General features: G+C 37.6%; 1 protein-coding gene across 5 annotated transcripts; it reads left to right on the plus strand.

Annotated features, from left to right (window-relative positions):
• Positions 1–2150: 2150 nt before the first annotated feature.
• Btbd10 (BTB domain containing 10) lies at positions 2151–56715 on the plus strand. 5 transcript variants are annotated; one of them, XM_041667136.1, is made up of 11 exons: positions 2151–2317; positions 2564–2650; positions 6247–6311; positions 17044–17201; positions 37582–37778; positions 40796–41081; positions 43842–43944; positions 44755–44875; positions 47191–47388; positions 49899–50009; positions 55622–56715. In XM_041667136.1, exons 4-11 carry the CDS (start codon positions 17101–17103, stop codon positions 55930–55932), a joined length of 1428 nt encoding a protein of 475 aa, XP_041523070.1. In that variant the 5' UTR covers positions 2151–2317; positions 2564–2650; positions 6247–6311; positions 17044–17100; the 3' UTR covers positions 55933–56715. The 5 variants fall into 5 exon arrangements, with proteins under 5 accessions (XP_041523070.1, XP_041523072.1, XP_041523071.1 ...); XM_041667138.1 differs by lacking the exon at positions 17044–17201; XM_041667137.1 differs by lacking the exon at positions 6247–6311.
• Positions 56716–56962: the final 247 nt, after the last annotated feature.

The following is a 56962-nucleotide window of genomic DNA, read 5'->3' on the forward strand; positions in this document are numbered from 1 at the left end:
GTTTCAAGTTAGACATTCTGAGACAGTTTTGAAGAATATGGGCATTTCCCACGAGAGCAGAATGGTGGCTATGAAAATTTGGTATGCTACATGACAATAGTCTTTGTTTACCTTTAGTCTCTAATAGTTGAGTCCTTCCGTGAGGAAAGTATGCTCACTATCCTTTTTTTTACTTCAAATGCTAATTTCCTCAGCATAAATATTGGTTTGGAAAACACTTGACAACACATACGGGACACTAGGATTTTTTTTCTTTTTTTGTGTGAGCTAGAAGGTTCTTGGGTTATTTATTTATTTAAATAAGATCTTTTTCCTTTTTTTTTTTTTTACATACCAATCAATTTCCCCTCCTTCTCCCTGCCTGTTCCCTCCCCTTTTCCATTTACCCATCTATTCCTCCTCCCCTCCATTTCCATTCAGAAAGGGACAGGCCTCCAGTGGGCTTGCACAAGCATGGCACATCAGGACTGAGCTCCTCCCCTTATGTCAAGGAGGGGCCAGGCAATCCAGCGTGGGGAACAGGTGACCAAAAAACCGCCCACCAGAGAGAGGTCCTGCTCTGTCTTACTAAGAGAGCAAGCTACACACACATGCAGGACCTAGAGGCTCCCTGACTGTTGTTTTCAGCGTCCATGAGCTTCCGAGAGCTCAGAGCAGCTCTTAGAGTATATCTGATAGCAATTAGGGAAGTCACAAATCGGCTTGCAGTTCAAGTACTCTCTCCACCATCGCTAGCTAGATTGCTAGGAGGAGTCTTAGTGGGGGTCTAGATTTAAAATAAAGTTTTTTTTTTGTTGTTTTTTTTTTTTTGGTGTTCGGAGACAGGACTTCTCTGTGTAGATTTGGAAACTGTCCTCTCACTCACTAGCTCCACCAGGCTAACCTTGAACTCAGAGATTCACCTGCCTCTGCCTCTGCCTCCCAGCGCTGGGATTTACCTCCCTGCTAACAAAGGTCCTTTCACAAACCTGTTTCATATCAACAATACTGAAACTATGTCCTCTTCCTCTTTGCTTATGCCTTTCCCACTCTTCTTCAAGTTAGGAAACGTCTACTTTTAAGAAGGAGCTTAAATGTGAATCCCTGGTGAAGTTTTTTTTTCTGTTTTTTTGTTTGTTTGTTTGCTTTTGTTTCTTTCAAGACAGGGTTTCTCTGTAGCTTTGGAGCCTGTCCTGGAACTAGCTCTTGTAGACCAGGCTGACTTCGAACTCACAGAGATCCGCTTGCCTCTGCCTTCCGAGTGCTGGAATTGAAGGAGTGCGCCACCACCGCCGGCAGGTTTTGGGTTTTTGAGACAAGTTCTCACTCTAGCCCAGACTCACCTCGAATTCGCAACAGTCTTTCAGCTTCTGCCTCCCCGTCGAATCCTTAGATTCCCACGAATTGGTGAGCCCCACCTCACCCGCTGAGGACTTAACAAGTCAGATAGACGAGATCTCAGGAGATCTCAGATCAGCTCCAGGGCTCACTACGGGGAGTACATTCCCTAGCACAGCATAATGGGATTAGTTATTCCTCTGTGGTGCTGAATCCCTGCGGGTGAGAGTTGGGAGTGCCAGGACCGTATCTTTCTCACTGTTTCATCTCTGTGGAGCCTAACATTAGACACCCGGTAGGTTCGGTATTATCGGCGCGTCCCATCCAGGTGACTCTCCAGGTCCCCGAGGTGGCGCCACCGCAGGCGTTTCACCTGATGCACCGGTTCCCGCCAACAGAACGTTTGAAATCTAGCGGCGGCGCGGCCGCAGGGAAGCGGAGCGGGTCCCTCAGGACCACCGCCTGCGGGCGCCTCGAGATGCCCGCACCTGCTGGCGGTCCCCCCGGGGGCGACCCTGGCCTTTGCAGACGGGGACGCGCTCCTGGAAGAAGTCTTCCAGGCGCTGCTTTGGCCGGAGACGCTGTCCGGTTTTGCCTAACGGTGACCGGAAGGGTGGGAAGAAAGGGGGCGCAGGGATCTGTGGGTGTCCTGAGACAGGTCCTGGCTGACGGCGCGGTCGCACCGAACCCACCGCTCAGTCCCAGACCCCGAGACGCCACTCAGCTGGCCAGGGAACCCGGCGCCACGCCCACTGTGGGCGGAGCGCCGTCATTCGCGCGAGAACTCGCCTCGCCTCGCCTCTGCCTAGAGCAAGGTCTCGCGAGAAGCAGCTAAGGAGCCGGCCTGCAACCTGCCGGGGCGGCTCTGGTAGGCGCAGCTGGTGGAGTGGCCGCCTCACACCTAGCACCGGAGAGATCCGGTTGAGTAGGCGGAGGACGCGGGGCGTCGCTCTCGTAGCCCTTCTTCTCGCCCCTCAGTGGACGTCTCAGGGGCCGGCAGGTTGGAGCAGGTCGGGAGCGGGTGGCTGGGTTTGCGGTGGAAGCCGAGGGCGAGGCTGGCTGCTGTGGTCGGGGTCCGGGTGGCTGGCGGCGGCTGGAGAAGCGTGGGTGGCGCTCAGAGCTCCCGGCTGGGGCACCGGGTCCGGAGAGGCGGAGAAGGGTGATGCTTTATGGGTTAGGAGCCCGGAGGCCTTGCCCCAGGGGAAAAAGGCGATCCCTCACACCTCCTTTCCAACCTCCTTTCCAGGGCAGAGTAACCCCGTGCCCCGCCCCTTTCCTGTCATCTTTGGGACACCGCAGCGACAACCCGAAGAGGGCGCATCACAATAGGGCGGTGAGTAAGGCTCCCAGTTTGGGGATAAGGTGGTGGGGAGTCGCCCTCTGGGTGGAAGATGAGACACCTGTAGTGTGCTGCGTGGCTTTATCCTGTAGCCGTATCAACAATGGTAAAGCTTTGTGTGCCCCTAACTTGCCCAGAAAAGGTTCTGATTTATTTTCTGTAAGACACAAGTCTTATCCCGTCTTGTAATTGGGATTTCTCTTAGCAGTTTGTTAGTGCAGGCCAGTGTGCTTAGGCTCGGCCTTTACCGGATTCCCATTTCTTTTTTTTCTCTTTAGAAATTTGAGTCTGGGCCCTAACAGAATTACTGTTTCTCGCCCCTTATTGGTATTTGGAGTCCGTGACATGCTAAGAACAGTTTTCCACTTTGCACACTTAGTATATGAAATTATTTTCTAACCATGCTTTCCTAGTCTTCGTGCCTTTTATTTAACAGTCTGAAGGAACCGGTATGGTGTATTGATTGGCAGTTGGGTTTCTGCTGTTCTTCTCTGCCCCGTCACTTTTCTTACTTCCACTTGCCAAATTCGATCAGAGCTTTTCAGAGAGGGGTTTAGGGATGGGTTCTGAATGAAAGAGACTGGAGAAATCGGAATAAAAGATACAATAATAATAAAGTGTGCGAATGTAAAAGCTAAAAGGGTTTCCGTATGGGAGAGGCCATCTAGAATCCAACCCTGGGCTTTGAACCAAGGACTGATACTTGAATATTAAGCAGAAAGCAGTAGAACATAACTTGGAAAATTATTTAATAGTAGATAAAGATTGAGCTAATTAAGTTTTTGAGGAGAGTCATTTTTGGAATTTTATGCTTAATAATTTTCTCTGACATCGAGCTTATTATTTAACCTTTATTCTTCTGAGTGGAGAGAAGGTAAGAAGGGAATTTCAGAAGCACAGGGTGTGGCAAAGATCCAGGGCGATAGAGTTCAGAAAGTTCCAAACAATATTTTTGAGTTTCTACACATTTTTTTCACACTCTCAAATTTTGTAGTTGGGCCTATTACCTCCCCTGTGTTTCCCTCCCACCAGTCTGAATTTTGTTCTATTTCATTCTTTCTGTTCTTCAAAGATATGTGTTAATTTTTTTCACTGTTATGTGAAATCACAGAGAACTGTGGTGTACTTGTGGCCTTTTACATCTAAATGGCCTCCTGAAGTGTCTAAGTGATCTGGGAATGCTGTGTATCTTAGAGAACTGGGAATGAGCAACGTTTACATGCCTTCAGGTACCAGACAGATAAGGAGCATGTCAAATGCACCAGAGAGCTGTCTTGTCTGAGGCATCAGTGTCCGCATCCACCCGATTAATTGTGTATATGAACGTGGAGTCAGTCTGCATCGTTCTTAAAAGAATATAGGGACTGCAGAATTTTAAATAAAATCTCCTGAAACAGCGTCATGTGTCCCAACCAAACTTAGTTGTGTTTTGATCTTCAACATGTGAAACTATTTTATATCTGGTTTAAGAGTAGTATTTTAAGTCAGAATTTTATAATTTTATAGCTGGAAGCAAAGGTTTAAATCAACCTATGTCAGCTAATTTGGATTACAAGTTTTAAAAGAATTGGGGAAAATGTCAGATCTTATTAAAACTAGTAGATGGGTTTAGTGCACTTTAAATTCAGTGCTCCAGGCCAGGCAGTGGTGGCACATGCCTTTAATCCTAGCACTCGGGAGGCAGAGGCAGATGGGTCTCTGTGAGTTCGAGACTAGCCTGGTCTACAAGAGCTAGTTTCCAGGACAGGCTCCAATGCTACAGAGAAACCCTTTCTTGAAAAACCAAAAATAAATAAATAAATAACAAAGAAAAGAAAAAAAAATAACAGTGCTCCAAATTAAACAGGTACTTTATATAGTAGCCTCTCCTTTTTCTACACTTTTGCTTTTGTAGTTTATTCCTGGCTTGAAATTATTAGATGGAAAAATCCCAGAAATAAGCCCATATGTTTTAAATTGCATACTGTTCAAAGTACAGTGATAAAACGGAGTTTCTGCCATCATCCCTCCTGGAGCATAAACCACCCCTTTGTCCAAGTGATTGTGACCAGAATGTGCTACCCATGCTTTTGCCAATTTAGTAGTCATTTGGTTATCAGACTGGTTTCTGGTTTCACGATGTGTTCAAGACCCTTTATTTAATGATGGCCCATGGTACTAAAGTAGTGCTGTTCTAACTCATACATGCCAACAAGAAACCATAAAGTGCTTCTTGTATGTGAAAAACATGAACGTTCTGAACTCATAAGGAAAGAAAAACACATGCCAAGGTTGCTCTAAGATGTGTAACTCTGCGGTTACAAAACTTTTTACCAGGGTATATTGTTACTGCTTTTCTATTTTACTGTTAATTATTGTTGTAACTGTGCCCAAGCAGTGAAGTTTCCCATAGGTCTGTACATGTAAGGAAAAGCATAGAATACCTGGGATTCATTTGGTACTAGTCACAGTTTTAGGCATCTACTGCCTAACTTGGAATATATACTTTAAGAGGGGACTATATTACACATTTTTACTATGGGAATAACTGATGAGAAACTTTTCAGTGTTTAATATTAGATTTATAAATATCTTAAGAGTAAATTGGTATATTTAGAAGGCCACTATTATACTTGTACATATATATATGATTAAGTCCAAGAGACCCTCTACAGTTCGTTTCAGAATTCTAGTATTTATTCTTTGTTGTACCTTACCACATTGTGTCCCTGGCTCATGGGGAGAACCAGACGGTTGGAAAATAGGAGGAAGAAAGTGTGGGTGATGCAGACACACTTGTGCTTCTTACTTTTTCTCGTAAGAAGAATGGATACTTTGGTTAAACTTTGTGCCTAATACATAGTATGACTTAATAGCATTTTTGGAATTGAAGCTTGAGGATTAAAATTCATTTACCCATTAGTAGGAAGTACTTTAATCACATAATCTGCTTCATGTTTTGTTGGACTGTGAGGAATAGGAGTTTTTAGGTCAAACTCCAGTCCCAAGAGATGGGTCTTACAAAGTGAAGAGTGGTAAAGGCATGAGAGAAACAGTTCTGAAAAGGAAGATGGAGCAGCTAAATACCCCTCTATTCCTGTGCAATTGTACAAACAGGACTGTTTTCCACTCCAGAGATTATTATGTCTTGTATAAAACTGCAAAGGACATTGTTTTTTTTTTTAAGTCAGGACTTTTGAGGAATTTATAGACTAGATTTTCTTCTTTTTAGCACAGTCTTTTCAAGCTCAGCTAGGCTAATGTCTCATCAGCCCCCTGCTTCTCTATAGAACAAGAAGTGAAAATAGGAGACACATATTCTGTAAGATGTTCCTATTTGAGAATTAAATTTTGGGCGGGGGGGATTGTCTTACATTTGTTCAGAGTGTACCTGTTGGTGGGGGGTGGACTATCACCCCCCCATGTTTCTATAAAGTGGGAAATACTCTTCTTGCAAGTAGCTTTTCACCCCCTCCTTCCACCTCCGAAATGATTTCTCAAATGAGGATTAGAAGAAGGGGTTGAATGTCCTGTCCTCAGTGCCTTTGGTTCTTTTTTGGGTATCCTGATTCTTAGGACATACATTTTCAATATATTCATCTGTATGGTAGGTTTATCTGAGCAGGCTGGACCTCTATGAGGGAGAAGGAAATGGAACACCTACATGTCTAACTGGGTAAGTTTAATTTACAATTGAAGTGATTTATAATTTGGTCAGTGGCTTTGATTATATTTTTAATCCTCATCTAATGCCTTTGTTTTGTTTCTTTGTTGATTTGAAGTAAAATTATGGCAGAGGTAGGGATGGGGAAAGAAGTAGTTACAGATTTTTGTAACAGAGGAAGCGTTACAAGTTTCACATCCCTAATTCCAAAAACTGAACTCTGAAATGCTCTAAAATCTGAATTCTTCTGAGCTCTTTACCAATCTAATGGTGTTTCATGTGTTAAATTACCTTTAGAGTGTGGGTATAGGATGTTTATGAAATGTAAATGAACTTTGTTTAGTTATTCCCAAGAGAACTTGTATATGCAAACATTCCAGAATTTTAGAAAAATAAATCCATAAATCTGGAAACTAAAACACTTTTGGTCCCACGCATCTCAGATAAGGATACACAACCTGTTTTTGAGTTTTGTTTTTATCTCTTTACTAGAATGTTTATTAGGCTTCAAGCTAAAGTTGCAGTTTCCTTAATATGGCCTGCTGTTTTACTTTGTGGTCCTTGAAACCTTGCTAAGAAGGTAGCAGGCTAGAACTCAGAGGTAGAAGGTGAGCAGTTGGAATTCAGAGATGCTTCTAGGGAAAGATTAAAAGCTTAGTAAAGTTTCTGTGTGTGCAGTAGGAATACAATGGGTCAAGTACATCTTTAGAGTGTTTGCATGTCAGAGTTCTGGATTAGTTCAGGTAGAGTCTGAGGGCCCATTCTGAATAGCTCTAGAGTCTGAAACACTTGCCATCCCAAGCATACTTAGCCTCTGTTTAAGAAAGTAAAACATAAAGAGGAAAGAATTTGGTAAATATGCAACCTTACGTTACAGATTCCTGAAGATTGTAGGGTATTGTTGTTGCTTTTATCTTTGCCAATAAAAGCAAAGCTACCTTACTTTATTAATTTAATTGTATTATGTTTAAAAATGTAGTGTACCTGTTTATATAATAGTGCTGTTCCTTGATATCCGAGGAGGATTAGTGTTAATCACTGCATGAATACAAAATCCTTAGATAGTGAAGCTCTTTTAAAAGGTGGAGTAATGTTTGGGTATAACCTACACACAATAAGTCCTCTGTATACATTATGTCATTTTGAGATTACTTAATGCTTAATCCAGTGTAAATTCTGAGCAAATACTTGTTCTACTATATTTAGAGAATAGTGACAAAACTCTAAAATTTTGAGTTCATTAAATCTGTGGGTTTTGAACATGAGAATATAGAAGGTTGACTACTCATTTTTATTTTTGTGGTAGAAGAAATGGTGGATTAGTATTTGGGGGACATAAAATTGACATTTAGTATTTGGCTGGGTATAAGATGAGCGTCTATCATAATGAGTCACTGCTTAAAATACTACTTGATTAGAAACTATGAATGATATTTTTCTAAAGTCATTTAAAATTGTTGTGTTTTATGGTTGTTACCTTGTAGTTTTCATTTTCTTTTTTGTTTTCTTTTGTTTTTTGAGACAGGGTTTCTCTGTAGCTTTGGGACCTGTCCTGGAACTCGCTCTTGTAGACCAGGCTGGCCTCAAACTCACAGAGATCCTCCTATCTCTGCCACCTGAGTGCTGGGATTAAAGGTGTGTGCCACTACCGCCCAGTGGTCTTTTAAAATTGTAATCATATTTTTATTTTTGAGTTATCTGGAATCATCTATGTTTGAGTTTAAAGCTCACTGTTAGCTTTTGACATTAAAGTTCCTTAGTCTCTGTAAAAATTTGTTTCCTCACATGAAAATGTGTATTAGACATCCTTGTTAGGGATTTAAGGATGAAAGAGTATTTTAAAATGTTGTGTAAATAGTAGAATAATATAGCAATATAAATTGTTAGCACTTTGCTTTTTCTTTATTTATACCCAGAAGATGCGTATTGGCATTGTTGCTCCTACTATCCTGCCTATCTACCCTGTGTTTTTGAAACATATCCATCAGTTAATATATGTAAATTTTGCCCATCTCATTTAGAGAGGACAAGTTCAAATTTTTATTTACATCCTTGGGCAGTACAATTCTTTAACTACAATTTCAAAAATTTTCTTTTTACTTTACCCCAATAAATATTGAACAGTAGGAAGCCCTTCTTGTTTTTCATGTTGGTATCCATCATTGTCTGGTATTCGACATTCTATATAATTTGAATGCCAAGTAGAAAATAAGAGGAGTAGGTATATTGAACTATTTTCTAAAAACCAAAACATTCATTAATTTAAATTGTTTTACTTTCCACTTTAAGATTTTTTTATTATTATTACCTGTAATGAATAGAACATTTTGGACTTTTTACTTGGGAGACTATGTAAAATGACAACTTAAAAATAATATTTATTTATTTATTTATTTATTTATTATTTTTTCGAGACAGGGTTTCTCTGTAGCTTTGGAGCCTGTCCTGGAACTTGCTCTTGTAGACCAGGCTGGCCTCAAACTCACAGAGATCTGCCTTGCCTCTGCCTCCCAAGTGCTGGGATTAAAGGCATGCACCACCACCACCTGGCAACTTAAAAGTAATTAAAAAATTATTGTGGGTTGTAGAGGTTGTCCATACCTCAGAGCATATGTGGAGGTCAAAGGACAGCTTGTGAGATTAGTACTCTTTTTATGCCTTCACATGGCTTCCAGAGTTTTAACTCAGGTTACCAAGCTTATAGTACAAACCACCTTTGTCCACTGAGCCCCCTTGTCATCCTCCTAATCCTCATAAAAATACATTTTAAATCTCAGTTACCTAAGAAAGAATTGCAGATAAAAGTTTGCAACAAGGCCTAGAGAGATGGCTCAGAGGTTAAGAGCACTGATTGCTCTTCTAGAGGTCCTGAGTTCAATTCCCAGCACCCACATGGTAGCTCACAACATCTATAATGAGATCTGGTGCCCTCTTCTGGCCTGCAGGCATACATGCAGTTAGAACGCTGTATACATAATAAATAAACCTTTTTTAAAAAATTGTAACAAACAATTTTTATTGTTTTCTCATTTTTGGATTGACATAGGAAGTACTGACTTATTTTAAAAATATTTCATTTAGGTCAGTTTATTTTACAGAATATGGGCTTGAATTTCACTTTCTATTGTTCAGAGAGCAAATGGTACCGTCTGCTCCTTTTAACTCATTTGTTCATTTAGAGGGTGTGTGTGTGTGTGTGCGTGCTTCTCAGACCCAGGACCTTGTGCTTTGACATCCTAGTAGGCTCTATTCCTGAGCTGCATCCCTAAGCCATGGGACAGCTGCTTATAGAAACCTGTAACTTCTAGTTAAATTAACTGTAGGACATTGTTCATTTCTTTTTATTAAGTTCTCCCAAATTACTAGTTTCACCTTCAGAAGAAAATATTTATATTTAGTTTATTAGAGACTAGCAGAACTGTCAAACCATAATATTTAAAAGTATTTTAAAATAATTAATGCTCTAAAAATGGGAAGGGAAAACTGAAGCACGCACGGATCAAGACCTCTTAGCCGATTAGGATAGTAAATAATACCTAGAATTAGGAAGTCTGAGCCTACAAAATAGATTGACAGTTTGCTGAGTGTTTCATTCCACTGCCCACTCTGGTGGGTTCCACGTACTATTTTATGAGGTATGTGAAAATGTTTATCATGCAGCAGGAAAGAGACATTAGAATTAATATTTGTATTAGGTTTGGTTTTTTGAGGCAGGGTTTCTTTGTGTAGCCCTGGCTTTCATGGAACTTGTTCCTAGACCAGACTGGCCTTGAACTTTAGAAATCTGCCTGCCTCTGCCTCAGAATGCTGAGATTAAAGGCGGGTGCTACCACCATCCGGTGAAAACTGCGTGTTTAAGACTAATTCTTAGAACATTTTTTTCATCTAATCTGATGCTTATTGGGAACTAGTCTGTAGCCTTGGTTCCAGGCACCGATGCCTTCCAGGAGTTTTTGCCAAAAACGTTAGCATATGGCAACTAACTGCACACTTATTTATTTGCATTTTTAAGTGCATTGGTGTTTTGCCTGCATGTATGTTTGTGTGAGGGTGTCAGATCCCCTGGAACTGGAGTAACAGAAAATTGTGAGCTGCCAAGTGGGTGCTGGAAATTGAACCTGGATCCTCTGGAAAAGCAACCAGTGCTCTTTACTGATGAGCCATCTCTCCAGCCCCTGACTGCATTCTTGTTTCTTATACTAGAATTCTTTGTTTTAAAAGATTGTTATTGGATTTTTTTTAAAGCTTTATTTTATTTATGTGTGTCTGTATGTTTGTGTCTCTGAGAGTATGCACACATGTCTGTGTGCACATGGAGGCCGGAAAAGAACCTCATTTTTCTGAGCTGGAGTTACTGTTGTTTGTTGGATGCTTGGTTTATGTGGGTGCTGGGATCTAAACTCTGGTCCTCATGATTGTATAGTAAGTGCTTTTAAACAGTGAACCATCTCTCTAGCTCCCAAGGCTCAGAGGTTTTTCTTTCTTTGTTTGTTAATTTAAATGTGAAGCTTAGTGGTTTGGGTGTTTATTCTGAAAGTCAGTATTCGTCTATTATTTCTCCTTGACTTTGTTTTTATGTTCCACTTTGAACATTTTGCTTTCTGGAATTTGGGGGAAATAAAATAATATTAGGAAAGAAAGTTCTTTGTTCTGTTTTAGAATCTTATCTGTCATCTTTTTATCTCTTAGCGTTTTGAAGTGCCACCACTTTTTATTTTCTGGGTTTGACTTCTGATGTGTTGTATATTAAATCTGAGAGATGATATAGTATAGTGGGGAAAATACCTCCAAATTTGGCTGTAGAGATGCAGATCCCAGCTTTGATTGGCGATGTAATAGATGCTAAAGCAAGTTACTGAAATCAGTCTTAATTTAAAGGTCTTTGAATATAATTTTTTTTTATTTTTTTTGATTTTTCGAGACAGGGTTGCTCTGTAGTTTTTGGTTCCTGTTCTGGAACTAGCTCTTGTAGACCAGGCTGGCCTCGAACTCACAGTGATCCGCCTGCCTCTGCCTCCCCGAGTGCTGGGATTAAAGGCGTGTGCCACCACCGCCCGGCTTGAATTTAATTTTTTTTTCTTCAAATGGAACATTGCTCAGATTCCTAAGTTATAAAGATATCTAGAGAGTGTTTTTATGTTACCAAGTGTTTTGTTCCAGGGCAAATTTTATATTGTTTAAAATTAAGAGTGGAAAAATAAATTGTAATATTTTGCTTCTGTGCTGGCAAATATAATAGCTTTCTTTCTGGGTAATATCACATGCTCAGCTTCCTGAATATGATGGTCGTGTCAAACTCCAAGGAAATGGCTATATAACACAGGCACATGTGGCTATTTAAGTTATTTTTAAGACTAAGTAAAAAAGTCCACTTTATCTAGGTATGGTGGCAGAAGTCTGAACTCTGAGTACCCAAGAGACCGAGGCAAGCAAATCACTGAGAGAGGCTAGTTTGAGCTACATAGTAAGTTTAGAGCTAGCCTAGATTATATAGTGATACTTTGTCTAGAGAAACCAAGTAAATTTCTTCAGTTGAAATAGACACTTTTTGAGCCAGGTGTGGTGGCACATACTGTGAATCTCATCACATGGGATGGAGAGGCAGGAGGATCTTTTGTGAGTTTAATCCCAGCCTATTCTTAGATGGTAATGAGTTACAGGACAGCCAGGGCTATTCCATGAGACACTGTCTCAAAAAAAAAGAAAAGAGACACTATCATTTCCCCCTTTTATTAATTTTTCAAAAAACATTTTTATTTTTCTAAAATTATTTTTTGCATGAGTGTTTTGCCTGCATGTTTGTAAGTGCACTGAATGTGTGCCTGGTACCAGTGGAGGCCAGGAGAGGGTGCCTGCCAAGAAAAAGGCAAAATAAAAGGAGAGGAAAGGGGGAAGGGAAGAACAGAGGATGAATGGAGAGGGGACACAGGAGGAAAAGAGGCAGAGAATGAGAGATAAGTGAACAAAGTAATTTTAATACAAAATCTATGAAGTAATACTTTGGGTGTGGGGAACTAACTCAGTTGGTAAAGTGCTTGAGTGATATCAGGGAAACCTAGGGCTCACTTTATATCTTTAGTAATATTTTCAGGGGCTTTATATTTACGTTCCTCCCTACAGCTCTCTTTTCTTCCATCCTTCCCTGTCCAAGTGTGTGTGTTGTGCTCTGAAGATAGGACCCAGACAAGTATGAGCTACATTCAAAGCTCTACTTCTATTTTCTTGATATTTATTGAGCAGGTATTGTAATTAGAAATTGGATTATAGTTTTTCTTATTAATGCTCTTTTCCATGACTGAACTGTAGGTACAGTTGTATGATAATTCTCTTTTAAGACAAGCCACTATAAAGGCTTCTTATAAAATATTTAGGCTTTGCATTTCCTCTGCTTTAGTGGGTCATATTACATGCCTGCCAGTGTTTTTCATCTTAATTAGTTAATTAGAACATTTTGTAAATGCTTCTATTCAGGTTACACTAAGCTGTACTAGACTGTGGCGACATGAACATGAATTATACTTTGTTCTTGTCCTCAAGGATCTTGTATGATAAGGGACACATGGTGGAAATATTTTACTAGTCTATATGTATTAATCATGTGTACATAATCAACAAAACTATACTTAAGCAATTATTAAAGAAGAAAAATTATATTAAAGGAAATTTCTATGACAAAACCACTTCCAAATACTTTGTTTAACTATTTTGTTAATTCATCATGATAAAAACCATATTTAGAAAATTCAAATAACATAAGAAGGGATTCAAAGAAAAATTAGTTTCCCTCTTATTTTTCTACTTGATATTTCTAGACTTTTTATTAAATCTGACTTCCCTGGCTTCTCTAAAGTTTTTAATAATAATTCATGATGTTGTGTGTCAGTAGTGGCTCCAGTACTTCATGTGCTGTGTGTGTTGTTAGATGTGCTCCAGCTCTGCAGCTCTGCTCGTTTCTCGTCACCATCTGCTGCTGTGGCTTATTTCTCATCTTAGTGGTCTTTTAGCTCAAGCCGAATTTCTGTTTGTTTGGTTTTTTGTTTGTTTGTTTGATGTTTGTCATGTCTCTACTGAGATTCCTTTTTGTTACTCATCAAGACTGTTCTCTTCTTTCAGATCTTTGGATCTATAGGCCTTTGTTTGGATATATTTATAAAGAGTGCTTTGAAGTTTGCTAACCCAACATCTGGGTCCACATGGAGTCAGTTTTTATCAGATCCCTTTCCTGTCTTGTTTCTGCACATGCCACAGTTTTTAGTTGGCACTTGACTGTTCAGTGTTATCATGAGAGATGTTGTTTGCTCATTGAGGGCTATTTTGCCTGAACTCAGGCAGACTGATTTCCCCTGCACTGTATAGCAGTTCTGACCAGATCTTCCCTTTTCAAGCTTTTTACTCATTGGCTTCATATCTGGGTCAGGGGTGGGAGCAAGTTTGTGGAAGGAACTTCTTCCTGCACCTATTGCAAAGAACTTGGGCAGAGATTATAGTCAGATTTTTAAATTTACCCTTTCTGTGTCCTTTTTTGTGGAGTTAGTGGGGGATATACCCCCTTTGGTTCCAGCCTATTTGATAGTGGTCTTTGTTCTTTTGACATCCTAACCATAAAGGTTTCAGTTTTCTGCTGTGTGTGTTGTGTATGATTAAGGAATACACTGAATTAAGAAGCAACAAATCCTAGATCTTCTGTCATGCAAGTTTTGATGGTAGATTCTACCTAGTGAAGATTCTTCTGTAGTCTGTATTTTATCACCAGGTTATCAGGGTTCTCCAGGGCTTCTGTCCCTTGCATGTATAATTTGGCAATCAGTCAATGATCTGAGCAAAGTTTTTGCTCAAATATTGGGTCTTTACCTCCACTTTTGGTATATCTGTTTTAAGCTCTATTTGTACTTGGCAGTGTTGAGGTTTCTTTTTCCATGTTGAGCTGCATGGCTTCCTGGTTCTCTTCACCTTATTTACAGTAAGATAGAAGACACTGAGCAAAAACTTGGAAATGAACTCAGGGTCTATTCCTTTTCTTTCACTGTGATTTGGTTTTGAGATTTTCTAGTATTTTAAATAGGCTTTAATTTAAAAAATTATGTATATGGATATTTCGCCTGCATATATGTCTATATACCACTTGAGTGCCTAGTGTCACAGAGGTCAGAAAAGGACATTGATCCCCTGGAACTGGAGTTAGAGATGCTTGCGATCCATTGGCGACATAATGGTGCTGGAAATCTAACCAGTGCTCTTAACCACTGAGCCATTTCTCCAGCCTGTTTTAAACAGCCTTTAAAAATAATCTATTCAAGTTTAAGTTGTTGTTTTCTGTAGAGAAGTTTACTTGGCTACATTTAGACAAAATTTCTTTTTGTTCCTAAGATTTTCATTTGTTTTAAATTTGTGTGTGTGTGTCATGACTATATGTGTAGTATTCAAGTCCCTCAAAATCCTACAGTTCTTGATCTTTCTAAAAATGACTGCTCAGTCCCTTGTCAGTTAATTTATGAATTTATATTATACCCCTTAAGGATATTTAAAATGGGGTAATCAAAAGGAAACTATAAATGTTTTTTAGAACCTTTTCAACTCTTTGTGATTTTTACATCATCTTACTTACTTTCTATTGCTGTGATAAAACACAATGACCAAGGCAACTTATAAAGGGATGCATTTAATTGGGCTTACTCTATCAGATGGTTAGAGTCCATGATGGTGAGACAAAGGCCTCATAGTGTCAGGAGTAGCTCAGAGCTATATCTTGACTAAAAGAGCTATCTTTAGAAATGACATAAGTCTTTCTGAAACCTTGAAGCCTGCCCTCGATGACACACCTCCTCCAAGGCCACATCATCCAAACTTTTCCAAACAGTTGCAGACCTAATGAACAGGCCCAGCCTCTGCAATAGACTATTTCTAAGTTATTTAGAACATGGACTATTTCTGTTGTTTCTGTATTCTCTCAAAACTCTGTACAGTACTCCAGTAATTGCTTTTGAAGATCCAACAGTAGTATGTTTCAGATTGCCCACTGTGGTGTGGATGGATATTTGGGACTCAAATGCCAATTTTTGAAGGAACTTTTTAAGCTAAGCAATTTAGGTAGGGGAACTGGAAAGCCTTTAACGGTTTTTTTTTTTTTTTTAATTTCATTGAAGCAAATATGCCAAGAAGCTTACTGATAGATAATAAGGTTGGTCAGCGTTTTATTAAACCAATACAAGTGACAAATCTTTACAGGGTACAAGACCATTGTCCCACAGTAGAGTGTGTGTGTGTGTGTGTGTGTGTGTGTGCGTGTGTGTGTGTGTGTGTACTCCCATGCTACCCCATGCACGTGGAAGTCAGAGGACAGTCTTCAGGAGTCGGTTCTCCCACTCAGACTGTAAGACTTTGCTTTGCACAAGTGCCCAGGAGCCATCTTACTGGCCCTGTCTTTGAATTTTGTGAACAGCTCCTCATTTCACTCCATCAAATTCAGTTAGAAATTTAGTTGAAAGAATGCTGGAGCCAGTGTCAGAGAACCTGGTTCTAGTCAGGTTTACATAATTTTGCTAGACAATTTGAGCAAAGTTGTGTACATTTGTTTATCAATTAATTAGTTTGATGGTGGTGGTAGTGGTCTATGTTCACAATCCCTGTAAGTAAAATCTGATCTGTTGTCAAATGAATGTGTGATTTTCAAGATCAGGACTATTTTATATACTAAATTATTACTGTTTTTTTGGTTTTTCTTTTTTTTCTATGTAGCTTTGGAGCCTGACCTGGAACTAGCTGTTGTAGACCATGCTGGACTCGAACTCACAGAGATCCGCCTGCCTCTGCCTCCCGAGTGCTGGGATTAAAGGCGTGCGCCACCACCGCCCGACATTATTATTGTTTTTTAAAATATGACTGCTGATCAACCTTGTAAACTGCAAAATTACCAAAATTCTGAGGTTATTTTCTGTTCTATATATGGGATTATAAGGCCAGTCATCTTGATGATTGGAAAGATTATGTATTTAATATACTTTTAAAATACTTAGTTAAGCTATTATGTAAAGCTACTGAGTTTCTTTGTAACTTTGATAGATTTAGTAGCTCTAAACCTTGTATATATGGAGAAAATATTGATAGGATTCATTGATAAAGCACTTTGTAGTAATTGCACTGTAGGGAAACATTAGGATAACTTTATACAAACATTTGTCAGCAAAAATTAACTTTCTATTTAGCATCAATTTGGTTAAGGAAAAAATAACAGTATTATTTGGCCTTAAAATGCCTTGTGCCACTGGGAAATGTAGCTTAGAGGTAGAGCACTAGAATAGCCTCCATGAGGTCCTAAATTTAATCCCTGGTAGAGAAAAAGCAAAAAGATGCCTTTTAAAGCATCTTAATTTTGGCAGTTAAGAAATGTTCCAAGTGAAAATTTATGTAAAATAATCATTCTATGGATTGTTTTTGCTTTAGGGGTACTGATTGATTGGTGTTTGGAAACATGAAATACTTTGATAATTGTTTAAGTGTACTTATGTAAGTACTATATTAAACTGACACACAAGGGTAGCAAATTGAGCAGATGTATCAAGTGGAAAGTACCTTTAAAAGACTTCCAGGGTTTATTTTAATCTGATTTGTGACATTTTATAGTTAACATTTGATGATCTACTTAGCACTTTACAAGTATATCTAATAATCTCAAGTATATGACATTCTATGGCTGTTTCATTCTGCATGGCATAGATTTAAAGGTCAACACTGCTCTTTTATGTAGGTTATGGGTGCTACATGTGTGCTTTCAGAGCAGTAGTGTGAGGAAACTTGAAGTGGGATGGCAGGACGGCCTCATCCCTATGACAGTAACTCCAGCGATCCAGAGAATTGGGATCGGAAATTGCATAGTAGACCTCGTAAACTTTATAAACATTCAAGGTAGGTAGAATATATATATTTCCCATATCAAAGCGCTATTCAATCTGATTATTAAAACCATTGCTTCATTGATTGTGGCAAACCATGTCAGGATGTGGCCTTGTTTTTAAAGCACTGTGCATGTTTGTTTCTCCTGAAAAAGCTTTTAGAGAAACGTTTCTTTTAATTTTTTTAGTATTTGTGTTTCTTTGAATACTTTTGCCTCTAGATTATGTTAACATCTTAGTTGACTACATAATTAGGTATTGTAATTTGATCCGTTTGAAATTCTGGCAAGTTAGGTTAGTTCTGATGTACTTGACACTGTAACAGAAGGTTATTTCTTCTTTAAATATATTATGTGTGCAGATTTCAATCGACAGTTTATATGTTTGTGTCAGTACTCAGGACATCTTTAAGTGTGCAAATGTATTCTATGGGCACACTGATGGAATGGGAACATTCATCTTTCCAGACAGACTCTGCTGGTTCATTTTGAGTTTGATTCATGAAATGAAATTGATCTCAAAAGTTCATGCTTATGTTTATGTTATTTTTTAACTTTGATTTTACACTATGTGATAAAATGAGAGCTTCATTTAGAATACTTTGTAATCTGATAATATAAGACATAAACTGACATTTCATAAATACTACATTGCACGGGTATGTAAGGATGTTTTCATAGAGAATTTGTTTTCTGAATATTATGTAGAGGATATTACTGGAATAAATTAGCTTACTCAAATAAAAAATTTCTTCTGATTATTGACAAAAAATATAAATTTTCTCGAAATAATAATACCAAAACTTTGAATTCCTTTTTGTAATATTAAAAACTGTTTTGAATACCTTAAACTATGTATTTAGAAAATATGAGTGATTTGGTACTTTCTAACTTCTTACCTGACAAGATACTTACATGTATTGTATACTTTCATGTGTTGTCTTAAGTTGATTTTATTAATTTCCAAGTACATGCTACACAGTGTAAATATTTTTTGTTTTGTTTTATTCTTTGTGTATATGTCCTTCATGTAAGACTCTCATTTATTTCCTAGATAATTATCTTGTCCCTATTTTGGAGGCTTTAATGATATGAGTTTTATCATTGTATTGGACTGTAGTTGTATGTATCATAGTGCATGTGTCTATTTCAAGTGAATTTTGTGTTATGCTTTTTAATTCTTGATATGTTTCTGCTGGTGTGCAATAGTGCATTATTTAATGAAGATGTGAGAAGGGTACAAATGTCATTGTTTTTAGAAAGGTTCATGCATTCAGAGGTAAAATTTTGTAGTAGTGATGTTTTCATTTCAGTAACCTCTCTATTATATCCTGAATGGCAGTGTTTTAAACTTTTTGTGGTGCTGGGGATTGAGCATAGAGCTTTGTACATGCTAACGAAGTACTTTGCTACAAAGAATTTTGTTAGCAACTTTTTGATGCTGTTTTGGGGTAAGCAGTAATAGTATATAGGGTTGTTTGAATGTAAGATATTAAAGTGAAATAAAAAATAATAAGACAGGACAGTGTATTGGCAGCACCTAGGAGGCAGAAGCAGGCAGAACTCTGTAACTTCAAGACCATTCAAGGCTACAAACTAAGACTCATTTTGAGGGGCAGGGGGAGAAAATGGAAGAAGAAGAAATTGGTTTAAATTTCTTTTAAGCTAGGTGTGGTAGTGCACGCTTAAGCTCTTGCATTTGGTAGGTGAAGTTGGGAGGATCAGAAGTTCAAGGTCAACCGGGCTATTTAAAACCCTGTCTCAAGTCAGCACAAGTCAGCAAGATGTTAATGGGGACTAGAGAGAAGACCAAAGTTCAATCTCAGCACCTACATTTGGCAGCTTAGAACTGCCTTCAGTTCTAGTTCCAGGGGATCCCTGTGCCTTGAGGCCTCTAGGGCACCTGCATGTGCATAACATAAACTTAGGCAGACATACATGCATACACATAAATAATTTTTTTAATATTATGGGAAACCTTTTGAGTGGATTTATATTAAGAATGATTTATATTAAGCCCAAATAAAAACAGCTTACTTTTAGAAATTGCTGATCCTGTATTTTAGGAATTTCACTTAAAACACTGTAAGAGAAAAAAAAGGGCTGTTTAACACCAACAAAAGAGAAAACCCTGCCTTCAGTTCAGAAGGGCACTCAAAGGGTGCCAGGGTGCTTGTGGGCACTGCTGTGGAGTACTTGGGTCCATATATAGGCTAATTAGAAAATTATAGGACACATAAATCATCGCACTGACTTGTAAAATGAAGTTCAGAGAAAGGGTCATTGTCAGCTTGAGTTAGAGGAAAATAAGATGAGCTAGTCCTGAGGCGCTTACAGCATTAGAGTAAGGATGGGTATATCTGTCAGGACCTTCAGGAGATTACCTTACCCTGATCTGAGGGCGCAGCTTTGGATAGTATCACTGTTTCCATTAGGTAGTTGAAAAAAATGAGGTTAATAGTCTTGCCCAAGCATGTAATCACAAAGCTCTAATTTATAGACGTTATTCTCATTCTTTTTAAAATTTTAAATACTGTATTGTTACAGATAGATGAGGTATAATGAAGTCATTTCCTATCCCCCAGACTGGTTACTAATTCATGTCTGATACGTTCAGACTCTGTATTTCCTCCTGTTCACCACCACTCCCTACCCTTCTTCATTCTCAAGAATTTTGACATTTGAGTAAATTTCCCCCCCCCCTTTTTTTAAAGAGGTTTTGTTGGTGGTGGTAGTAGTTGGTGGTGGTAGTAGTTAGTGGTGGTAGTAGTTAGTGGTGGTGGTAGTTTTGGTTCTTAAATCCAGAGGAAAGAGGTACCTCATGCATCATAGTTGCTTAAGAATATCAGGGTCAAAGTCCTCTAATTTTTTGACTTTCCCCTCAGGTTCACAAGATGAATATGTAGCATTAACCATTATCTTTACCTTCTAGACAAAGGGGAATGAGAATATTTGGGGGAATTTCTAATAGGTATCTGCTTATAAATGATATCACTATCTCTAGATCAGGGAGACTGAGAATAAGGAAATACAGTTTTTAATTTAGGTCTGTTGTTGCCTTAAGCAAGACTGGCAATTTATAAATACTAAAATGGATTTTGTAAATAGTAAATAATTTTTTTCATTTAATTTTAGTAGATAATGTAAAAGTTATTTTTTTAAATGTGCTATTTATGTGTATTTTAAAATAACCTTATGTTTTTAGTATTTTTACTTTAATGCCCTTCTTTACTCTCAATGATCAAATAAGTGTGGATTTATAAAAGTGGTAGTAGTTACCTTCTATGTGTACTGACTTTTGTTGATAATTAAGGGCTTGGTATAGAAGTCTTGATTTCTAGGAAATACAATTTTTTTATTTTTGAGATTATCAGATTATCATTTAATTAAAACATTTCTCCTTTTCCTTTCCTGCCTTCAAACCCTCCCACAAATCTCTCCCCAATTTCCTTCAAGTCCATGACCCCTTATTTTCACCAGTTTTTATTGCATGCATATGTAATTATATAAATAATTCTAATTCACTCTTTTTTTTGAATGCAGATTTTCTATGATGAACCTAGAATTTGTATACAAATAAATTAGGTTAAAACCAGTGAGCTTTGCTTCTGTGTTACATACATATATGATATATGTAGCTAGTATAGGTAATGTGTATGTAGAGAACTTTCTAGCTTGCTGAAGTTGGTAACAGTGATTTCAGTTGAAGCATACTTGGCCTGAAATGTGATAACTTTTTTTTTTAATTACAAATTAGAGAGCTTTTTTTTTTTTTACTATTTTTAAAAAAGAAAACTAACACCTCTTTTGTAAAATGTTAAAATGTCTGACTAAAAAAAACACACTAAAGGCTCTTGAATTTGATAGAATATGACTATGTAAAAACTGCTCTCTGCAGTCTGCTCAGGTTTCTAAAGATAAATGCATATATCCAATATCAGGCTTTGCAAGGTTTCATTTCCACACAGAAGCACACATGCTTGTTTTTTTTTTTTTGTTTTTTTTTTTTTTTTTTGGAGACTACATGTAAAACATGCTTGCTTTTTCGTTCCCCTTTGGAATAGTTAGAATAGGAAAGTTTGGTTCTTAACAGAATAGTTGTGGGTGGATTCTTAGGCTGCAGGTATTTTCCTTGTGGCTTTAAAGAGCTCGCTGTCTACAATGGATACACTGGTACTGGAAGGATGGAGTTATCTGCATCCTAGTTCTAAAACCTGGCAAACCATCAGAGCTAGAATTAGCTTTACAGATGGCATTTGGCAATAGATCTACATATCTCTAAGCCCTCCGCTCCTGCGCTTTCTTCCACCTGCCTATCAATTACAATAGCCAATCACTGTTCAGGAATGGAGAAGTGGGATGATCACTGCTCACACGATGCTGTTTGGTTAGAAACGTCAGTGCTGCACAACCCACGGCTGAGTCAGTGTCTGTGAGAAAATGAGCTGAATTAATATTTAGAGGGGGTTGATTCTCTGAACATTTAAAGCTTAAATAGCTGCAACAGCAGGATTACACAGTAGAGAGGAGAAAGCTAAAGGAAGTCTGTGGACAGGTGAGGTAGGAGGAGACTGGAAGATTTTCTGATTGTTCAGAAGAATCTTGAGGATGATGGAAATACCAGATGAACTAAAGTTTCCTAGTAATGCCCAAGGATGCTGACCTGGCTTTCAATGCTGCATTGTTTGAAAAAGCAGAGTCCCTTTACACTCTGATTTTAAATTTTTTCTCTTGTTTTTGTGTGTCTACCCTGGCATATACTAAAGGAAGGTGTGTATTCGTTTTTTACATGCTATCTCTGGATTTAACTATATACAAGAATGAGTATAAGAGAGGTAGAGAGAGCAATGTTAGCCTTTGTTTCATAATAGGCATTTACATTTCTGAATGTAAAAGACCATGCTTTGAATTTGAGTTTAATGTACATTTAAAATAAATGGAGTATGTTATTGTTTTCATAGGTTTGGTGCTTTGTTATTTCATGTAACCTGAGAATGCATTATATTTAGTATTGTATTTTATGAATGCAAAACTTAACTAAGGAAACAAATTTTGAAGCATTTTGATACATTGGAAATAAAATTCAAGATAAAAAATTAAATAATTACCTGAAAGTGGAGTTAAGGAGATTTTTTTCTTTGAAATGAATTAGAGATGAATGGAACTGTTTATATGTAGTAATTTTTTTACAAGACTGAATTTGTTTGAATGGGGAAGCCCTGTGGCTGGACGACTGTCTAGTCTACAGGATACAAGCAGAAGATCTAAATGCTGCTACTGAGAAAGAATTGCCAGGCACGATCTTTGTGTTACTGTAGTTTAATGTTAAACCTGATAAAAAAAAATTTGTAAACCAGGATAATTGCTCTTGATGTGATATTTTAAATCTTTATAGGTAACAATGCTTACTTGATTAGGAAATTTTAGCACAATTTAACATGTTAATAAATTTCCTCTGTCTTTATTACCAGTTATTTTGTAGGGATTTTTGGTATATTCGGTATATTAAAATTACTTTATTCTAATGTAAGTAATTATAACATCTTTGCCTTTTTTCAGTATCCATTATTATTCCCCTGCCTAGTCTCAAAAAATATTATCATTCAGTTATATCTGTCTATATATGTGTATGCATGTATATATTACTATATATTATATTTTTTTATTGATTATATGTGATATATATGCATATAATAAATTTTATATTGGTTGTCGTAGGCCTAGAAATGATTTTTATAAGCTTGTTACCATAATAAAATTATAAAAGGAGAACTTCAAGCTGAATCTTCTTACCTTACACTTTGTGGAATATTTTTCTCTGGTTATGCTTATTCTTTTCTGGTAATAATTCTTGTCCTATTATGAAAGTGATACATATTGATTACATCAATTTGATAAGCACTGAAAAGCATATAGAAGAAATGTTACTTTTCTAGTAAAAGAAAATAACATTAGACATTATCTTTGACCAAATATGAATATATATCATACATGTATTTTTTAAATGACTTCCAGATACTATTAAATGTTCTGTTATATAAGATATATTCTAAAAATTATGAACATTCTGTCATGGTCATCTATAGCACACAGTGCCATTTAATTGTAGTTCTTCTGAAATTTGACCAGAGACATTATTAACATGGTTTTCATTCTATATTTTTCAAAAAGGAGGACTGTTTTAAGGAGTTAAGTAAAAATGTAATTTTTATTTTATTTTTTCTAACAATAAAAAGATCCTTGATATGATTTCACCTTGAGCTCACTAAAGATATGCACAGTGTTTTAAATGAAACAGTTGTATTTTTTAGAAGTCCATATAAAAATCAGGAAGATTGGGGTTCAAATGAGATGCGACATTAGAAAATGGGAGCACTGTCCAGAAAGGTCTGTTGTGTGACATTTCGTGAAAGAAGGTAGGTTCAGGGCAGTGCAGTACTAGTGTGTGACAGTGAAGGTTTAGAAGCTCTCAGAGAGGAAGAACGCTAGAAACACCAGTAACAAACACGAGAACAAGCTTGTTAGTGACACAGAAGCCGGAGAATGGTGCAGATGACGCAAGGAGGAAGCTGCAGTCAATCAACGTCTTCCACTTATTAGTAATTCTTGTGGTCTTTGAAGATTTATAAGAGCATAAGGACTGCTGAAAGATTCTGTGTCTGGTTTTGAAGCAGCCACAACATTTTGGAACAGAAACGAGAAGGATAATATAGGACTAACTAACTAAAAGAAGGCCAGATGAGAATGAAATGCAGTTGCAGTTAGCATGCCATGTGCCCTTGGAATATGGTTGAACCTTTTTTTTTTTTTTTTTTTTTTTTTTTGTAGAATACCCTTGAATGTAAGGTAGGTAAGGGGACTAAATGTAAGGAATTCCAAGGATATCAAGGATATTTGTAGGGGCTGTTAGACACCACTGTGTGGTTTTAGTGTTATGCATGAGAAGAGGCTGAGGGTGGCTGTTAATACATGACACAAAACAGTATAGGATGGCTGCTACCGCCCCATCCTCTCCCTATCTTTCTCAGTTATTAAGGACTCTTAGAATAAGAAATATTTTCAGATACTTGAAAAATTTTAGTTCGATAAAGAAATTAAGCCAGGCGTGGTTTTGCATGCCCTTAATTCCAGCTCTCAGGAGACAGAGGCAGGTGGTGAATTTGAGACCAGCCTGATCTACCCAAGCTTCCAGGACAGTTAGGGCTACGTAGAGAAACCCTGTCTCAAACAAACAAACAAACAAACAAAGAACAGGAAAGAAATTAAGTTTGGTTTGAGTCAGGCTTACTTGAGGCTAGCAGCATGAACTCCTGAAATTGTTTGCATCATATCTCAGATCTTGAACTTAATTAACTCTGGTTTCAGACAACTAGTAGATAAAGTAATTAGATTATTAGATATATACTGAAATTTCAGCTAGACTTCACAAACATTATTAAGATATACCAAGGTATGAGTTTGTTAGTTTATTCATTTGTTTGTTTTTGTCAGTGTGACACAGGCTGTTGCTGTCCGGGAAAAGGAAACTCAGTTGAGGAATTGCCTCTGTTATAGCTGGTAGGCAAGTCTGTGAGGACATCTTTTGATTAGTGATTGATGTGGGAGGACCCAGCTCACTGTAACATGGGTTGCATAGGGAAGGCAAACTGAACAAGCCACAGGGAGTCAGACAGCAAGCAGCATTTCATCCTGGCTTCTGTTTTGGTTCCTGTCTTCCAGTATTTTTCTGGCCTTAAATTACTGCCCTGACTTCCTTAGTGATGAACTGTGATCAGAATGTATAGGCCAAATAAATTCTTCTCTCTATGTTTTGATCATGTTGTTGTTTTTTTTTATCACATCACATTTCTAAGTTAGAAATCTAACAAAGACAGACATATTTAAAATTAAGTAAGATAACTCCTCAGAGTATAATTACTGTTGTGTACTTGTGCCAGGTCTCTCTGCTAGATATGGTTACCGTCTATAAATGAATACCAGTCACACTGCAGATACTGTTTTTCGTCTTAACAGTTTTCTGACATGAATGCTACTATGTCAGTAGCTTCTGAAGTTTTGTTGTGTTAGTTCTATTCCCTTCTTCTTTCTTAGGAATCTTCATATTGCATGAAAACTTCTTGGTTTGATTTTCTTTTCACTTATTTTTTTTCTCTTTTCAGGGTATTACAGATATTTTCTTTCTGCTGTAATCTTTTAAAAATTGTTATTTTTTTTGTGGTGGTTTGAATGAGAATGGCCCCCATACGCTCATATTTAAACGTGTGTTCTACTGTTAGGGAAAGACTAGGAAGTGTGGCCTCATTGGAGGTGTGTCACTGGATGGGCCTTGAGATTTCAAAAGCCCACGCCATCCTCAGTTAGTTTCTCTCTCTTTCTTTCTGCCTGGATCAGTTGTAAGCTATTAACTACTGCTTCAGCACCATGAATGTATGCTGGCTGACATGTTCTCCCACCATGATGGTCACAGACTCTAACCCTTTTAAACCCTGAGCTCCAATTAAATGCTTTCTGTCGTAGGCTGCCTTGTTCATGGTGTTTGACATGACAGTAGAAAACTTACCAAGACAATTCTGAATTGTAAAAGTTCATTACTATTCTCTAATATGTGATTTCCCCACCACCACTGAGGATAGAACTGTGACATCATCACTGAAAAATTTACCAACTCTACCTTTGTCAAGCCATGAGTTGTTTCTACGTCATTGTCATTTTAAAGCCATTTACTAAGTACAATCGGATAAACTTTTGGTTCTTTGTTTCTTCATACAACATAATGCACTTGAGATTCATTCACAAAGTTAGGCGTATTAGTAGTTTATTATACCTTTTTATTTAAGAGTGATAGCCCATAGTGTGGCTGTACCCTGGCATATTATCTCTTCAGGAAACGTCATGGTTAGTGTCGTAATCCTCAAAGCAGTGTTTAGAGCTGGATTTTTTTTATTTTTTTGGTGTTTTTGACACAGGGGTTCTCTGTAGCTTTGGAGCCTATCCTGGAACTAGCTCTTGGAGCCCAGGCTGGCCTCGAACTCACAGAGGTCTACCTGCCTCTGCCTCCCTAGTGTTGGGATTAAAGGCGTGTACCACCATCGCCCGGTTAGAGTTAAGATTTTTAAAACATTATGCATGACTTTTATATGACAGTTCTATTGTAGGAATTTATGGTTTTATTATACAAAACTGAGCCATTTGTAATTAAGTAATAAATTAGTATTACATAAAGAAATAAGCAGCATTGTAGGTAAAGTTGTAAAATTTTAAATGCAGGTAGATATTTTGGTTGACTTTATTTAAAGTTGGTTTATTTACATAACAAGAGGTAGTAGAAGTTAATGGTTCCTTATTGATAAAACATTGTGATGTGGAAGAGTTCTTGATTGAGGAATCTGATGTGGGTGTTTGTCATAGCTTTATTGGATAGTGTTGGTCTGTGAGCTCTATAGTTAGTGATCAGTTGCTTTTGTATCTGTTTTTAATCTGTTGTTGGTTTCTGAGACCATAAACTATACACCTGTGTGTAAGAGTCTATGTCGGCTAGTGGGGAAATCTTTAACGTGAGCCAGCGAGAAAGCTATGGAAGGAAAAGACTATTACGAAAAGAAAAACTGAATTGAAATTCGTTACGTATAATGAGCGTGGCTCAGCACTGGTTTCCTGGTATGGTAGTCTCAAGCACGTTGTGTGGCCAAAAAGCCAATTTTGGTGTACAGTTTGATAAATTTAGATATTTTATACACTCATAAAGCCTCAAACACCATGAGTGTAATGTTTTTTTTTGTTTTTGTTTTTGTTTTTTTTTTATTCGAGACAGGGTTTCTCTGTGGCTTTGGAGCCTGTCCTGGAACTAGCTCTGTAGACCAGGCTGGTCTCGAACTCACAGAGATCCACCTGCCTCTGCCTCCTGAGTGCTGAGATTAAAGGCGTGTGCTACCACCACCCAGCATGCTATTTTTACATCCAAAAGTTTCCTGAGTCCCCTTTTCTCAGTTGCTGCCCTTTATGTTCGTGCATCCACCAAGCTGTCTTCTAACTCTAACCACTGTCTGTATTTCCTAGAATTTTATGTATTTGATTGTGTCTGCCTTTTTGAGATGACATAGTTGTTTTGAGATTTACTCCTTCTGTGAGTTGTATAACTTGTGAAGAATATTTATGTTTAATGAGTTTTATCATCTGTAGGTATATACCACAAAAGTTTGCCTACCTGCTCACGGACATTCAGTAGTTTCTAATTTTGAGTGGTTATATATAAAACTTAGAAAAATATTTGTATATGCAAGTTAAATTTTTTATTGATATTTATTGAGCTCTACATTTTTCTCTGCTCCCCTCCTTGCCTCTTCCATCCCTCTTCAACCCTCCCCCAAGGTCCCCATGCTCCCAATTTACTCAGGAGATCTTGTCTTTTTCTACTTTCTACTTCCCATGTAGATTAGATCTATGTAAGTCTCTCTTAGGGTCTACATTGTTGTCTAAGTTCTCTGGGATTGTGGTTTGTAGGCTGGCTTTCTTTGCTTTATGTTTTAAAACCACCTATGAGTGAGTACATGTGATAATTGTCTTTCTGTGTCTGGGTTACCTCACTCAAAATAATGTTTTCTAGCTCCATCCATTTTCCTGCAAAATTCAAGCTATTGTTATTTTTTTCTGCTGTGTAGTACTCCATTGTGTAAATGTACCACATTTTTCTTATCCATCCTTTGATCGAGGGGCATTTAGGTTGTTTCCAGTTCTGACTATGACAAACAAAACTGCTATGAACATAGTTGAGCACATGTCCTTGCGGCATGATTGAGCATCCTTTGTATATATACCCAAAAGTGGTATATTACTGGGTCTTGAGGAAGGTGGTTTCCTAATTTGCTGAAAAATAACCACAATGACATCCAAAGGGGTTGTACCCACCAGCAATGCAGAAGTGTTCCCTTTACCCCACAACCTCTCCAGCATAAGTTGTCGTCAGTGTTTTTGATTTTGGCCATTCTTACAGGTGTAAGATGGAATCTCAGAGTTGTTTCGATTTGCATTTCTCTGATGATTAAGTGTTGAATGGAGCAGCGGGCTGTGTTTCTGCCACCCAGCTCCCGGCCGCCTGGCTAGCTTATGCCCCGAAATAATTACACGGAAACTGTATTCTTTTAAACACTGCCTGGCCCATTATATCTAGCCTCTTCTTGGCTAACTCTCATATCTTGCTTAACCCATTTTTAATAATCTATGTAGCACCTCGATGTGGTGTCTTACCGGGAAAGATTCTAGTGTACGTCCATCTTGGACTGGAGCTTCATCGCGTCTGCCCTGGAGGCGTCTGAGCTCACTTCCCTTCTTCCCAGCATTCTGTTCTGTCTACTCCACCCACCTAAGGGCTGGCCTATCAAATGGGCCAAGGCAGTTTATTTATTAACCAATGAAATCAACAGATTGACATGACCTTCCCACATCAACTAAGGATGTTGAACATTTCCTTAAGTGTCTTTCAGCCATTTTAGATTCCTCTGTTGAGAGTTCTCTGTTTAGGTCTGTACTCCATTTTTTTTTTATTGGATTATGGTAACCAATTTCTTGAGTATTTTTTTTATTTTTTTATTTATTTTTTTTTATTTTGGAGATCAGACCTCTGTGTGATGTGGAGTTAGTGAAGATCTTTTCCCATTCTGTAGGCTGTTGTTTTGTCTTCTTGACCATGTCCTTTACTTTATAGAAGTTTTTCAGTTTCAGGAGGTCCCATTTATTGTTTCTCTCAGTGTCTGTGCTGCTGGGGTTATATTTAGGAAGTGGTCTCCTTTGCCAATGCGTTCAAGTGTATTTCCCACTTTCTCTTCTGTAAGGTTCAGTGTGGCCAGCTTTATGTTGAGGTATTTGATCCATTTGGACTTGAGTTTTGTACATGGTGATAGATATGGGTCTATATTCATTCTTCTATATGTTGATATCCAGTTATGCCAGAACCACTTGTTAAATATGTTTTCTTTTTTCCATTTGATATTTTTTGCTTCTTTGTCAAAAATCAGGTGTTTGAAGATGTGTGGATTGATATATTCGGTTTCAGTGGTCCTCCTGTCTGTTCTTATGTCAATACCCGGCTGTTTTCAGTATTGTAGTTCTGTAGTAAAGTTTGAAGTCAGGGATTGTGATGCCTCCAGAAGTTCTTTTATTGTACAGGATTGTTTTGACTATCCTGGGTTTTTTGCTTTTCCATATGAAGTTGAGTACCGTTCTTTTGAGGTCCTTGAAGAATTTTGCTGTAATTTTGATGGGCATTACGTTGAATCTGTTAGTGAAGTATAGTTTTATATACTTCATTTTATCTATATTTGTATTTTTTTCTGTTATTTTGGAAGTTTAATATATGTATAAGTCCTTTAGAACCGAGAATTATTTTCTCTCATCAGTGCCTTTTTGTTGTTCTTTAATGGTGATTTTTGAAGAACAAAATTTTTTATTTTAATGGTCAATTATCACTTTATTCTTATACAGATTTTGCTTTTTATTTCTAAAGTTTTATGTTTATGTATGTGATCCATTTTGAGTTAACTCTTGTGTATAATGTGAGCTACTGACCAGACCAGAATCCTGTTGCTCTTTCCAGTTCTAGAAGTCAAATGTCCATTGCTTATCTGTTCCAGTACCATTTGATAAAATACACTTTCTTCCTTTATTACTTTTGAATGCTGTTGAAATTGTCTATATAAATGTATGTAGGTTCTTTTCTGGTCGATTATTTTACTTGTCTGTCATGATGCCTATACTACATTGTATTCTTAAGTGTGATTTATTTATTTATTTATTTATTTATTATGTATACAGTATTCTCAGTATTCTGTCTGCATGTATGCCTGCAGGCCAGAAGAGGGCACCAGATCTCATTGCAGATGGTTGTGAGCCACCATGCAGTTGCTGGGAATTGAATTTAGAACCTTTGGAAGAACAGGCAATGCTCTTAACCACTGAGCCATCTCTCCAGCCCCCCCACTGTGATTTTTACAAATAAGTCTTGGAGTCAAGTTGTCAGTCTTATAACTCTCCTTTTTTATTAGTGATTTAAATCATTCTAGTCACTTTGCATTCCCTGTGTGCACTCAGGATCAAATCCAGAACCTTATGCATGTCAAACAGGCATGCCATTGAGCTCTACCCCCTTTTTCCTCCTTACAAATTTCAAAATAGTTTGTCTCTTTTCAAATAACTACTCGGCTTAATGGGACTGGAGCAATGATTCAGTGGTTAAGAACACCGGCTGCTCTCCCACAGAACCTGAGTTCAGTTCCCAGCACCCACATGGCCACTCACAACCATCTGTAACTCCAGTTCCAAGGGATCCAGTCTCCTCTGGCCTCCAGAGGCACCAGGCATGCATATGGTACATAGACATACATGCAGGCAAAATACCCATACACATAAAATTAAAAAACAAGACACTGTATGGTATTTTAATTGGAATTGTTTGTATCCATGGGGTCAGCATACAAAGAAGTAATACTGTAACAGTATTAAGTCTTCTGATTCATGAAAGTATGTCATGTTTTGGATGTTTGAATGAATAAATTGCTTTCTAAAATTTTCAATTTTAGAATGCTTTTTTTTATTGAATATAGGAATAGACTTGATTTTAAAATAGAGATCTAGTATTTTGCACCTGTGCTTAGCTCATTTGGTTGTGATAGCGTTTGAATAAGATCTACTATAGATGATCATGTGGTCTTGAGGATAAAGATGGATTACCACTTTACCATTCTGAATGCTTTCTACGTGAGATAATCAGTTTCTAAAGAGACCATGTCTTTTTGACTCTCAGTTTCAGAGGTTCAGTGCACACTGCCTGGCCCTGTTGTTCTGCATCTGTGGCAACATTACATGTTTCCATAGTGCACGGTGAGAGAGAGACTCCTTACACATGACGCCAGAGCACTAAAAAGAGAAGGAAGGACCAGGCTTCCAAATTCTCTTTCAAGAGCATATCCCCAGTATGCCCTCAATACTTTCTTAAATTAGCAACCCCCCAGCAGATATCTATAGTACACAGGCCAGTGATCAAAGCATTCAAGATGTGGACCCCTGGCAGACACTGAGATCCAGACTACAGCATTTTAGCAACACATTGAGTATAAGAAGCCCTTGATTTTGTTTCTCTCTTCCTAGGCAGAGTATTTTGAATATACTTTAATATTTTATAGATACTCTTTATCTGCTTGATGAAATGCTAAGGTTTTGGTTTGGTTTGGTTTGTATTTTATATTTAAATCAAGAGTAGATTTGCATTTTGCCAAATGTATTTTCTTTATATATTGAGATAAATGTTATTTTCCTCAATAATTAATAAGGCTATTAACCAGTTCTGGGTTTTTAGATAAATTGCATTTAATTGGTGGAATTATTATATCTTCATGTATTGCTATAACTATCAAAAACACTTAGAATATTTGTCTGTTTATAGTTAGTTTTTTTGAGATTCTTTTTGCTTTTACTGGAATAATGCTGACCTCATAGAATGAGTTGGGAAATTCTGTCTTTTCAGTTTTATGTGAGAGTTGCATAGGGTTGGTATTATTTATGTTTGAAATGTTCATCTGGAACTGGAGGGTTTTTTTGAAGGAATGTTTTAAATTATAAATCCAATTTTTCTAATCTATATGGAGCCATTCAGCAAATCTGCATTCTTGAGTGAACTGTGGTAGGCTTGTAATTTTTTGGAATGACTGTTATTACTGTTACCATTATTATTATTATTATTACTACTACTACTACTACTACTACTACTACTACTACTACGAACTGTTGTTTGAATTTCAGTCGACTTTGAACACACCATTGCTAACTGTAGCCATTTGTGCCTGCTTTCTTGGTCTTTTTCCTAAGTGACTAGGATCCTCTAAGCTTTGCTTCCTTTAGTTTTCCTGCTTGTTCCTCTCTTTTCTAACTTTACTGTTTTCACTCTGCTCTGTTAGTTTTTTCTACTTTTCTTTGGATCCAATTTTTCTATTTCTTGAGATATAAACGAAGGTCATTTTCTTAGACTGTTCTTTCTGCTACAAGAGTCAGTGTTAAGTTTGGCCCCTACTAGTATGGTATCATGCCATAGCACAGATTTTTGACATGATGGGTGAGTTTTAGTTTCTTTGTGTTTGGAATTTTAAAATTTCTCTTTTCACTCCTTTTTAAATAAAGATGTTTATTTAATTTCTGAATCTTTATTTTCTTAATTTTTTCAGTTTTAATTTAATCTGTTGTAGTCAGGAAATACTTTGTATGATTAAGTTCTTTTAAGTTTATTGAGATTTGATTTATTGCCTAGAATATGGTTTGTTATTGTAAATGTTTGCATGCACATAAAAAGTATGATTTTCCTGCTATTATTCTATAACGTGTTCTATAAGATAGGTCAGATCAATTGATAGTGTTATTACAATCACATTAATAGATTTGTGTCTGCTTCCTCTTCTAAGTATTTCAGTAGACCTGAGAGTACAGGTTAAATGTGAACTTATACATGAGTCTGAGTTTAATTCTTATGACCATAATACATAACTAATCAAGTAAGTAAATATAAAAATAATATAACGGTGTTATAATCGCTAGTAATTGTGAGGCTGTCTGTTCTCATTTCACCAGTTTTTGATTTATATAATTTGAGGCAGAAAAACATTTGAGTTATGTGTTCTTAATGAATTTATCCCCTTTTCTTATGAAAGAACTTAGTCTTTGAGCTCTGCATTGCTATTACAATGACCACCATTGTCTGTCATTGTACTGATGATAGCCTCATGTGTTTCTTCATCCTTTTATATTTAATCTCTCTGTACCATCATATTTAATGTGTGTTTCTTGTAGGTGGGATAGCTAGGTTTGGTTCTGTGTCCAATCTGTGTTGATTGTTTGCATGTAAGTGGTCGAGACCACTCGTATGTGAGTCTGTTATCTTCCATTTATTCCAGTTTTCCTCCCATCTTCCTGACTTTTTCTTGTCTTTTGGATCAACTGGCGTGTATATTTGTGTGAATTTTGTGTGTGTTTGCACACACAGGCATGTAGAGGCTCGAGATTAATGTTGGCCATCTTCCTATCACTCTCTGCCTTGTTTTTTGAGATAAGATCTTGGCACTGAACCTGATTGGCCAGAGAGCTTTGAGAACTACCCCTCCTCCCATCCCTGAGGTTGTAGACACATTGCTGTGTTTGCCTTTTACTACATGGATGCTGGGGATCTAAATTTAGGTCCTCATGCTTACACAGCAAAATGCTGTTACCCACTGAGCCATTGTGATAGCCCCAAATAATTGTGTGTGTGTGTGTGTATGTTCATTTTATTTCAGTTTTTAACATTTTAACTAAAATTCTGTCTTGAGTGAATGGTTACTTTAGCTCTTCCAGTACACTATCTTTAATACACCTTCCAGCACTGTCACTTCTTATGTAGTATAAAGCCTCAAGAGTGTGCTGGTCTCTCCAATCCCAAATTTTGTTTTATTGCACTCATGTAATATTGTTGCAGTTATTGTTTAAGCTAATTTTTTAAGAAGAACAAAACAGTAAGAAAAACAACACTTTTCCCTTGCAGTTAGTTACTCTTTTCAGGGTCCCTCATTCCTTGTGTAGATACATATTATTATCTGGCATTATTTTTTCTTCTACTGGAATTGTTTCCTTTTACCTTTTGGATAGATAGACTCATGATCAATTTTCTTTTTTGTCTTTTTTGTTTTTGAAAGATAGTTTTGTTCTGGACCACCAAGAACCTACTATATATAGGCGACTGTTGTAGTTAGGGTTTCTTAAAAGTATATAGGCAACTGTTGTAGTTAGGGTTTCTTTAAAGTATATAGGCAACTGTTGTAGTTAGGGTTTCTTTTGCTGTGAGTAGACACCATGACCACAACAACTCTTACTAAGAAAAGCATTTAATTATGGTGCTTACAGTTTCAGAGGTTTGGTCCATTATCATCATGGCCAGAAGCATGGTGGTATGCAGGCAGGCATGGTAATGGAGGAAGAGCTGCGAGTTCTGTATCTTGATCCACAGACAACAGGTAGTGAACTGTATTCTGGGCATAGCTTGAGCATATATGAGACCTCAGAGCCCACTCCCACAGTGGCATATTCCCTCCAATAAGGCCTCACCTACTCCAACAAAACTGTATCTCCTAGTAGTGCCATTTCCTTTGGGGTTCATTTTCCAAACCACCGAAGCAACTTATTATGCATATCTGTGACTTTGTAATTTTCATCAAATTTGGGAGAAATCCAGATGTTGTTTATTCCACGTTTTCTCTTTTCACTTTTCTTCATTTGGGGATTCCATCCAGGAGGTCATATTGAATTTGACCCACACCATACACAAGCTCTGCTTATCTTGCTTTTTACACTCTTCTGTGTAGCTGGTTGAACAGGGTAATAACTGCAGTCCTGCTACTGCTAGAGGCAGGTACTTGGAATGAGCTACTTTCTTTCTCACCTGTCTCAGGTGACACAGAGCACATTCTTTTAAATGCAGCCCAGAGCAGAGCTGTCACTGTGAACTTGTTGTTTATTCTGCATATATTGCTTTGTCTTCAGAGTGTTTTGGTGATTTAATATTATTTAATCAAATAGAGGAGACCATAATTTGTCTTTTGTAACACCCGATTTCTGAAGGCTGATTCTAGGTGCATGCTATTTGACATATAAAAAAATGTGATGACACCATTTGCATTTACTTAAAATCTAAGGAGTTTAGAAATTAAGGCAGTATTTCAGTAGAACATTTAGCAGTGTCTAATTTTTTAAGCTAAAAATGATGTCTTATAAAAAGACCGTTTTAATTAATTAGTCTGCTTGGCCCTTATTCAACTGAATATTTAGCCTGTATTTGCTTAGCCTTAGTTATGATTGGACAGTCTATGAAATTACTAGATCACATTCAGGAATTTGCTTTCTTGTAGTACAAAATGATTAAAACTTAGCAGTGAGAATAATAGAGGTTTTGGGGGGTTCACCACCCCCATATGTGATCTTTCTATTAATATAGACTCCTTTTTTTCTACTTCAGAAGTCAGCCAGGAATTCTGAAATTCCTGTTCCAGTAGTAGAATTTCTTGGTTCTATTTGAAGAAAACGGTTATGTTCTAAGAATATAACTGTTCCCCTTTTTTTTCTAGAAGGAACATGAGAATGGAAAGTTTTTTTCTTCTTAAGGCTTGTGAGAAACATGGTTGCAAATGCTAACAGACTGATTTTATATCCCTAGGAGTAACTAAGTCTGCCTTATCTTCTCTGCAGGCAATCTCTGTTATAGCAGGGTGGTGACTGATTTCCTTAGTGAAACAAACCACAAAAAAAAAAAAAAAAAAAAAAAAACAGAGGAGCAGTATAGTTAATAAACTAACAAAAGGTGACCTTGAGCACTAAAGGATTTAAATCTGCCTTTGGAATCGTGAGATTACACTTTAACCAGTGTGGTTTTGGTAAAAAGAAAACATTGTAATGTAGAGGGGAACATTAACATGAATCAAGACTCAGCTTACAGTATTACTACCACCTTGGCTAGTGTTGTATGACAAAGCAAACTTGGAAGTTTGAACTTTTCTGTCCTCATCTGTTGTAACTAAACAACTAACAACTTGCTTTTAAGAGGTGCATTGTGACCAGTGCTTTGCTACCCTTTCTGTTGGTTTATTCCTAATACCAACTGTAGAAAGTGGATAGAATCTTAGAACCTATAGGGGCCTGTTTCCAGAATATTATATAACTCAAAATAATATGTAACTATTAAAGGAAAGTTTGGGTCTAACTCTTTTATTACTGTAAAATCAAGAGTTCCATCTACTTCTAAAATATGTTATACTATTTCTTTTTTTTAAATATTTATTTATTTATTATGTATACAATATTCTTTCTACATATATGCCTGCAGGCCAGAAGAGGGCACCAGAACTCATTACAGATGGTTGTGAGCCACCATGTGGTTGCCGGGAATTGAACTCAGGACCTTTGGAAGTTGGAAGAGCAGGCAATGCTCTTAACCGCTGAGCCATCTCTCCAGCCCCCGTTATACTATTTCTTAAACTGTGACTGTCATATAAACATTTCCAAATGCTATATTTCTAAAATGGTCTTGAGTCTGACTGTGATTACTACCATTGCCTTTTCTATACCTGCATTGTATTTTTATTGTTAATTTTTATTTTTTGTTTTCATTTAATTATTAAAATTTTACATATTTTTAGGAATTAGTGACTAACTCTAATCTAAATTTTTAAAATTACATTTATCTACTTATTTATGTAGTATTTTTGTGGGGCTCACATGTGAAGGTGAGAGAACAGCTTGTGGGGCATGATTCTCTCCTTCTACCTTGTAGGTTCCTGAGTTCAAACTCAGTTGTTAGGCTTGGCAGCAAGTGAGTACCCTTAGTCAGTAAACCGTCTTGTCAGCCCCCTAACTTTAGCAGTGCCTTCTTATTTTGAGATTCTAATTCTTCTCATTTAGTAGTTATAAAATATTTGTGATGTACTATTTTACATTTGGAAGTTGGATAACATGGCTTGTTTACATTTCTCAATGTATTATTACTACACAAGTAAGCTTTAGAGCTTCATTTTATGGCATTTAAACAGATAAGAACAGATGTTAATACTGGATCTTAGCTAAATTGTCATTTAACACATTATTATGCCTGTAGCGTACATAATTAATGATACTGACAGTGAATTCTCTTACTAGACTATTTTAGCTAAATGATAATGTTCTCAGTTACTTCTCAGTAAAATTTAGTCTATGTAACAAGTAAACATTTTTAAATCTCTGACTTTCTACAGTCAGAAAGTAAAGTACTTTTTAAAAATTAAAATATTAATAAATTTGAAGAAGTTCTAAAAAATGAGTTCATCTTGGTTGCTTGGAGACTTGCTTGGTAAGAACAGTTACTTTGCCCAAACCTGTTTTTTTTTTTTTTTTTTTATTAGTGTTTTAGAATGTGGTGCTCTCCTTCTAAGATTCCCTTACAAAGAAATTTAAATACCTGAATATTTCATGTTATTAAGCCTACTTTTAGAAGTCAGTTCATGCCATACATAGTAGGTTAGGTAGCAAATGCTTATGATACCAGTACTGAGTGGTAGGAGAGGCTGGATCTCTATAGCAGGACTCTCTCTGTACAAAACAAGTCAGTTAACCTTTTTTGGGTTTTAAATTTTCTTATCTATAAAACTTTGAATTTGATTACAGTTTTTATAAACACATTGCTCCAGAATTTGTCAAACCTAAGGTTCACATTAATAAATCAGATTTCAGAATCAAAAAACAACATTTGATTTTTGTACTTAAAATGTCAGTCATATGTTAATCATGTTTTTATTGAAAGGGCTTTGTGCTCTCTTTTTTCTTTTGGCTTTATTTTAATTTTCTTTTCTAACCTATCAGCACTGCCTCACGTGTTGCTAAGGGAGGAGTCGACCACACTAAAATGAGCCTGCATGGTGCTAGTGGAGGACATGAGCGATCAAGAGATAGACGAAGGTCAAGTGACAGATCACGAGATTCATCTCATGAGCGAGCAGAGTCTCAGCTTACTCCTTGTATTCGAAATGTGACTTCACCAACACGACAGCACCATGTTGGTACGTAAGATCATCTTACCCCACCAGTTTTCGTCATCTGCCTTTTTACAGTTGGGTTGATTTTCAGTTGTGCATAATGCTTGAGCAAGGCTCACTTCTTTGTTATAATTCAGTTATTTATATTTTAGCTGATTTTTTATTCTTATTGAAAAGATAGTTTATTAAATCAAACATAAAGGTGACTTTTCAGTTTGGGAGCAATCTTACAAAAGTAACATGAAAAGCCTTTGAAGCTGTGATACAAACTTTTAAAAGAAAATTTTAAGTTAATATGTATCTCATTAGATAAAAATGTATACACAAAATAGTGGCTTATTATAAAATAGTAGTAAGGTCCCTTTAATCCCAGCATTTGGGAGGCAGAGGCAGGCAGATCTCTCTGAGTTTAAGGCCAGCCTGGTCTACAAGGGAGTTCCAAGACAGGCTCCAGAGCTACAGAGAAACCCTGTCTCAAAACAAAAACAAAACAAAATAGTAGTAAGGTAAATTATTGCTAGGGTTTGCTGGCTACTCATGCCAACAAATAAAGTAAAAGAATAACCATTGTGGGGTTTTGACTTTATTTTGATTTTTGACAAACTTCCAAATTTAATAATAAAGATAGAAGAAAGAGAAGTGTGTTTACTTTCTTAATAACTTGGGGTTATTTTCCTTCCTTCTTACTCGTATGAACATTATTATTAGCTCAGGACAACACACTGTATGACTACAAAGTACTATTCTGATGTAACATGCCTAAGCAGTATAAAATTGTTGATTTTAAAAATTTCCCCCTAGGGAAGGTATAAATAAAAAACTTTGATTTAGGGCTGGGGCATAGTTTCTGTGATCATTGTTGCTTAGTATACACTTGTTTCAGGTCTCAATCTCCATCAGCTGTGTATGTGGGGGCATATTTAGGCTGGGGATATGTATGTATATATATGTATATGTACAATGTATATATGTGTGTGTATATATATACACATACATGCACATACATATATATAGCTTGATGGTAGTAGAGTACTAGTTTAGTGTGTGCAAGGCCCTTTTAATCCCCAGCAAGCCCCTCTCCCAACTACTAAATTTGGTAGTTTCTGATAATCTGTTGTAAATCAGAATCATTTAAGTGAGGCTTTATTAGGTAGAGAAGTTGACAGTATCTAAGTAGGTCCTTGAAGACAGGCTAATATTATAAGCCAGATACGATCAGAAGTATTGGTCTCTTCCGTTCAGTGTCTGAGAAAGAACAACAGAATATAATTATTTTATCACCTGGGTAAATTTTGCTTTGGGGATGCAGGAATTAAAGGAGGAGGGTGTCAGAATAGCTCTGGAGCTATAGCAAAGCTAATTATATAATCAGCATGCTGTACAGAGTGTTCTAAGTAGCCTGAGTCATGAAGGAATTTGCTTAAAACTGATGAGACAGAGGTACATTTTTAGGTCACCTTTAAAATTTAGTGATCTAGCCTTTAAATAAAACTTACCATAAAATCTTGGTTTTTATTTCCCTTTTATAGGATATTGGAACATTTAACAATATTTTCTGCCTATGAAAATTGACAGTAATTATAAGTCTAAAAAAGTTTGTGTCATTGCTTCATTCTGCAAAAGTGTGGCTGGAGAGAAAATGTATCAGCTGAGGAGAGTGGTACGGACCTGTTACTGTAGAACTAGGGGAGGAGCAAGGTCATCCTCAGCTACACGGGTCTATATGAGATCCTGTCTAAAACAAGCAGAAAGAAAGTAGTATACCATTAGTTGCTAAACTCACTTTATTTGGTAATCATTAAAGGTTTTCGTTGCTGTTGTTTGTCTGTTTACTTCTTATTCCCCCTGCTTAATTTTTTCTTTTTCAGATCTTCTTTTTATGAGAAAAATTGCTGACTTCAGCGTGATATTATCAATAAAATGTGTTTCTGGAGTTTATATTTCACATTCTGAAAAATGTTAACTGTTTTTAGTAATTATGTTTCTAAATTGTTCTCTTGGGGGCTGGAGAGATGGCTCAGCGGTTAAGAGCATTGCCTGCTCTTCCAAAGGTCCTGAGTTCAATTCCCAGCAACCACATGGTTGCTCACAACCATCTGTAATGAGGTCTGGTGCCCTCTTCAGGCATACACGCAGAAAGAAAACTGTATACATAATAAATAAATAAATAAATATTTTTAAAAAAAAATTGTTCTCAGGCTATATATGGGGCATTTGTAATCTTAATACTTTGAAAGCTGAGGCAAGAAGATCATGAGTTTGAGACCAGCCTGGGCTATGTAGCAGTATAGCAATACTCTGTCTCAACAACAAAAACCAAAAGAAAACAACAACTCTCAAATTGATATTCTTATTAATTTTTCATTTTTATTCTTTTGTTTTGTTTTGTTTTGTTTTCCGAGATAGGGTTTCTCTGTAGCTTTAGAGCCTGTCTTCTTGGAACTAGCTCTTGTAGACCAAGACCTCACAGAGATCCACCTGCCTCTGCCTCCTGAGTGCTGGGATTAAAGGCATGCGCCACCACCGCCCGGCCATTTTTATTCTTATAAATAATTTTAATTCTTGTAAATCTTGTTAGTTTTTCATGTGTATTTATTTGAATTGTAATATTTTAATTTTCACATATTTTTAGTGGGATAATAATAAATGATTTACCTTAACTGGTATTTGGCTGGATCAACATCAGTTAGCTAAAATATCTTAGAAAACAATTTTGTGCCGGGCGGTGGTGGCGCACGCCTTTAATCCCAGCACTCGGAAGGCAGAGGCAGGCGGATCTCTGTGAGTTCGAGGCCAGCCTGGTCTACAAGAGCTAGTTCCAGGACAGGAACCAAAAGCTACGGAGAAACCCTGTCTCGAAAAGTCCAAAAAAAAAAAAATTGTAATTAATTTTTATTCTTGGTTTTGTTGAAAATGCATTTGAAATAGAAAAACAGAAATGCAGCAGTTTAAGAGAACTTGTCTATATCAGACATTTTAGAAGATACAGTTCTTGAATCTTTTTAAAGAAAATTTGTATGACCTTAACATTTTTGTTTCAGAACGAGAAAAAGATCATAGTTCATCTCGTCCAAGCAGTCCTCGTCCTCAAAGAGCGTCCCCAAATGGCTCCATGAGCAGTGCTGGGAGCAGCAGCAGAAACAGCAGTCAGTCAAGCTCAGATGGTAGCTGTAAGACATCCGGGGAGATGGTGTTTGTGTATGAGAACGCGAAAGAAGGTGCGCGGAGCGTGAGGACATCTGAGCGAGTGACATTGATAGTAGACAACACCAGATTTGTCGTGGACCCGGCCATTTTCACTGCACAGCCAAACACGATGCTGGGCAGGTTTGTTTCGTTGCTGTTCATTCTGTCACTAATCCGAAAGCACTTCTCATATAGTCCTTTTGTGGTTATTATAAAGTTTTTCAGTAAACTTTCTGCTGTGTAGAAGGATAGAGCATCCCTATTTTATAGATGAAAGAGCTGTATTCTGGAAGTTAAATTATTTGTCTAAGTTATTTCAAATAGAATGTAGGTAGAGCAAAGCTTGAACTTGGTTTTATTCCTAATGATCTTTTGTAGTACCAGTAGCAAATATACTTGTTATTAAAGTGAGAACACTAAAGGATCTCCACAAATTGATCTGATAGAATCTAACTAGATGAATTTTGGTTAGATTAGCATTGATATGTTTCTAAAATAAGTTCCTAAAACCTGTTACTAGATGTAGAAAGATACCCATCAGCTTTGTTTAAAGGAAAACAGTTTGATTAGCTGTGAAGTAAATTTGAATTGTCAGTTTGTTGTAGATACTTAAGACAGGGTGGATGTATGTCTTTGGAAATAGATAGGGTGTAATTGAGTAGAGGTACAAGTCTCCAGTGTGGGAACCACCATGTCAGGAGTTTAGACTGTGGAATCGATTTTTCTACATGCCTAAAATAAGGGTCAAATACTTCAGTGTAAGAGCACTATTTTTGTCTGTAACTAAAATGGAGGACATAAATGAAATAGACATTTACATGAGGCAGAAACTTGAAGCTTTTCTTTTTTCTGTGATGGCTGTAGGGGTTCTAGAGAGGAGAGATATAGAAGTAAAGAGAGTACAGAATAAACGCCGGTCTTGAGATATTGCATACAGTTTGAGTAACTAAATTTCTCTAAATGACCTTGGACTTGAATGTGCATTTTCACGAATCTGTAGCTTCAGTATCATTAGTAGATGATAGCGAAGCTGTTGGGATAATGTCTTGACATTGTTCTACTTTATTTTTTACATAAAATTGAAACAATAAAGTAAGTATTTGATCTGCTTTAGCTGTTTTAAAGATTTTGGGGGGGGTGTTCACATTAATCTGAAAAGAATAGCATTCCTTTTTGTAAAAAGTTCAAGCATTTGAGGGGAAATTGCATGACATTTGATTCTTGAGAATTTTCAGTCAGTGGAAGTTTCTGTTCAGGCAGTTGACTAAAGCATATCTTTGGGGATGAAAATATTCATAGGAACTGGAAAACACTTGGCATTCTTTTTGGAAATGTTAAAATAAAACATCTTTGTTTTTCGTGGATTTCTGTTAAGACAAAAGAATAAACCATTTAAATTAAACCGCTGGGTAAAATACTTGAAGTAATACTGTTTACTCTAGAAATAGTGGTATCGTTAAATTCAGAGGCTCAACTATTTTTAATTAATGATTTAAATTTTTTTTCTTTCTTTCTCAGTACTGTTTGAAGTGTTTCATTGCAAAATAATGTTTTAAAAGCAACTACTCTTTTTCTCAGTAGTTGCTAGGAAAGATCCAACAATAGTATTTTGGAAAACAAAGTTCTAGTTTTTTACTTATGTTAAAATAAAGGCCAAGAGCTTTTTACTCATTTAATTATACTTTTCTGGGTTTTCTTTTCCCCTTTCGCTTTTTTGAGACAGGGTTTCTCTGTGTAACCCTAGCTGACCTGGAAAACTCAATGTAGACCAGGCTAGCCTTGAACTCAGAGATTCACCTGTCTGCGTCTCAAGTGCTGGGACTAAAAGCATGAACTAATTGAACTTTTTATTCTTCATCTTCTGTTCTCTGTTTGTTTGTTTGTTTGTTTGTTTGTTTGTTTTGAGATAGGGTCTTACTGTGTAGCTCTGGCTGATCTGGAACTCACTGTATAGACGAGGGTTGGCCTTTGAATTCAGAGAGATCAGAGTGCTCGGATTAAAGGCATGTGCCAGCTTGCCCGGCTCATTCTTTGTTCTTACCTTGGCACTTAATTGCTTATTTTTAAATTCTAGGCTGCAAGTCTAAGAATTTTGAGTTGAACTCCTTACATTTGGAATTTGAGAAATAGCCCAAACTTTCATCTATCATCCTATTTCTTTCCGGTTTAACTTGCTGTATGTCCTGTTAATATCCACAACTTTATGATGAGCAGTATTTTCATCATAAATCCCCCAGAATAGAAATCATCCTTTCTCAGCCTGGTGGTGGTGGCGCACGCCTTTAATCCCAGCACTCGGGAGGCAGAGGCAGGTGGATCTCTGAGTTCGAGGCCAGCCTGGGCTACAAGAGCTAGTTCCAGGACAGGCTCCAAAGCTACAGAGAAAGCCTGTCTCAAAAAACCCAAAAAGAGAAAGAAACCATCCTTTTTCTAGAATGATTGTTTTTCTTATTTTTATTACTATCTGGCGGGGGGTGGGGGATGGGGCAATGATCAGGTTCTTGCTGTAGAGTTTCAGGGTGGCCTAGAATTCCGTGTGTAGCGACAGTGTTCCTGCCTCAGCCTTCTAATGAGGTTGCAAATGTGAGCTGCTGTACCTACATAAGAGGATAGTATTTTGTGTGTGTGCTGGAGATAGAACCCAAGTCCTTATGCATGTAAGGCAGGTGCCCTACCACTTGGCGACATCTTTAGCTGTTGATTTCATCATTTTTAAAGGTAATCTATACTACTATTCCTATAAGAGACCTTTCATGCTCTTTTTATAACATTTGCCAAAGTAGATTTTTTATTATTAAGACAATTATATAACACATGTTTAAATATTTTATTTTTATATATGTGAAACTGATTTTCCCTTTTTAAGTATCCTACTAATGTGCATCTTACTTAATATTATAGGATGTTTGGATCCGGCCGAGAACATAATTTTACACGTCCCAATGAGAAGGGAGAGTATGAGGTGGCAGAAGGAATTGGTTCTACTGTGTTTCGAGCTATTTTGGTGAGTGTGTATTTCCTGTATGTGTTTAATAATTTGGGCATAAGATCCATCCTCAGTAAGTATTTAGCTCTTTTCTTGCAGATAGATAGGTTATTATTTTCCTTTACATGTACTTTAATTCATATTTGTGTTAGTACTTAAGGATAAAATAATGTAGGCAAGTGAATTTATGGCCTTGGGAAGATAAGATATGAGTCTGAGCCCTTTCTTTGTGCAGTCCACTTCAGGTGTCAAGTTACAGTGTTTCTGAAGTTGTATTATTTCTCTTAATTCTCTTACTTTAGTAAGTCAGTTATGATTTCTTGAACCATAATTTATTGCTCCAAACTAGCACTATGGAAATTTACAAACATTTAAACATCATCTTACTGATTTTTTCTTTGTTCTTGTTACAGTTGCTCGTTTTTTGTTGTTTTTCTGCTCTTTCTTTTTTCCTTTTGTTTTTGTCTTTTGTTTGTTTTTTTAAGACAGGGTTTCTCTGTATAGCCTTGGCTGTCCTGGAACTCGCTCTGCTCTATAGACTAGGATGGCCTTGAACTCAAGATCCCGCCTGCCTCTGCCTCCTAGAGTGCTGGGATTAAAGGCGTGCGCCACCATCACCTGGCCTGTTTTTCTTTTTTTGAAGTCTTTTTGTTTTAAGGGCTTTTTATACAAATATTACAGAGGCCATATTTCCCACCTAACTTTATTCCATAATTTAAAGTATTAGGGCACTACTACTATCTTTGACAGTGCTACCAACCTAGCCTTGATAATGAGCTTGGACTAACTTGTGCTCTGATACAGTTTTCCTAATGTTTTTCCCTCCAGGATTACTATAAGACAGGAATCATCCGCTGTCCTGATGGCATATCTATTCCTGAGCTGAGAGAAGCATGCGATTACCTTTGTATCTCTTTTGAATACAGTACAATTAAATGTAGAGATCTCAGTAAGTGTGAAGTTTGTGTTTAACAGTGTCGTGAAGCCTGCATGTCTTGCTTAAGTAGGCTTCAAATGTTTGTTTAGTTCAATTATAACGTGTCCTGGTATTATAAAAAGTATTTATTGAACTCTACAGAGATCTAGATAGCTCTTTTATTTTCTAGTATTTTTTCAACTGTAATAATTTTTTAATGAACTCAGATTTTCTCTTTGACTGTTTCCTCTATCATTTGTTATTAATATTTCCTAACTTAGTAACCTTGACTTTTCCTAAAGTGTGACTTTACAGAGATGTCAGATATATCATCTAAAAATTTGTCTTTTTAAATTTTTTTTATCTCTATGTAAGATAGTATCTTGAGCACTATGGGAGATTAAAATAATTCTAACAAGGTATACTTGGCATTAGAAACCAAAGATTGCATTCCTACAGCACATACACACATAGTTGGAATTTTTAGTTCTCCTGTCCTTCAGACATAGTTTGCTGATAATCACTGTGCGCACACTTGAGTGGGGGGGGGGGAGATGTGGTGTGTGTATGTGTTAGTCTCAAACTCAATATGTCAATATGTATTTGAGGATGGCCTTAAACTCCTAGTTCTCCTGCCTTTATCCATCAAGTGATGACATTACTCATATCTGCAATCATTTCTTATTCATTATCATCACTATTAAAGACCTATTAAAGATTTGTTATGGAATTCAAAATAAGAATCTTTATGTAAAATAGGTGTAGTAAGGCTTTCTAGACTTATAACTTACAATTTTATTTGTAGATTACTATATATTACCAAAATTTTACATATTTTTAAAGACTTTATTAAGAAAAAATTTTAAAAGATTAAAAGTGACCCTACAAAAAATGTAAAAGAATACTGAAGATATATACTTGAATCAAAAAATATTTTTTCTTAGCTGAGCAGTGGTGGCACATGCTTTTAATCCCAGCATTTGAGAGGCAGAGACAGGGGGATCTCTATGAGTTCAAGGCCAGTCTAGTCTACAAAAGCTAGTTCCAAGACAGGCTCCAAAGCTACAGAGAAAACCCTGTCTCCAAAAACCAAAAAAAAAAAAGTTTGTTGAATATTTAGACTCCTTAATTGGAAACTGGTACTTGGCAGAGTTGTTAGGAATTAAATGAGGATGCATTTAAGAAAAGAAAAAAAATAGCAAAAAATAGCAGGTACAAAAGCCCAGGAACAGAAATGCAACCCCAGCACCAGAAAGAGGAGCAGGAGAGTCAGAGTCAAGAGTCATCTCCGGTTTTGTGGTGGGTTTGAGGCCACCTTGAACTACCCGAGACACCCTGTCTCCAAAGGAAATAAATGTGAAGAAACTGGTAAGAGATCATACTGGGGCTGGGAAGATGGCTCAGCAATTAAGAGCACTTGTTACTCTTGCGGAGAACCCAGGTTCAGATCCCACATGTACATGGTAGCTCACAAATCTGTAATTCCAGTTCCAGGGGAACCAGCACCACCTTCTGGTCTCTGTGGGCACCAGGCATGCACACAGTGCACATATACATGCAGGCAAACACTCATAAACATAAAATACAATAAAAAAATTTTAAACAGGAAAGTTACTGATTTTGTACATTTGTATTTATGTTTAGCTTCCTCACAGCCCCGTTTGTACACACCATTTGTACTTTTTTTTTAAGTGTGAATCACTTACAGGAGCTGTGTCTCTGTTACAGGTTTATTCGGTAAGGTAATGCAAACAGCCTTTAAAAAAATCTGTATTTATTATGTGTACAGTGTTCTTTCTGCATGTATGCACCTGATCTTATTCCAGATGGTTGTGAGCCACCATGTGGTTGCTAGGAATTGAACTCAGGATCTCTGGAGGAGCAGCCAGCAACTAGTGCTCCTCACCTCTGAGCCATCTATCCAGCCCCCATCATCTGTACTCTTAGTATATTCTTTTTTCTAATATTGAGCTGACTAGAAGATTATGAACAATACTAATTTAATGGTAACTCTGTCATTAGGTTTCACTACTAAATTACCTGAGCACCTCGCTTAATGCTTTCTCTGACTCTTAAGACACCTTCTTTGCTCTTCTGCCTGTCACTCTCCCACTTGCTCCCTGGTCCTTCATCTGTCATCTATCACACTTTGCTGTTGCCCATTTTTGTCTCTGACTTTGTATATGAACTCTTTTGGTACAGTATGATGGCTGAAGAATTACCAGCATATCAGTTGTAAAATTCTAAAGTAGATGCTGACTTACTCTGCTGTTCTCTTTATTCTTTGTGTCTGCATTTATCAGGCATCAAAAAAAAAAGTCAAGATATTTGTGTGGGTTTCATTTCAGGTGCCCTTATGCATGAGTTATCAAATGATGGTGCTCGTAGACAATTTGAATTCTATCTGGAAGAAATGATCCTCCCTCTCATGGTAGCAAGTGCCCAGAGTGGGGAACGAGAGTGCCATATAGTGGTGCTTACAGATGATGATGTGGTTGATTGGGATGAGGAGTATCCACCACAGATGGGAGAGGAATATTCACAAAGTAAGTATTTTGGCGTGCTTCTCTTTCCTGATTCATCATATAGATTACCTCTATCTTTTAATAGTAATCAAAGGACAGGTAAAGAGTTTATCAGACTCTTCTCGTATATCAGGAACCAGCTAACTAGCTCTTGGTTAAATTCAGCCCATTGCCTGTTTTATCAATAAAGTTTTTGTATTGCCTATGGCTGCTTTGGTGCTATCATGGCAGAATTGTATAGCTGCAACAAAGATTGCATGGCTCACAAAGCCCAAGTATTCACTGTTTGGGCCTGTGGAGGAAAAGTGTGCCCACCCCTGCCTGTCATGCACAGAAACTGATTCGCATTTTGTTGACTGGAGGTAACTTTAGTTTCCAAGATTTCTTTTTAAAATCATTTGTGTTCCTGATAGTAGCCCTTCCAAAAGCTTTCTTGAACAAACCATAGGTCTCCAGTTGTTGCTGATCAGACTAGCCCATCTTGAACAGCATTGGGTTCTTTTTTTACTTCCAGACTTTGTGGTTAGAATTTTTTTGTTTGCTTTTGTTAGAGAAAATCTTTTATGTTGTATTTATGAACCCAATATCAGCATTTTAAAACAGTGTCCTGGGTGAGCTAACAGCTTGTTTTATGTCCTAGCCTGTTAACCTTGGAAGGTTAGACTGCACTGAGTTTAAGTAAAAGCTGTAGGAATATAGAAAGTATGAAAACTCTTAATTTCTCATTTTTCCATTTTATGAGCCTTTTTTTTTTTGAAAACTAAGCAGACTCTAAACGATACCTTTTCCTCAGACAGATGCTGTAGCACTTTGCAGACAGATTTTCTCTTACATGATGGACTTACGAATGTTGTGATTCTCTTTAGAGTACTTTTAACTCCTTACCAGTCTCATACAGTGTATTTTGATCATATCCACACCTAGTGTTAACAGTGAGTCTTTTGTAAAGATAAAGTAGATGTCTTTGTTGCTGTTTCCTCAGTCCTTGACTTTTCTGACAATGTCTTTTCTTAGTTACGTAGAATAAAAAGTTGAACAAAGCAGGAAAAATAAAAATGTTCCAAAACTCAGAATGAGCATGATAAATTATTTTCTGTTGTTAAAACAGAGTTTATCATTTTAGCTTTCAGTAGGTTCAATTCTAAGTGTAGAGACAATTAAAGGACAGAAGTGACATTGTAGTGGCTTTGTAGAATTAGAGCCAGACCAGCTTTTCCTGTTTCACTGTTGATATTTCTTATTCATTTATTCGTTTGTTTGTTTGGTTTGGTTTTTTTAAGACAGGGTTTCTCTGTGTAACAGGCCTGCTAGTTCTGGAACTCATTTGTAGACCAGCCTGGCCTCTAACTCAGAGATCCACCTGCCTCTGCCTCCTGAGTTCTGGGATTAAAGGCGTGTGCCACCACCGCCCAGCTCATTTTATTTTTTGTTCTTGTTTTTGTTTTCTTGTTTTTTTTTTATCTTGAGCATCATAGCTTAAAGAGAACAAAACTTTCTTTTACCTAGCTTGTCTAAATATGAATCATTTTGTCTCAAGCTGTTAAATCCTAAAGAAGATGCATTTGAGGAGCATACAGTTAGCTTTTTCAGCCAGACGGATTTTCTAAGTATGACTCTATCCTTTCTGAATGGTCAAAAAAGAAAAGAAAAATCTTAAAATACCAGTAGTCTCAAAGCGTTAGTACAATCAGTACAGATGGATGCCATGGGTAAAATTTGTATACATATTTTCCTTTATTGGCTCTTAAACCAGCATGTTTGGTTTGTGAGTGTGTTTTTCTTTTTTTGACAAAACCTGCAGTTCACCTTTTAAGGGCGATAACTCCACCTGAGAGAGAGGAGGCGAGGAAGGCCCATCAGTCTAACTCCCTGAAGTTCCCAGCACATTTGGAAGACTCAACATGTTGTCAGTGGACTGTCTGCCCTTTGCAAAGCCAGTTTGCTCTAAACAGACTAACCTAGGCAGAACATGCTCGAATCTGCCATTTAACCTCAGTATTAAATGGGGCTCTTTGCCTGGATGGAAAACAGTTTGTGGGGAGGGGCTTTGCCTTTGGGGAAGTTATTAATAGTTGCTCAATTCTTGAAATGTAAGATATGTAGTAGTACTCTTTGACAAGGCAGTTTCCCCACGTCCAGACTAGGCCATGTAGGTATCTTAGTAAAGTTTTTTACTTTGCCTGCTTGATAATAGTGTGTGATCAGTATCTTTTGGTTGTCTTACTGAAAATTGGGACAGATCCCATTCCAATAAGTGGATGTGTGTCTTGGAGAAAGAGATCCTTCCTATGGGTTGGTTTACCTGATTGGTTATCAAAGCTTTTCTTGTTTCCACTTAAGTAGACATCTGCTTCTACATTAACTGTACTGAATATTGTCCTGTCATGTTGGCTAGTCTTCCTTTGGCATTAGTGCATCCATTATTTGGGCTTTTAGGGATGTCAGGTCCCTTTGATGATCCAGGTAAATTGAAGTTAATTTCTTAAGTACTTTGATGCTAATGTGAAATATTTTTGTCTTTTTTATTCCAGTTATTTATAGCACAAAATTATATAGATTTTTCAAGTACATTGAAAACAGAGATGTGGCCAAATCAGTTTTGAAGGAGAGGGGTCTTAAGAAGATTAGATTGGGAATAGAAGGTAAGATGTTACCAGTGTTTTCAATTCATTTTCTTTTTTTTTAAATTGCTTTTCAAAATCTATGAAGTTTCAGTAATTTGGGAGGAACGCTCTCACCAACGGTTACTGAATGATGATGGGGTAAACATGTCAATGACAAAGACAGGCTTTCTTCTGAGAGGATGTATGTATTTCATAAGATTTCCCAGTAATACAGAAGTAATTTTTTTTCTTCCATGACATGCTCTGATTCATTATTAGCAAAGCCCACATAAGTAATTGGCTCATTGTGTGTACATTCTCATAAAGTTTACAGGCTGTGTGCTGGTGATCTCTGAGGCCTAGCATGTTTTAAAAGTACCTTTTGAGAGTGCATGTAGAAGCAGTGCTCAGCTCACTGTATCCTGCGATTCAAGGTACATACAGTTGCACAACTTATTTCATTGCTTAAATGCATGCATCTTCAGACAGCCTTTTTGATTTAAATGATTCCTCCATATGCCTTGACAGATGTATCTTTCATTTTAAAATACCCTTCTTATGCCAAATATCCTGCTGGTTATAGTGGCATACACCTTGAATCCCAGCAACAAGAAGAAGCAACCAGATCTCTGTGAGACCAGCATGGTCTACATAGTGAGTTTCAGGACAGTCACATCTACATATGATACCCTGTCTAAAAACAAAACAAAAAACATCCAGATATCCTTCTTGAATAATTTTAGTGGGTTATGTAAGGAGTAAAGACTCTGGAGCCAGATTACTTATGAAGTAGTTTTTGTGTATTGGCTACAGCACTTAAACCAGCTTTTTTTTTTTTAAATCTGGAATGGGGAGCATTAATAAGTACTTTAAATGGCTATTGTAAGGATGAGCTAACACAAGAAAAGCACTTAAGACAGCACCAATATAGTAAGCTCTCAGTCTGATTTGTGGTGATAATGGTGTTTTAGCAACTCTTATTAAGAAAAACGCATCATCGAGGGTGGCTTACTTACAGTTTCAGAGGTTCAGTCCATTATCATCATGGTGGGGAGCATGGCAGCCTGCAGGCAGAAATAGACCTGGAGTTGAGAGTCCTACATCTTGCAGGCAACAGGAAGTCAACTGGGACACTGGGCTGTATCCTGAGCATAGGATCATGGGAGCCAGTTACATTCAACTGCCACAGATGGTGAAGATAACTGTGTTAGCTAAGGACCTGGTTGAGGTGCTGAAGGATCACAGGAATAGGTTGCTCAAGCATGTGAAAAGAATGTCCAAAACAGGACTTGTGTGAAGGACAGTAGAACTGAGATACATGACTTTCCACCACTTAATTATAAAAACTAGTGGATAATTCCTGATTGAATGAGTAATCTCATTAGCGAATGAAAAAATGTCATTCTGTAATTGATTCTTAATATCTATGTTTTATGAGATAGATTTTTCCCTATCTAGTCCACTTGATTACACAACACCACTTCTGCATAATGGTTAAGTAAGTTAAAGTTTCCCCGAGAAGACATAACAAAGCAGGGGCCTGAACTAGGACTTTGTGATGTCAGAAAACCAGGAACTTCTGAATAGCTGTGTTAAGTAGGTTTTTTTTCTTAAAGAGCCAGTATTTAACAATATTTGTCCAGACACATTACAAGCTTACATAAATCAATCTTGACTTTGGCTAGACAGTAATTAGGCTCGTCTACATTTATTTCAATAACAGCTTCTAGATTTTGAAGCATATTTTTCTTACAAATGGTTTGTAAACCCTCAACTTTCCCATCAAGTCTGTAAGATTTTCTTCTTGGAAAAGTAAGAAAGAAGCTGGGCATGGTAGCACACACCTGCAATCCCAGCACATCGGAGAATCGGGAGTTCAAGGCTTCCTTGCCTATTAGCAAGTTTGAGGCCAACCTGAGTTACATGATACCCTGTCTAAACTTTCCCAAACAAAGAAAAGAGACTGGAGAGATGGATCAGTGGTTAAGAGACTGCTCTTCCCAATGTCCTGAGTTCAATTCCTAACAACTTCTTGGCTCACAACCATCTGTAGTGGGATCTGATGCCCTCTTCTGGCATAAAGGCATACACGCAGATAGAGCACTAATATACATTAAATAAATAAATAAACCCTTAAATGCTGGGTAGTGGTGGCACAGGCCTTAAATCCCAGCACTTAGGAGGCAGAGGCAGGCAGTTCTCTGAGTTACAAAGCGAGTTTCAGAACAGCCAGGGCTACAAAGAGAAACCCTGTCTCGAAAAAAAAAAAAACCAAACCAAACAAATACCCTCAATCCTAGATAGGAGTCTTAACCATTGTGTTATCCCATCCTGTACACCTACTCCAGTGTTCCTAATTTCAAGGCTTTCAAAAGAAATCTGATTTTAGAGTTAATGTGATAATTTCTTTGGGAGCTAGATTGAGTTGGTGTCTTAAGAGACATGGAAGAATCAAGGAGAATTGATTATATGAGAAGGGATGATGGGGATAAGGGCAGAAGTTCCATGATCCCACAGTCACATTCCTGTGTAGATATTACTGTAGTTAGGCGTGTCTGTTGGATGCTACTTAATGATAAACAGATTTGGGGGGTTGGTAGGTGATGAGGTTAAGTAAAAAGAAGTATATGTACAGGGCATAGTGACACCTCTGACCCCATCGCTTATGAAACTGAGCGTAATCAAAACCAAAACCAGCAACAGCAAGAACCTCAAAACTGTCTGGTATAAAAATGGAAAAATGGGAGAATATAATTTGTATTAATTAATCTGGAACAACACCATTGCATCAAAACATGCATCTTTGGGAGTTGCTTCCTCTATCCTTAATAGTGTATCTGTCAACCTCAAGGGATGCCTTCTAAAGTCAGTGTAGGATCACAGGAGTTTGCCACTCTATCTAACAGTTACATCATCCATGGCCTTCCTCCATCTTTAGGTGCTGTGTCTGAATTTGGTAGAAAACTCTTATCTGTCATAGTACTTAACTGAGCTTTTAACAAAGCCTACAGTTTAAAAGGAAACCTTTTAAAGAAGTAGTATTGAAATAGTTTCCGTAGATTGCAAGAAGCTTAAGACTAAGAAACTAATTACACAAGCTTGTAAATTAATCTGCCCTTTGTATCCTGAGCAGGAATGGCAGGACAGTAAGGATTGCAGTTGTCACAGAGTGAAGAATTTGTTTTTGATATAATTTTATCATACTAAGCTTAATAAAATAGCCTTGGCTTCTTTTTGTTGAATAGAGAATATTATTTAGGATTGAGAATGTAGCTTAGCGGTAGGGTCTTTCCTAGCATGTGCACCACAAGGCTCTGGCTTTAATCCTCAATACTGCATCATCATCGTGTATTTAAAGTTCCCCACCATGAAATCAAATCAGTTTTCTAGTACCTTCTATTCCAAATCTCAGAATCTGCTAATATATATTGTATGCTTTGCCTGTATTTCCCTCACTTTTTGGTTATTATTAAGATCAAGCACAAGGGGCCAGGCGATTGTGGCACACGCCTTTAATCCCAGCACTCGGGAGGCAGAGGCAGGCAGATCTCTGTGAGTTCTAGGCCAGACTGGTTTACAAGAGCCAGGAGAGCCAAGGTTGTTACACAGAGAAACCCTTTCTCAAAAAACAAAATAAACAACAAGGAAAGTCACTGGAATATCATTGTGTACATTGTTATGGTTTAAGTAAAATGCTGCAGGTCCCTAAGTGGTAGCAGGGGGCCCCAGGCAGGGAGCCCCCAAGTGGCCTGCGGGCCATGAATGCCAGTGGGTCCTAGGAGCCGCATGGTGGGTGAGAGACCTGGGTGGAACAGTCACACTAGGAGCCACAGCCCCAGCAGGTGAGAGACAGGCAGAGAAGCACGTGGTGGGTGAGAGACCGACTTGGATAGGCACGCATGCAGAGAGAGTATTTATTTAGTGGGTTATGGAGGGGAAGGGAAAAAGGAGAGGAAAGATGGGGGAAGAGCAAAGAGAGAGAGAAGGGGGGCAGAGAGGAGAGGAGCCACAGCAGCAGATACCTACCTCTTTGGGAGAGAGCTCAGGCTGGAAGCAAAAGGAAGATCTGCCTGCTCTGTGGTGGGCGGGGCTTGTCTCTTAAAGGGACAGGTCAGACCATTACATAACATTGCTTCTTGAGGTGTGTGTGGGGGGGGTTGTTTTGTTTTTATCTTTATGAACAGATGTCATCACCCTCAATAGAGCACAGAGACCTTTAAGACAGCTGGTACCTTGAGTTCTTTCATGCAATAGCTGTTAAATACTACTTGTTGAGTGAAGAGGTCAGAGACAGTTTTTATTTTTAAAGGGAAGAATATTCTCAGTAAGAGATATCTGAAGGCTAGCTAGAGAGATGGCTCAGCAGTTAAGAGCACTGGACAAGTTCCATTCTCTGTATCCATATCTGGCAGCTTCAACTACTTGTAACTCCAGCACATACTAGCTTTGTGGGAGCCTAGGCTGTTTGGATGTTCACCTTACTAGGCCTGGAAGGAGGTGGGAGGTCCTTGGACTTCCCACAGGGCAGGGAACCAGGTCTGCTCTTCTGGCTGGTGAGAGAGGGGGAGTTGATTGGGGGAGGGAGAGGGATATGGGAGGCGGTGGTGGGGAAGAGATAGAAATCTTAAATAAATAAATAAACTAGCTGATTATGACCTTGGGAGTGGTCCTGAGAGGCAGGGGGTTGCCCCCTTGTCATCTTCACTGGTATTTTCGGAATTTTCTGTGACGTACTCCCCGCCAATTCCGGATCACTGGGCTGTGGTTTCTTCCCTTAAAAATCACTTCTCCCTGCGTGGGTTATGAGTCTCGGCCCCAGTGCACTGGTTCCTGTCTCATCTCATCATTAAAGTCTCGTGTGATTGCAGCAGGGACGGTCTCTCGTGAGTTACTGGGGGGTCATGTTCCTGAGACTTGAATGAGAGTCTCCCCAGCACTGGGGGTCTTTCATTTGTGTCTTTGGAGAAATTTCATTACTGATAGACAATTGAAAGTTTTCTGAAACTTTGGGTTGTTTTTACTAATTGTTATTTTTAGTGAATAGAATTCAGAAAGAAAAGTTATAATTAAAGAAAGCTCTTTGCAGACACAGGTTTAATTCACTGTTGAGACAGTTATAATAAAGTGGTATCAGAGATTAAAATATTGCCCTTGTTGAGCTAGCTGCAGGATTTATTAAGAACCTACTAGAGAGCTGAGGATTTTTTGTTATTTAACAAAAGAAAAAACAAAACAAAAAAATCTAAAGCAATATTGAGACTGAAGATTAAGGAAACTAGAGGGCTGAAGAACTACAGGCCTTTAAGGCCGGTCACCCTGTGAACAGAGTGAGCGTTGCCTGTGCGCAAGGAGAGACCACATCGCCTGCAGATGTCATGCCTGGTACAGAGAACCAGCCCTCCATAGCCCCACCCGAAGAATGCTTTATGGTGGTTGAGTTTGAGTAACTGAAAAAGATGGCGGAAGGTTTAGGGTTTTGGTATCCATGTTAAGCTGATGACTGGGCAGGTGAATATTGGTTTCCTTTCTTGATTTTAACTTCTATTAAAATGTTAAAATGGGACCTGAACAAGAAAAACTCTCAACAGGTAACAGGTGACAAGTTTTGCACATGTATGCTCTTTTTTAAAAAGTTCCCTTCTTTCCTCTAGGCTATCCTACCTACAAAGAAAAAGTAAAGAAAAGGCCCGGAGGTCGCCCTGAAGTCATTTACAACTATGTCCAAAGACCCTTTATTCGAATGTCTTGGGAGAAGGAGGAAGGAAAGAGTCGGCATGTAGACTTTCAGTGTGTGAAGAGTAAATCTATCACCAACCTGGCAGCAGCTGCCGCAGACATTCCCCAGGACCAGCTGGTAGTCATGCACCCTACTCCACAGGTGGATGAGCTGGATATCCTCCCCAGCCACCCTGCCTCGGGCAATAATGACCTCGATCCTGATGCACAGAATCCAATGCTGTGATGCTGATGTTCCTGAAACCATAGCATGCTACTCTTCACAGTGACGTCGTACTCCTCATTCTGCACTGCGAGGCCACTTTTCTTCATTGTGAGATGCACATGTTTAGGATACTGCAGTGTAGGCTTTTTTAAAGACCAAAGGTAGCTGAATGGTTTTTTTAATGAGTACAACTTTAGCATCCTGGTTCCAGTTCTATAAATGTATTTGTTTACCAGTAGGTTTGTGGAATTGGTTCTTTGTACGGGGACAGTCCTTTTTCACACATCTCGGTCTCAGAAGTCGTGGGAATTGGCAGCTGGGGTACTTTCAGTGTAGATTGATACTCATCATGCCCCAGATAAAATGCAGAATATTAAGAGTTGCACTTTATAGATGGTGGTTAAATGAAGCTTTTGAAGCCATGTTAGAGTGGTGGTGCACAGTATAACACAAGCGCTTCCATCAGAGTATTCCTCAGTACAGTATGGGTAGTTGGCCCACAAGAAGCAGAAACATATTTATCTTGAGTTTGTTTGAGTGATGAGGAGAGATCTGATGCTCCTAATGTTGGTTCACTCATCTCCAGAGCCCTGAATCCCTTTACAGTGAGTCATGTGCAGGAAGGGTGAACGTCAGGAGATGGTTTACTGTCCAGTCTGCCTTACCCTTAATCAGTTCAGATATTTATTTACTAATGCTTTTTTTCTTAAGAGTTATGGGATAGGAAAATGAACTGTTTGCTCTTCATTTACTAAATGATTGTAAACTCGAGTTTTTCATCAAAATAAAATTCCATTGTTTTAATGTTTCTGACCACTTTATAAATACGTTGACTAGATTCTGTGTCATGTATGCGTAAGTATAACTAGAAATCAAACGGTAGCCCAAAGAGCTCTTTGGCATATTTATAAGAGGCACTTAAGTTTCCTGTAAATTCTGAAAAGTCACTCTAAATCCAAAGCAGTTAATCAGGATTTTCGGGATCTGAAAATAGAGTGACTCTGGGCCCTAAGTTTCAGTGTTAGTGTCTGATTCTTCATCAGTCTGACTG

The sequence above is a fragment of the Microtus oregoni genome, unplaced genomic scaffold (assembly GCF_018167655.1).
Source record: "Microtus oregoni isolate MIOR12 unplaced genomic scaffold, Mior012 000016F_ref0000370, whole genome shotgun sequence".
Taxonomy (NCBI): Eukaryota; Metazoa; Chordata; class Mammalia; order Rodentia; family Cricetidae; genus Microtus; species Microtus oregoni.

Bases quoted from the DNA above. Each gene is read 5' to 3' on its own strand.
- Btbd10 (XM_041667135.1), top strand. From the start codon at position 21,833: ATGCCCAAGGATGCTGACCTGGCTTTCAATGCTGCATTGTTTGAAAAA. The intron at 41,082-43,841 runs GTTTGTTTCGTT...TTAATATTATAG, and splicing joins CCAAACACGATGCTGGGCAG to GATGTTTGGATCCGGCCGAG. The intron at 43,945-44,754 runs GTGAGTGTGTAT...TTTTCCCTCCAG, and splicing joins CTGTGTTTCGAGCTATTTTG to GATTACTATAAGACAGGAAT.